The sequence below is a fragment of the Cheilinus undulatus genome, linkage group 9 (genome assembly GCF_018320785.1).
Source record: "Cheilinus undulatus linkage group 9, ASM1832078v1, whole genome shotgun sequence".
NCBI classification, from domain to species: Eukaryota; Metazoa; Chordata; class Actinopteri; order Labriformes; family Labridae; genus Cheilinus; species Cheilinus undulatus.
In genome coordinates this window covers 23,195,417-23,265,191 of record NC_054873.1, presented here as the reverse complement: position 1 = coordinate 23,265,191, position 69,775 = coordinate 23,195,417, and the positions used below count along the sequence as shown (strand labels likewise).

Below are 69,775 nucleotides of genomic sequence, written 5' to 3'. Positions count from 1 at the left end.
GACGGTACTGTCGTCATGGAGAATGGGATTTTACGGACAGTCATAAACAAAGACGGCACTCTGGCATCACTGTGTTTGATCAGTGTGAACAGGTACTGTAGGACCATGTGAGCTTATGTTTGTTTCCGCCGATGTACTAACATTTGTAAGTTCTTGTCTGTGTCACTGCTCTGCTGGTTGCAGGGAAGCTCTCTCTGAAGAATTTCAGGGGAACCAGTTTGTCATGTTTGATGATGTCCCTCTATACTGGGATGCTTGGGATGTCATGGACTACCACCTGCAGACAAGGTGAAACCATCTTTTCAGAGCTAAAAAATTTTGCAGTATTTGCTTTTTTGGCAGGTATTTTATGTTATTGAATGTGAAGACCTAAAATCTGCTAAACTGACCGCATAGGAAGCCAGTGCTGGAGTTGGTGCAGCCTGTTCACGTGGCGTCCTCCGACCCGCTGCAAGGCAGGGTCAGCTTCAGCCTCCGGATCAGTGATAAAAGCACCATCACGCAGGAGATCATCATGGATGCCATGTGTCCTTACATTAAGTTCAACACTGAGGTATATCTCTAAAAATCCCTGAACCAGTGGTTTAAGAATGCTTCAACATGCATCAATAATCCTCTGTGTTGCATCCTCTAATTTCAGGTGAAATGGGCTGAGTCACACAAGTTTCTCAAGGTGGAATTCCCTGTACGAGTACACAGTCCCAATGCCACTTTTGAGATCCAGTTTGGCCATCTGCAAAGACCCACACACAGAAACACCTCATGGGACTGGGCCAGATTTGAGGTAAGACCCTTTTAATCACTTCTCATGGTGCATTTCAACTACAGCATCAAGGAATTATAATCGAAGAGGCAACTTCTCAAGTGGTTAAAAGGTTTCTCAAGCCTACTCCTTAATGTTTGCTACAAGATGTAAAGGCATCAGAAGATCAGGGAAATCAGGCCTGGTCTGCACATAGGCAGATATTTTAGGAAATGGAGGTTTTCCGTGCATTTTCTGTGGCCTTTCTACTCAAGCAGGTGGCTTCTCAGATCACTGAAAAAGCAGCTTTGGAAAAGTCTTCTCAGGCTGAAGAAGTTTAGATATTCAATTAACAGCATTAACAGGGAAATGGAATTTTGTGTTTGTAAAGTCACACTGTTTGACATTTCTCCTCTGGTGCGCAACATTCCCAATTACATTTCCATGTCACTACAGACACAGTCAAATTTGTGCTGATGATAACGTTGCTGACTGAACTTTTCACATGCTTTCATATACACACCCAGTTGCTGATGAGCAAAAATGACTGACTGGACTACAGAAGTCACTGCTGTTTCATACAGCACTCTAAAGACACAATCCCTGCCACCAATGCTGGCGGTTTGGGTTTGTGGGAAACTTTCAAAGTTGCAGCTTTATCTGCACAGTAGAGGACAGACTTCAGCTGACATGACATGCTCTTTGCAGCACATGAAAATGTGTTTTGTGCTTTCATGTGGACAAAGTTGTTTTTGAGAATGTAGGGTAGTGCTGGGCAATTAATCCAAAAAGATTATTTTTGGGCATTTTGCCTTTTTTGTTTTTTTTATTTGATAGCTGAAGAAAGACAAGAAACATTGGGAAAGAGTATTGGGGACGGCATGCACTAAAAGTGCGCTGAGACTAGCTCCTGCTCTTGCAACCACTGCGTTGGGGACTATAGCCTCTGTATTGTTGCAGAGGTGGTATACTCTGTTCGAGTATACCACTTATACTTAAAAACATGGTCAATTTATTCTTATTTGATCATTATGGTAATTTTTATATTAAAAGCAATATTTTCACTTATTTATGTTCATGTATTGCTTGTTTTCAATGTGCTCTTAAAGTTAAAATTCAATAAATGCATTAGATGTAGATGTAAAATCAGGGAGTAATCATGTTTGATAATCATGATATCGATATCAATTAATATAATCATGATAATCATTTTTGTCCATTATCGAGCAGCCCTTGTGAATGATTCTTCTCAAAGATGCACATATTTGAGATGTTAGGAATGTGAAGTGCTTCAAGCACCAACAGTATGTCTCTGCACCAGACCTGGCCACAGAAATTACTGAATTGGGAAACAGTACATTTTTTGACGAAATAAAGAAAAAAACTGCATTTTTGTTGCTTTAATAAGTAATAATTTTTTTTATATTAAATAAAAAATATTGTCGATATGATTTAGGATGGATTAATTTTTGGCCAACCTTTATGAGACCCCAATGTGGCTGGGCCCAAGAAAGCTTTCCCTTTTCCCCCTTTATGGGCAGCCTTACCCTGCACTGTCAGATACTCTAAAAGCAGGACCTGTTTTCCAGTATTACAGTGCCCCTGGTTGATTATTTAGACCATGTTCTTGTGGTTGAAACTGGTCAAGGACCACCAAAAGTTCTTGTACCTGAGGATGGTTCCTGAGGGGTCTAAGCTGCTTCTTGTTTAACTCATTAAAAACCTCACCATAAGTCCTTCTCTTTCACTGACAGTCCAGATGTAGGACATCTGGTATTAGTTATGCTGTAATATTGAAAAGCTTTTTTCTACACTGATTTTTATGTTTTTCCTCGCAGGTTTGGGGTCACAAATGGGCAGATTTGTCAGAGCACAACTTTGGAGTTGCACTGCTGAATGACTGCAAATACGGCTACTCAGTCCACAAGAACACGATGACTCTGTCTCTGTAAGGTTCCTCATGCTCTGATTACTACAGGAGCTCTATGAAGACATGCATTCATACATTTTATTTTACAGTTTTATCCTGTGATAACAATTTCATTCCAGTAATTTTCTTAATACCCCAAGAATTATCCTGTTACTATGGGAAAGTGAATTGAACTAAGTATGGATGCATGTTCTCCTCGATTCAATAGATCACCATGTTTTAAACAGTTCAGTTGAATCAACCTAAATGTCAATGATCAGTACATCTAATAGGAGTTTTGTGTGTATTAAGACTGAGAGCACCAAAGGCTCCTGATGCCAACGCTGACATGGGGACTCATCATTTCACCTACGCCATCATGCCACACTCAGGTAGCAAAATAAAATGTTCTTATTCCCCTTTAAGCTCTGACCCCTGAGCTTGTGCTTTAATGTATCTGTATTTTTGGTAAAGGATCATTTCAAGATGCCTCCGTCATCCAGAGCGCCTACAACCTTAACTTCCCTCTGAGGTCGATCCAGTGCGCTCCTGACACCGAGCCCTGGAGTGCCTTTTCCGTCAGCACTACAGCGGTGATCCTGGAGACCATTAAACAGGTGAACCTTTTATCACAGTGCATGAACTAGCTCGACTTCGAGCACTCAGACTTTTAATGGATGTTTACTTTATTTACAATGATAGGCTGAGGACAGGAAGAGGGCACTTGTAGTGCGTCTCTATGAATCACATGGGAGTCACGTAACAGCAACTCTTCACACGACACTTCCAGTCCAACAAGCTTGGCAGTGAGTATTTATCTCCTTATATAGTATTTACTGCTTTCTGGCATAATATATATGCGGCATTTTTTTCCAAGAAACATTTTTTGTACTTTCTTTTACAGTTGTGATCTGTTGGAGAGACCAGACACCACTCGGCTATTAACTATTACATCAGAGGGAATCAACCTCACCTTCAGCCCATTTCAGATTTTGTCTCTTCTCCTAATCTTGTAAATTGTGTCTTAACTATAGATCATTAGGAGAGCATATCTTGTGCTGTACTTTTGAGACTGACAATGGTACTTGTAAAATGGGATCAAATTAAGATTGAATAAATCACACTAATGTGCGTGGAACTTTGCATCAATCAGAATCACAATCATTTTTATTGTCATTGTACAACGTACAACGCATTTTTTTTTTTTTTTGCAGTTTCATTCAGTGCTCGAGCAATTTTTCATTTAATATTGAAATCAATGAATCAAATCAATAAAATCTTGCACATTTTTGTAAAAGCGTATTTTATTTAAAAAATATTTACGTACAATGTACAAAATCTTTAAAAAACTGTCAGTTTGTAGTGGTTTATCCCTTAGAGTTTTACTTGCTACTTTGTCTGGTCACTCTCCCACTGCGAGTTTGCGTACCTGCAACAAAAACAGAAATGAGTTTAACAATGGAGTAACATTTCCTACACAGGTACAGAAGCACCGAGGGGCAAACTACACTGAAGTGATCCATTTTTTAAGTCTGATCTAAATGGTTTTCTCTTGGGCTGGCAGGTCCATAATTCTTGCATTGATTAATTTAAAGTCATCTGCACCAAATATTACTGTTCCCCTCATTCATTTTCAGTCCAAAAGTTCCTTTTTCTGTGGTCAAGTTCATTTCACAATCTTTGATCCAACTGAAGGTTCCTATAATTTTTCAAAATAAAAACAGGTGTGTATCCAAAAAGGAAGCCAATGATCTTTAGTTTAAGCCAGTACAACAACCCAAAAAGAAACAAAAGTTGTTTTAAATGCAAAATACTGGTATTACAAAAAGGGACAAACAAAGACGATTAATTATGATGAACTCAAAATTCTGAAAAGAATCACCATTACAAAGTGTTAATCGTTTAACAGCCTTGAATTTCTTCTCTTGAAACTTCATGTACTGATCAGCAGAAATATAACCTTATTAACTGGAAAAAAATTTAACAAGTCTTCCTAAAAGTTTTAAACCTTTACTGAAAACGTGTTAAATATATTAATCCTTTTGTACTCGTGGAAATGCATACCAAACTCTTCTTTGCACATATCTTGTGTTTTTTTTTTTTAATCAGTGCATGAATTCATTTTTCTGTTTGAGAGCCATGTACCAATGGTACATTTTGTGTATTTTAACTCAATCAAATAAGTGCTACAAAAATTGCATTTCGATAACCAGACATGCCAAATGGATTTGTTTTTCACACATCCAGTGAGAAACATAGAAATGGGCAAATCCATCCGATGCATTAAGAAATACCAGGAGAACTCACCTGGAAGGAAAGGTGAATGCTTGCACTTATCTCAAGCACAAGATGTGCGTCTTTGTTTTTGCCTATTGAGGCCAAAGTAAGTTTTAAAATAACAAAATACATCCTGAAAATTGTTCCTTGGGAAAAAAGTATAAACCTTTTTTTTTTTTTGACCGATTGTTTAAGATTTAAGGAGATTTTCTTGGAATGACCTTTTTTTAACACATACTTCTTGTCACTTTTTCACAGGTTGACCAAGAAACATGCAAAAGTTTTTGTTTTTATCAATCAAATTTCCATCTTTTCATATAATAAAGAGTTTAAGAAATTACTAACAATCCTTGCTAAAAAACGTGTTCACCTGCTCTTAAGTCAAACCACATGGAGAAATACTAAACCTCTAAGACTTAGAAAGTAGACAACATAATTTTTCTTACTTGCTTCTCAGAACCTAAATTAGAAAAATCCCTAGTATAAAAGGGTGGTTTATTATTGAGAGACTATGCAGCACCTGCACCTGAGATTATTGGCTCTGCACTGCTGGCCTTCCTCTTCTGTGCCACTGAAGTCTTTCCAAGCAGTGGAGATTTTTCTTCTCCCTTTTTTCCAGTCTTTCTTCTCTTGTATCCGGCTTCCATCTCTGCATCCTTTTCTTTCTTTGGGGTTTTGGTTGCAGTTTCCTGTTTGATAGCTGCTCTCTTTGTGGGGCCTTTCTTGGTCACCTAATGAAATCAAACTGGTATTCAGAGTTTATCTTTGAATTCAGTATTTGAGAAAATCTGGTTGTGTTTATACCTTTTTCTTTGCTGTATAATCATGGTCGTCTTCTTTCTTTGCTTTACTTTTTTTCTTGGGTGACTTTGCATCTGCAGGGAGAGAAAAAGGGGACATCAGACTGGTTGCATTCAGATGCATTTAGTATTTTCCTCCTTTACAACTTGCATGAAATTCTTTTTCATGTATTCATTTTGCTGCTTACCTTTTGGTGCCATGGGTCCAGGATCTCCCTGAAAATAGAGCACCAATATCAGTACAGAAACATGTGACTAAGATTTTAGATAAAAATCTCTCTTATCAATAGAGGTGTTGATATTCTTTGCATTATGATGCACAAGTGGAGGGCTCTGTATTGATGCAGTGACAGAGCATAGTTGATTACTGCATACTGATGTTGCTTATAGATTTTAATGCTGCAGCTTCCCATTTTAATATATTTATTTTGGCTAAAGACATTTAGGTTAACACTAACCTCTGAAGCACTTTAATGCCATCCATTGTAATACAGAATCAAATCACTGAAAAGATAATCATAATTGAATTCAATCTTAAGACCAGTAGAGAAGAAGCCTTACCTAACCTCAATACCTCTCTCTTTATTGGCTCATTGAGCTAAAGCAGAAGGGCGAACTCCTTACTTACAGCAACCAATAAATCCTGCTAAAAGTCTTTAAATATAGGTTGTATCCAACTCACTTTGAACCACATAGTTCTGCCATTGTGGTCCCGGATGGATTTCATTCCATCCACATAGTAACACTGCAGCCATGCCTCAAAGCCAGAGTAGTCCGCCTTCTCAGGATCGTAGCCTTTTCCACCTAAATAATTGTGTCACAACAGGGGACCTTTGATTTAATTCAATTGTTTAACTTTTGAAGGAAAGAAGGCTCTAACTGAAACTGAAGTTGATGATGTAAGTAAGTTTCTGCTTGACAAGGCAGTAAAAACACAATGACCCACCCAGGTTCACAACCTCCAGAGGAACTGTATGACACAGCCTCAGCAGGTCGCCTGTCTCCTCTTTCACCTTTTTCTTTGTAGCTCTGTCTGTCTTCTGCTCCAAGGAATAAAGAGAAGCAATGTCAGAACATGAAAAGTGGTCAGAGCTCAGTGCCTGGCTGTTAAAAAAAAAAAAGTGCCTTTCTTTGAGTTCTTTCACCTTTTTGTTCGAGTTCTCACTTTTCACAGGCTTGTCGTTTTCACAGAAATCATCTGACTCAAGGCCTTCCAGCACAGTCCGGGCGGACACAAAGGGCGGGATGTTCAGCCTATAAAAAGATACACAACATGAGGCTCTTTCTGTTTTAAAACAATAAGGCTCCTTTGTTTTAGAAGTGGGTTTGAATCACCAAGTCTCCCCACGGAAGTAAGAAACCATGATTTGAAAGAAACTATTCATTTGGTATCTACGGGAAATAGACCTTGACATCTATCAGTGCTGGTGCTTTATGGTGGTGATAATTTTAACCATGAAAAATGTCACTGTTCTCTCTATATACAGATTTAACCGAAACAAAAAAAAAAAAAACACTGAGAGACAAATAGAGATTATTTAGTCCTTCTAATGTATGAGATATTGTAACTCACATCATCACCACCTAAGCACTAACCATGGATGCTTGAGTGACATGAATGATGGTGAAAAAAGAAGGAAAACAGGATAATGTTGGATGGATGTTGAAAAGGTTTAGATAAATTAATCCTCTACTTTATCTTTTTAAGGCCATTTGATAGTCTTGTATTAATCCAATATTGTGACATATAAATTACTGCAAAATCACTGATCAGGTCTAAACAGTCCAGTTAATAGGCCCTCCCTAGATGGGAGTTATCAATATGAGCATGTGTGTTGGATGAGTGGCATTGGTGTCAACATCCTTGCAAAAATTTGCCTCCTTTAAGTGCTGAAAAATATCCAAGCAAGTAATTTTTTCCTTTGAAGTTTTCCTCAGTTTCTTTCTCCTTTTGTGCAGATCAAAGCACAGCTATGAAGTCTAACATTCCCAGCCAAAGTGTTTAGTTGAATAAGCCCATTCAGATTTTTAACACCTCAAAAAAGACTCTTACCATTTTAAGAAAATATGGTCACATTTTGTAAAAAGAACAATATACTGACGTAAAAATGGATTTATAGTGTTATTGTTGCTTAGATAAGAATGGTATGGTATATGCATATACCATATATCGTAGAAGATGCATTATTTCCTTAACTTGAAATTTGTGTCAAATTACCAGTTTAAAACTTTTTTTGCAGCGGAGACATCATGCATTACATACCACGCAATTACTAAGGTGCCAATTTTTTAGAATAGTTGACAAAAAAGTGTACTTTCTTCATTTTTGTACTTGTTTCTTATGAATGAGATAAATCACTCCTTTTAAAACAACAATTCATATCCAATTTGCAATACAAGTCAAAATCATCGCAATTTGATCTTTTTTTTCAAAATGTATCAGCCCTTGTTTAATCTTACATTGTGTTGGTTATGATCTACAGTTATTTATTGCTTCTTTATAATAGAAAACACAAAAATGAGGAACTTGAGACATAATTGCATTACAAATCACAATATTGAGGGGAAAAAATTGCAATTAGAACTGAAGAAGCCTTTGGGAGAAGAGGTGAAACGTCTTCCAAGAATTTATTACCAGTCCAGTTGCCCAAAAACTGTTTGGCCTCAATTCTAAAGGTTATGTCTGGAGGAAATCAGGCCCCACTCATCACCTGCCCAATACCATCCCACCACTGATGCATAGTGGTGTCAGCATCATGCTGTGGGGGTGTCTTTCCACAGCAGGGACTGGGATACTGGTCGGGGTTGAGGGAAAGCTGAATGGAATAAAGTGCAGAGCTATCCTAAATGAAAACCTGTTTCACAGTGCTCAGGAGCTCGGCCTGGGCCAAAGGGTCACCTTCTAACATGTCAATGACCCTAAGAATACAGCCAAGACAAAACAGGAGTGGCTTAGGGACAATTCTGTGAATGACCTAGAGTGGCCCAGTCAGAGCCCTGACTTGAACCCTATCAAACATTTCTGGAGAGAACTGAAAATGGCTGTCCATTAACAGTCCTATCCAACCTGACCCCGCCTGAGAGGACTGGCAATAAAGAATTGCAGAAAATCCCCCAATCCAGGTGTGCGAAGCTTGTTGCATCACATTCAAAAGACTTGAGGCTGTGGTTGCTGCCAAAGGCACTTCAACTAAGTCCTGAGTAAAGGGTCTGAATATTTGTGTGATTTTCAGTTTGTTCTTTCAAATAAATTAGCAAAAAAATCTAAAATCCTGTTATTTCATTGTTATTTGGGGTATTGAGTGTAGATCAACGAGGGAAAAAAGAAAGTAAATGATTGTAGCATCAGGCTGCAATATAACAGAACTGACAAAGGGGAGTCTGAATACTTTCAGAAATGCACTGCTGGTGTTTTTCTGCCCTATTCTTAATATGCTGTATGTGATATAATTGCCATTGTTTCAACTTAAGGTCAGATTAGACCAACTTGGCTTAACTGTGAATTTTCTGGTGATAATGGAACCAAACATAGATGACTGTGTTGTTGGAGTACTGACGTTTGTGCATGTGTATCACCTGAAAAGGATTTCAGCCCTCAGGTAGTTCCCGATGCCATTGAAGTACTTCTGATTGAGCAAAGCTTCACAGATGGGTCGGTCAAAAGCATGATCAGACAGGTGTGACAAGACATTCTCCCTGAAAATTAATCAACATGTCAGTGTGGCAGTTATTATTTGTTTATGTAGGTGACACTCCAAACATTACTAACCTGAAGCTTCTGTACTCAAACATAATGCAGGGCCCTCTACCAGGCTGCCATGTCCCATTGGGCTGCCAGCTGCCAAACCTGCGTACATCTACGAAGCTCAGCACCCTGCAGGGCTTTTCTTTGGTATAGAAACGCAGATGAGAATGTTTGGGAACTTCATCCTCTGTGGTGAGGCGGAAAAAACCTGACATCCCAAAGCGAAAGACAATGTCAAAGGGCTGGTCAGCCAGCCCTGCCTTTAGTTTTTGCTTCGGCTCATCACTCTTTATGGGTGTCAGTGTGAGCTTCACTTCCTTCCCTCTGGATGTGGCTGTAATGCGATAGGCGTCACAGTTGAAGGGCACATCAGGACTCTTGCTGACTTCAGATTTTCTGACCGCTCCAGTAAACACCACTCCCTCGCACATTTTGTTAACATAAAGGCTGGCCAGGTGGAGCTCTGGTCCCTCAGGCATCTTGTTGGCACAAATGAAGCTTTACTGCAGAAAGAAGAGTTAAGTAGCTGAGAAAAGATTAAATAGCAGGATAAAACATCCAGGGCCATCTAAGGACGCCAGGGGTTGAGTGTTTTTGTGTGGTAGCCTGAAAATTAAAAACCTTTGGCTTATTAAGTTGCAGCGTGATAACGACTGATGATATTTTGTCTAACATCATCAATGCAGGCTCACATTTTCTCCCCTGGAACTGCATTTCTCTAAAGGTGAAGAGGTTTTAAAAGAGCAATGAGACCTACATAGAGTATAATCCAATTTGGATGTTGATTGCATTGCTAAACATCGAAAATAATTGGAGTTTGTGTTGGATAATCTCATTAATTCTAAAATTCTGGCCTACGTGCTTCAAACACCTGGGTGAGATGCATTTCCCCAATAGTAAGACGTGCAACATAACTCACACTGAGACACCATGAAGCACATTAATGCTTTGACACGGACTACCCGATGAAAACAGCTTTACACCTATAAACACACTCTGAATTGGTGTTGTTGTAGCCTTGTCTTTACGTTTTTTCCATTGCACGGGTTGCAGCAGGTATTGATAGGCACTCTGCTGAATGCACTCCGGAGAAAATTAGATATTTATGTTTCCATTCAGCTGCAGAGGAAAACAACGTACCGAATCCAGGAAATAAGAGTCCACCGCTGGAAACTACTCGAATGTCTTGAGATTTCTTTGCTTTCTACGGGGCTGCCACGATGAACAGGTAGGTATGGCACCAACCAAAGTGTTTTACAACATGCATGTTACCAAACAACTTGTGCAACATCAGATTCGCTCGCAAATCTCGCGATATTTGCTACCCTAACGCTCGCTATTAACATTGAGCTAATTCTCATCTCTTCCTTTAAGACGACGATTTCTTGTCAATTTACCTATAGCTTTGGAAAAACCTAGTGCTAAGAATCTTTTTCTAGCAAACCTACTGTAGAAACCACTAACGTGAGTGACAAACACAACATTAGCTGAAATATTTTCCACATTCCATGAAGCTAATGGACCAGCCCATTGCATGCTGGGATATGTAGGCACTAACAAGGATTCACATACCAGTGTGTAACTTTTTTAATTAACTTATTCATGAGCACATGAAGGTAATACATAAACTGTAAAATTTATTTAAACAGAAATGTGTGAATTAATTTACAATACTGTACAAAATGGTCCATTGATTTTCTTGTTTCTTTGACAAATCAGCTAGTCAAGAAACTTTTCCACTTTCAAGTGTGTTGAAAAAAATACAATTCAGTATTACTTCACCCGAAATGGAATGAGACAATCATGCCATTTTTGAAATGACTTATTTCATACAAAATATTCACTTTAAAATTATAAGAATGGCACTTCTGTGAGCCTATGAGACCATTTGTCATTGGTCTGACTTGTCCATTCTTCACTGTAGTGCATTCATCATAGCCTGGGCTTGTTTGAGCTCTGCAAAAACACAAAAGGAAGATATTGATCAAAAAATGATTCAGATTTTAAAAACTTTTCAGAAATGGAAGATTATCTGAGAAAAAATGGCAAGCTAAAGATCTAACCTGCAAGAAGTACCCTGAACTTATCAGCAGAAACAGAAACAACAGTCGTCTCTGTGGAGTCTGACTCAGCTCCTTGTGCCTGCAATTTAAGCTGGATCATTGGTGCATTCACCTCCCTCAGTTCACTTGAGCTCAGTGTGTAGTCCACACGCCAGGAGACAGCTTCCAGTCGTCCCACTGAATTTCATTACATAGCAGACAGCAGTACTGAGTCAACAGTCAGTCAGCAATTATATTTGGCTTCCTCTTTGAAAAGTGCAAGACAGACAGAAGAACTTACATCTCAGGCTTGTCTCTCGTAGCTTCTCTTGCAGGGCAGAGTGCTTATCTTCATATGACTTGCAAAGCCCTGTTGTGTGTTCTATAAGGAGAAATGTGTTTTGTTTAGTCATTATATCTTATTGTTTTCACAAACTATGAGCACAAGTCCAACTTTGTTTAATAGCCTGGATGTCTTACAATGTTAGAATAAAAAGAAAAATACACTAAGTAACTTTAAAAATGCACATTGTAAAATTTCCTAGAATTGTCGTGAGATGTACTCAGATGCTTCAAACAACTTCTCAGACACAATATACCTTTGTTCTGCATGACGGATTGTGCCTTTTCTCAACCACAGACCAATTCATGAGTTGTACTCACAGGTGTATAAACTGGGTAGGTGAGTGAAATATTGGGATAAATTGTTGACTAAAAACTTGTAGGCACGTACAGCTCTTCAGGAGGAATGGCAGGCGATCCCACAGAGACAGATTAATGGCCTCATAACATCTATGCCTCGGAGAGTGGCCGATTTGGTGTGAGCAAATGGAGGTCATACCAGATATTGAAATTTGGACTTGTAAGAATGGGTGGTACTGTCAACTTTTTATTGCGTGATTGAATAAACTATTTACTATTCTATTTATTCACCAAGGTTGCAATGCACCCTACCCAGAAGCTCTGTTCCAGCCGCACACTGTGAATGTACTGTATCTCCTTCATGTGTCAGCTGAGGACTATTTAGTTTCATGAAACTACACTTCAGTTACATAACAGAAAATAAAACAACTCTGTAAGTTGTTGTAACACAACAGCCTTTGATCTGAGAACTGAATCTGAAAAATGAGTAAATTGTCCATGGTGTGATTCATCCTTTGTCCTTGCCTATCACAGTCTTTATATTCTAAGAACAACACGCCACAGTAAAATATAAATTTGTCGGAGTGCCATAAATATTAAGCCATTAAAAATCCCTCACCTGATGCCCCCCCCCCCCAATTTTTTTCTGCTTTAATAACCAGCTTTAGATTATGCACCATAAATATCATGTAATACCACAAATGAACAGCTGGACTCACCTTTAGGCAGACCAAGCTGCTGCAGTTCACTTGACAGAGATTCACTGTCAACATCATGCTTAGCAGCACTAGACAAAATGAAGCTGAGTACTGCCACACTAGCTTTGATGTCTCCACTCTCTGCAATAGGGATTAATATGATGAGTGCGTGTCATACATAACAAGATGTTCAAAGCAGCAATGACAGGGGAAAAGGCATGTGTGTTGAATTATGTAAAATTTAAATGCATTAAAACATAAAGTGAATAAATATTTGCAAATATACACTTAATCTATGGTTCCTTAAATCTCCTTAATACTCTGCTAATACTACTTACTTCTAGAGATTTACTTGAGAGCTTTAGCCACTCGTTCCACTTTAGATTTTGGGTTTACACATAAAAGCAAAGTAGACAAGACTAAGACTAGCTATAAATAGATCTCTGATGACAAAATTCTGAGGAAGAGTAGGTGTAGTATTTATCAAGCAGACTAAAATGTATTTTAGTTTTTTGACATTCAAAATGCCCGATGTGAGAGAGCATAAACTGTTAGATAGGGTAAAACCGTAGCTCCTTTCATCTGTAGAAAGCAGGGATACCAGGCTTTGAATGGTGCATGAAAGACACAGCTATGAATTGCACCACTTAGGCAGAGAAAAATGTTTTGACTTAAGGAGTTTTTATGGACTGAAGTGATTTTTAATTTTCATCAACTAAAACTATAAATGGTAGAAGTGACAAATATGTGAGTAAAACTGAGAGGTGTTCTAGTCTAAAGACTAAGACTAAATTAAAAAGAGTTGTCACTGCTCTCTATATATTATTGGTAAATACTCAATCGGTGTTAAATATTTTAATAGAAGCTCTTTATTTGTAAGGGGTAATTATACTTTGGTGCTGCTTCTTTTTTTTTTTTTTACCAGTAATAGTAAAAACAAAACTTACCAAACTTTGCATCTGCAGTTAGCTTTGTAATCTTGTCATACTGAAAAATGGACAAAAGGCAGCATTAAACAGTGTGTGAACTGTGTGTTTAATTTGATGACATTTAACTTCATATTTAATGTCATAAATGATTGTGTGGATACACTTACATCTATGCCCTCTCCCAGCAAATCCTTCAGCACTTGAGCACAGAGGAGTTTCATTTTCACACTTGACTGTTGCATTAGTAAGGAAGACAAACACACAGTTAAGACTGACATTAAAACACACAAATGCCTAGTATTTCCTTTATAAATACTGAATATAGTACTCACAATCTTGGCTAATGTGCTTATTTCGGCAAGTACCCAATCAGGGCAGTCCAGATCCCCACAGAAACGGAACCGCTACAACAGACAAGAAGTTATACGATAAACATTAACTACAAAGTGACAAAATCCTTAAACCACGTAACCCTAGCTTTTATTCTTCAGTATTTCTCCATCATTCAGATTCACTGACTAGCTTAGCCTGCTAGCTACCTACAGCCAAATCATACAACGGTATTATTAAAGTAAATAACTGACTTAGGGGTTTATAAAGTCCGAATAATTTTCCTATAAATAAATGACTTGTAGATACGCAAAATTCCGCTAAATAATACGGTAATTAAAAGTGTTTACCATGGCTGCAAGTCAGTTGAGCTGCAGCAACGAGAAGACAGAGCTAAACAGGAAGTAAACTGCTTCCTCGCATCTGATTGGACAATGAAAAAGAAGGAGGTGCCTTCTTCTTCTTTAGTTTTACGGCGGTCGGCATACATCACTTTGGTGTATTACCGCCCCCTTTCATTACAGAGTTTTGGCTCTAATCATGGATTTGATAATATCAAGAAAAAACATAGCCATCCTTCCCCAGATTTGGATATTGGATATGTTCCTGAACAGTTTGTTCAGAGAAAGACTGAAGGTAAAGCTCTTCGAGTTATTCTAAAATCAGATCAGATATTGAATAACATTGATTTCCTGGTCTGTTAATGGCTGTATGTATGCTTTTAGTGTCATGTTACCCTGAAAAACAGCTGCCTCATGGAAAGGTAAACAACTGTGGAAATGAAAAGACTGGTGCAGAAATGATAGAGACTGAAGCTTTTATCTTTTTTATCAGACATGTTTGTGTAGCATGAATTAAATCAACCGCAGTAGAATTTTTCTTGTCTTTCAAAGCCAGGTGCAGGTTTTTTTTTTTTTTTTTACAGAGTGCTTCATGTTCAATTCAGGTCAGGCTCTGGCTGGCTCTTGTGATTCTCTTTCTTCTGTTGTGCCACTGAACAAAACAGAACACATGGGCCACTGTGTGAAATATGTTGATTTAAGTCTTACTGTTGGAGAGGAATTCACAGCATAATAAACAACTACAGTCTTCAGGACTTCAGGAAATGTCTGCGCATTGGTGGTATTTTAATAAAAAAAATTGCAGAATTAGAGCAGACTGCAAATTATGCACAGCTACATTTCCATGAGGAAGGTTTAGGGACATCTGATGACAACGAAATTATTTCAAAATGATTTAAGACCTGTGAAGGTATTTTAAAGTATTCATATTTGTACTCAGTATCAGTGAGTATTCATGTAGTGCAGTATCAGTGCATGCAGAGAAAACAAAACCAACACAAAGTGATTGTGAGTACAAGTTTTGGTTATGTTCCATGACTGAAATCCACACAATGGGCACAATAATGGGTTTTAAGTGAAGCTTTGGTGCAAGGGAGAAAAGAGAGAGGGGACTGCAGGTGGGAATGCTAGTGTGTGTCAATGTTTGTGAAAAATGAGCATGCCCATCTGTTAAAGGCAACAGGGAAGGCCCCAAAATATATTTGCACCAGGGTCACACATGTGTGTTATGCTGCTGCAGAGGATATAAGGGGTGAAACTCTCAATCTGCCAATGTTGAAGGTTTCTAGAGTAAATTATCATAATTCACGTCACAAAAAATGTAATTTTTCCAAGACTTTTTGGAACTGTAATGAAGGTTTTGCAACATGCGAAAATACTGAGTTAAAAATTGTCATCAAAAAGTTTGGTGTAAAAGTTGGAAACAAATGCATGTTGCACGTAGAACTGACTCTATATTTATTTGTTGGAAAATCATGTGCAAAAAAAAGCTTAAGGTGGAAGTATAAAAGGAAGGAAAAGGAAGTATATTAGTCATGCTGGAAACATTTCAGATGGGATGACTTAGTAGAGCCAACAAAAAGAGTCAGTTTGGCAGCCAGGAAGCTCCATTTGCTCCACAACTCTTTAAAAAAAAAACACTTTAGGTAATGCAAATGTTTGAGCACATGCCCTTATAGCAGGACCAACAAGCTCTAACTGATTTGAGAGCATCAATTTTCTCTTTAGGTTAAAAGAAAAAGAGTATCTTTTTATTGTGCTTTTTATAGATTTTAAACTGCTCTGTCTGTTGTTAACTTATTCTTCACTTTCATAATTTCCAAGAATTTCAAAGAAAAAGGGCATTTTCTAGAGAAGCAGAAGGAAGACTTCATTCTCTAATATTTATGGACACCCCCTAAATTCTTTAAAATTTAATCTTATGGCTTGTGTGCCTAAGTTGGATGATAATATGCAGATAATTATGCTATAGTGCAAAGAAAATTAAACAACCCCCCCCTTAGCCAGCCAAGCAACAAATGTTGTGCATTTTACAAATATCTATGCATTTTAATGTATTTTTAAACTTTACTTTCCCTATATTAATGAGCAATATTTCTACCAAAGTTTAGTTTGATTCATCTTAAGAGAAAAAAAATGAACTACCTTGCATGCAGGTCAAAAAAAAGCATGTAGACCTATTCTCATTCTTTTTCTATCCACACAGCCCAGACATTATTTTTGGATGTTTTTTAATGATTTTTTTTTTCAAAGTGATTAATTTAAATTTGACACCCACACACACATATAACTACATATGGGTTAAAAGTGGCCAAAATTGGAAGGAAAAGGGGTAAAAGGAGGTTATAAAGTAAGAAAAAATGGTTGAAAAAAAGGTGAAAATAAAAGTATCAAAATGTTCCAAAAGTTGCAAAAGAGGGGGCAAAATGGGTTAAAAATTGTAAAAGGGGGTTAAAAAGGGCAAAAATGATTAAATGGGTTAAAAATGCCAAAATGTTTCAAAAATTGCCCGAAACAATGACTTTTGGATACAATACTGAAAGGGGTTAAAGAGGGGGAAAAATGGACAAATGTAGCAAAAATGGTTTAAAAGTGTCACAAATGAGGGAACTGCTCTATAAAGAGCTACAGTATTTATTTTAACAAGCCGAGTACGTAAATAACCACCGTCATGTTTTTTTCCTAAGAGGAAGACCAAAATCTTGTTCAGGACCTGTGACGTCCCACACTACTCTCCGATCTACCGGTATTTATGTTGATTCTAATTTGTTGGACATTATGTAGGGTAAACCCTGGGGAGCTTAAGGGTGCCTCTGCCGAGAAAGACTTTCTTTACCCGGTGAGGCAAATCTACCTTGGAGATGATAGGACGTGAACGGCTCTGAGTGGATGAAAGGGCGGAGTCTTGAGGGCGAGGTAGCCACTGGTCTAAAACACAGACTCACAGTAATAAAGTGGGCAGTTTAAATGAGAGGTAGTCTAAAACAACCGCCCGCAATCAGAGGCGCAAAATGAAGCGATCCATCTTCACGTATATGTGGTTCGCTCAGGATTTTCAGCTCGTCCTCTGTGTCATTTTGAAGGACACTCCGATTCTCGGTGCTAAAAATAACAACCCTCGACTTTTGAGCAAAGGTAAACGTTCACCTGTTACTTTGCCTTTAGGATTTCCTTTATTGTTTAAAATGCATTTGATGTCTTGAATATGCGGTTGGAAAAACCATTTAGCGTTAATCCTGTCTTCAAATCCGCCGTTAACCCGCTTCAGTCTCAGTCTAGATTCCTGATTAGCAGAGTGCAGATACTGCAGGTGTAACAAATCATTTGGTTATCTTTCTTTCCACAGACAGCATCAGCGGTGGATTTGATTACGAAGTCTCCCAGAACCACAGCGTGTTTTACTATCAGGAGGACTATCAAGAGATGTACATTGGTGGCACTGACTTTGTGTTAAAACTCGATGTGGATGATTATCACATTATAGAGGTGGGTGTTTCTGAAGTTATATTTTTTTATGTGTTACCTTTTTAATGCATGTTGTTGCCTGATCTACACACACTTGCCTGTACAGTCAACTATATTTAAAGTTGTCTAATGTTTTATTGATGGGCTCTCAGCTTGGTGCCTGTGTGGTTTATAGAGTGGCTCTTGTGCGTCAGATGTGGTCGTAATTAGATGCTGTACTGTAGCAGATGGCCATCAAAGACCTATTGTTACACTGTCTGGGAGCACCCACTGAGAGAGATGCACTGTTACAGCCTGCTGATGGAGTTTCAAGTTGGGAGGAGTTGTCTGTTAACCTTCTGTCAGAAACATACATTGATTAGGGAGTTTCTGCAGTGAAAAATCAAAAATCTGATTGTACCCCAACTGGTCTTAAAAATATATTATTTTAAGAATAAATGAGTAGGCTTTTCACTCATATTTTAAAAGGTTGGAGGAAGTTTTGCAACATTATTCCTTTTCATATATTTGTAGTTTCATACTTACTTGAGCAAAAGGTGCATCAAAATTGGTCTTAAATGTAGAAATATTCAATTGATGTGCAAACTATTCTAGCAATGTGTTTTGAGTTTATATATATTTTTTAAGAATATGGAGGAACTGAGACTGTCTGATCATGGCAGATTTTACAATCATGGTTATTTTGACTGGTACTGAGATCATGATTATTCTAGACACTACTTTGTACATGGATTTCAAATTATGATATAAATTCATTGTGTTACTTTTAGAGGCAGCCAAAGTACATGACATGGCACCCTCTGCTCCTCACTTAAATCAAAGCGAGAGCTGTTTTGTTGGAGGGGCAGAGCACACACAGTGCTGTAGTGGTACCTCTTGATGACTGTCCTATGGATTTCTTAGTACTCACTGTGAACCTTTGCTCTTATTAAGTCTGTTTTGTGATCAATAAAAATCCACTCAAGGGAGCTTTAAGAAAAGCATTTAAAGTCCATGTAAAACAAATTCAGAAATTGGACTCTAAACACACTATACTGTAAGTTGAGTATAAGTTTTTTTTAGTTTTTTAGTCCCTTAGCATAATCCCCTTCCACTCAATCCTACTACAAAATAAAAGCACAGAGCACTTTATCACTTTTTTTAATATTCTTGCCTGATTTCTAGGTAAAAGTTTTAACAGTACAATCAGCAGTTTTTCTTTCTTTTTTTATTCAGATTTTTAAATCTGCAATTTTTAGTCTAGCTTCCCTTCAATTTGCAAGCGCATCTTACCTAGATGCCAGAATGTTAAGAATTTAAATTATTGTTTTTGAAACTTGACAGTGGACGTGGCACAGTCGATGGGCATGTTGAATGTGCTGCAGCCAGAGCAAAGATAACTGCTTAGTTTCTTGTGATTATTTTATGTATACAAAGCACTTTTTTTTTTAATCATTGAAATCTTGTTCTAGGGTTGATGATATGGTCTTCTGTTGTTTAACTTGTTTAACTTTCTTCTTGCTTTACAGGACTTTTTGTTATAAAATGAAATCTCTTTTCCAAGTGCTCTAAAGCAAAATTCAGCAGGGTAATAATCAAAATCAGAATTGAAAAACTGGTAAATAGATCTTTAATCCTGTGGTTCTCCACTGGTGGGTTGGGGCCCAAAGTGGGTCAGGAATGTGTGCTAACATTATGGCAAAAGTCTAAGATGTATGTAAGCCCTACATTAACATAGAGTACATCCATATATTTCATTAGAGTTCCTGTAAAGTGATATCCAAAGTTTGTGTCCTGACACACTAGATATGTTGGAATAAGGTTGCTGTAAACATATGAAAGCACTGAAATCTATGTGCGATTGTTTTTTTTTATTATTATTATTTAGACTGTTAGAAAGTTGTTCACCTCTTTCCTGGCTTGGTTTTATTTGAGCAGGGCAAAACCAAAGCCCATGACATCACCATTCAATGTGGAATTACCCTACCCCTAAGGCTACATTAACATAAAATAACAGAGCAGTTGGTTTATCCTGTCTCCTTGTTCAGCCATGTTTCGCTTTCCTTTAGGATACAAACTGCAGCATTTTTCATTACATTAATTTAAGTGGTTGAACATTTCTCATGAGATGGTAGCGGGTCCTTATGTCTGACCAGTTGAGAACCACTGATCTAGCCTGCTTCTAAGAGCCTCCATAGATCTGACCATACTGCACACATAGATCCTCTTGACTAGACAGATCTAATTTCTCTAATGGAGAGGAGCAGCTGAAACATTTGAGCAGCAGACATTATCTGAAGTGAAACAGGCTTTGTTTCAGAAAGTAGGCCGAAGGGAAAAATCTTGGGTGGCTTTCAGGTATTTCACTTTTATCTCCCACTCAGCTATTTCAAATATTATGAAGTTGCCTTAAAAAAACAAGAACATTGACATGAGCTTCAACTGTAACATTCTTCAGACATTTGAGAGCTCTGTTTTGATATTTAATATCTCATTTAAAGCTGAATTCAATTGAAACTTGTTCTGATTTTCTATAAATGATTTCCCCCTACAGAGGTATCCTCTGAAATTAACAGGACAACAGCCATGTGATGAGGTAAGTAAGTAGAGAAAAATGATCTTATGGATTGAATGAGTAGAGTCAGTCCTGAGGGATTACTTTTCAATGACACGCTCTTGTTTCAGGGCCTTTGTGAGAATGTCATCACTGTCATTGAAAAGTTTCAAGAGAGTCTCTTTGTCTGCGGGACAAACGGACACAGACCACAGTGCTGGAGGATTGTGAGTGCTTGTTTATATATCAGACTGTATGTTTCACATCTGCTCAACATACTGCAAGTCTGGTGTTTAGTTGATTTAACTGGCAGCAGCTAGCCAAAGCTGATTAAAGCGTGGAGCTTTGTGGTGAGACGACTGCACCTTTAAATTTTAATTAGCGTGCTGGGTGTCATTTTATTCGGGTGTTGTTTTTTTTCCATCCTAGTTATCTAGCTTCAATGACCACATTGTCCTGCTTTCTTTCCACAGTTTTCTTCAGTCAGCAATCAGTCTTATGATATAGTCGAGAGTTATGAGGGGACCGGCATCTCTCCGTTCTCGTACACACAGAACTATCTGTCCCTCACAGTAGGTATGTTAAACATCCCTTCTGTAGCTACAGTAAACAGTGTTTCTGTTGTTTCAACATGTAACTCTTGGCTGCAGGCTTATATAACTACATCCAGTCATGTGTAAGAGCAGAGTTGGCATGCCAGTGCATTAAAAAATTAAATAATTAAACATGTTTCGTCTGTTTCACGTGATGCCTCTGTGCTATATTTAGAGGAGGATCTATATTCAGCAGCGCCTTTGGATACAGATGGAAGTTCATTACATTTCAGGAGGAAGGCTGGACACAGGACTAATGTTTGGATGTATGATAACTGGGTCTCAGGTGGGTAAATAAATTGAGTTAATTGAACGTCTAAGATGAATATACAAAAAAACCCTGAAACAGGAAATCAGACATATTTTTGCATGCATGTGAATTGAGATTAGTATCCTTTAATGTAAATCATAGCTGTTTGTTTAAAAAAAAACTGTTCAGCCTTCATCTCATCTTGTTTTTTTTTTCACTTGGAGGCACTCTCATTATTGTTTTTGCCAAGCTCCTGCGTCATATATCATCCGCTGACACTGCTCTTTGCTGGGACTGGTAAAAAAAAGTTGGGTAAACATCGCTTATTCCTGTCACAGAGCCTACGTTTATTGCTGCATCCTGGGTGAGGCAGAAACAAGACCCTGACAACGAAAAGATTTACATCTTTTTCCGTGAGAAGAACTCCGATCAGAACCCAGAAGCTGACCCCTGGATATCGAGGGTGGCCAGGGTTTGTAAGGTACGCCCAGGTGTACATCGGAGTAGAGTTGGCTTGCTGCAGGGAAACTCTTATCTTACAGAATACCCAAGCAAATACAGATGAACTGCTTCAGCAAGCAAGGAAGGAAAGGGAGAACTTTAATGATCAACGGTAGAAAAATAACTAGTCTCAAGGTCTACTCAGTGGCTGATTAGGAGCTTTTTGTTCATATCTTCATCAGTAGAGGAAGTTCACCCAGCTGTAGAAAAGTGCTTTTACAATTTCCATCTGCTGATAAAGGGTTTTTCCATATTCATAAAAGCACTAAAAGATCTGCTAAATGAATTTTGAGCCAACAATATTTTTCCAATGGAAGTTTCTGAAGACAAATACAGACTCTGAAACTTCAAGTAGAATCAAATCAGCCGGACAGAGAAAGCTCTGTGCTCCAGTGTCCTTAAGACCACACTTTAAATAAGTTTCCATGCAGGGGTGGAAAGCAATTACATTTACTTAAAATAGCTGTAATGGAGTAGTGTTTTTGGGTACTTCCTCTGTTGATTACATAGTAGCACATAGTAGGAGAATGAGTCCACATCCCAAGACAGCTGTACACAGCCAAACTGGACTGTTGATATCTCAGGGTTTAACATTTCTGAGTTGATTTAAACTCCTTAAGTGTAATTTTAACTCCACTCTGAGTAAAATTGTTTTTTTTTTGTTTTTGTTTTTGTTTTTGTTTTGTTTTTTTATGTGAGACACATTTGCACCATGAGCGAAGTTATCCACTGAATTAGAGTTCCTGGCTGTGACTATAGGCAGTCCTTATGGATGCATAGTCCATATTCTTCATCACTATGAATTGCCTTGCTTTGAGGTTGACTCCCTGTTTGTTCTTATCAGAGGAAACCCACCTTGCCACAGATTTTCAAGAGTTTGTGAAATATTTAACACTCTCAAAGGAGTAGTGGCTGTACAGCTCCTCAGTTGCACTTCAGTACTTCAAGTAAACTTTGAATTAAATACTTTTTACTTTTACTTTAGTGGATTTATAGACCAGTACTTTTTCTTTTTCTTAAGTAAATTTAAACCAGAGTCACTGTACTTTAACTTCAGTTTAACAGTAGTGTACTTTTTCACCTCTGCTTTCATAAGTTCACACACAGTTGCTTTCTTCTTCTACTTCCTATTATAAAAACTCTAAAATTACAGGATACTCCAAAGGAGTTTAAAGCTCATGTGAGGAAAATCTAGTTATAGTTGATCTAGCGCCCCTTGTTCACAGAGATGATTCCTTTTGTTTCTTTATTAAGCATCTTGCTGATCTTTTCTGGTACATAGGGAGTTCTGCATTTTTGACTGCCTGTTGCCTTTCATGGTCTCTGTTTTTTCTTCAGGCAGAGCCCACAACCTCAATTTCAGTGAAGTCACTGTTTCCATGTTACAATGTTAACTTCTGCTTTTCTTGGGGTGACTTTTAGGTCTGTTTTAAATGGCTTTGTATGTTTAATATTCTCCTTTATTCAAGGAAATAACTTCAAGAAAATGTGAAAATAATGAGCCGGAATCAGCAGCATCTCTGGACCTGGAAAGGTTCCTGGTTAGCCATTGTTTTTGACAAAATTGGTACCTAAAGTCTAAATTGGTACCTGCTTTTGAAGTCTGAATGGTTGTTGAGGACAAAGCGACATTGAGAGGGCCAGTGTCCCGAAAGTTAACCTATTGTCAAACACTTTAGTACACTGGTTTTGTTTAGATAATGGGAGCTTCCCATTCAGAATACAGCATTAATGGACACTACAGTCAAAAGGATGTCTTTCTGTGAATATTCATTTGGAAAATATGAACAAAGACTTTTATGTCAACATGCTGAAAACCAGTTATCTGACACCTACTGCTGGCCAGCAGTTACAGCCAATAAAGTTAACTCTGTAGAGGTGGTCAGTCTTGAAGCTGATACTCTTGTTTGCTTCTGTAATTCATACAGAGGCATCAGTATTAATTTCAGTCTGTTAAATAGCCAGCTAAAAGCCCCCCGTAGGAGCTTTGATATTGAAGTCTTATAGAGCAGGGTAGGGGAGATTAAATGTCACCTGCTGTCAAACAAGTTCTGTTTAATGCTGACTTTACTCGTTCATGTTTTTTTGAATACAATAGTTAAGGTCTGCCAATATTTACAGTTGTAGAATTTAAATATTGGAAGAGTATATTGATATTCTCTGACCAAGGCTCAGGCTTTCATCATGGATCAAATCATAATAAAAACATGTTTACACTGTGCAAAAAACAAAATGATAAGTTGGCAGAGTGGCATTCAACAGTAATGTGAGAATGGTGCTATGCTTTGACCAAACATAAAGATGTTGAAAGTACTTATTATGCATGCAGCTGCAGCCCAGTGATCTTGAACAAGGCCTCTTTAGCCTCAAAAATAATCTTAACATTTTTTTGACATTTGTTTGAAACAAGATCAGCCCTGAATGTGCTTGTGTCCTGTTCCAAAAATCAAGGTCCTATCAAATAACCTTTAGCTAATCGATTTCAGTAAAATCTAGAGCGTCTCCCTGGTGTAAATAATCAATGTCCTCTTGCAGGTAGATGAAGGTGGATCAAAAAGATTCTTTCAGAACATGTGGACTTCATTCCTCAAGGCCCGGCTTGTCTGCGGGATTCCAGAGGAGTCTTTGTATTTCAACCGTCTCCAAGATATTTATGTGATGCATGCTGAAGACTGGCAAGACACCAGGGTCTATGCCCTTTTCACAAGCAGCTGGTGAGGCACTTTCTCTTCCTTTTATTCATTACTAAGCAACGAGATGAGCAACGCACCAACAGGGTGACACAAGGACGCTCTTACTTCAGATTGAAAGCTCAGCATTTTGAAATATTTTTAACCATGGAGACAAAATAACCCCAGCCTATAGGTTTTGTCTTACACATTGTGTTAAACAGTATGACACAGAAGTTAGCCTCTTCTATTTGTTTCCAGTTGACTCAATCAGACAGACAGTACATTTTATTTTGTATTGGAGGAAGATGCTCAAAAGATGCTTTTATTTAACCAAGGAGTAATTGACTCGCCAGTTACTCCTCGGTTAACATCTTTTGTTGTCAGTTGTGCACAGGGCACGCAGACTTAACCACAAGGCTATTTGAAAATTCCTCCTCAGTTCTCAGCTACTTGATCTACAATCTGCAGGCTCTAATCTGAAAAGCTAGAGTTTTCATAGGTCAGCAACCTTATCTCCAATGATAGGATGTGTGTCTGGCCTTTTTCCATCTGGAAGAGTCTGACTGTAGCTCTGTTCAATATGCAGTTGTAGTCTTTTATCCCTCTCTAACCTTGGAATTCCTTGATTCACTCCTTTCTCAGACAGCACCAATCAGGACAGAATAATCAGGAAAATGCACAAGATATCAGCCAAGGTTGTCCTTGGGAGAGTCCTTGTTCTCCAAAAACAATCCTGATTGGCTTGGCCTGTTACAAGGAGCTCTGCTAAATACGTTCTTACTTTTGTGTGAAGAATAGGAATGCACGATTTTGGGTTTTTGCAGATATGCAACATGCTGATATTTACAAACTTACTTAACAAAAAGACAAACTTCAGCCCTTAGAACACACTTAAAAGTTTAAGGGATCGCTGACATAGGTGTGTTGGTTCTGCCTAAAACTCTGCAAACGTATTCGGTACATATGGCTGATACTTATTGCTGATGCATTTGCAGAGGAAATAATTAACTTTGTAAGCTTATATCTGCCAATACCAGAATCATGCTGATAATATTGTGCACCTTTAATTAAAAGCATGGGGTTTTTAACTGCTGTCGCCTTGCAGCAAGAAGGTTCCTGGTTTGAATCCGGCCGTTCTCTGTAGTTTGCACATTCTCTCTGGGCTCTTCCCACAGTCCAAAGATATTCTCATTAGGCTGTTTAGTGACTCTAAATTGCTAATAGGTGCAAGTTTTAGCATGGCTGTTTGTCTGTCTCTTTATGTTGACCCTGTGGTTGAATGGTGACCAGTCCAGGGTTTACCCTACCTTTCGCCTAAGGGCAGGTGGGATCAGCTCCAACTTCCTTTGATGCCAGAAGTCAAAAGTTATAAAGCTAAAAGAAAAATGATGGAAATGAAAGCAGTAAGGGCAGAGAAATACTAAACTGAAGTTCAGAGATGCCAAGCATCGGTAGAACTGGCAGACACATTTTTATGTCACACTGGAAGTAGAACAATAGTTAATAGTGTAACAGCTGGCTCGCTACTGAAGATGTTGAACATTTCCTTGGTCTCATCTTAAAACCTTGTATCTCTAAAGACACTGGTCGTGGTCAGCATCTTTTTGACACTTTTTATTGCTTCATATTGGTTAAAACCCACTGACAGATGTATAGTGTGAATAATAGCACTGCTTTATGAAAACAACACAATAAAATCATGAAAAATTGAGATACAAGGTTTTGGCTTATGCCAGCAATTTGTTGGTTAGGGTTGAAAGTGTTACAAGTGTGAGAGAAACCTAAAAACCCGACTTACCATCAGAGTTACCATCACTAGTTTGCTTTGGACAAAGGCCATGCGGGGCTCAAACCTTGGTAGACAGGCAGATCAGATACACAAATCCAATCAAGTGCTAGGCAAAGAATCGCACAACATGGCTGTTCGTCAGACAGGCAGGATGTAAGCTGCAAAGACAGGTAAACAAGATCATTAAACACATGCAGATAAACTGATATATGATCACTGCTGGGTTAAGAGGAGAGACATGGAGCAGTGAAACTATGGTTGCAGATGGGTAAGTGATGGAAATAAAAGGAAAAGGGCAGGAAGGAGCTGTATAATTTGTAACAACAAGAAATAGTGTTTGAAAGAAATCCAAAGGCGGGAACTAAACAAATTTTAGGATCTGGCTGAGGTCATGGCAGTTTTTCACTTTGGGAGTACCACACCTCCATTTAGTAAAGTTTCCCAGCTGCAGCCAAAAATGTTCCAAAGAGAGCCAAGTGGACATGTTATCTCTTATTTCACCAAGGTTATTGCAATCACAAATTTCAGAGTTTATTTATGGTCATTTTAATTGTCTCTCTTCTAGGAATGCCACAGCAGTGTGTATCTACACTGTAGGAATGATTGAAGATACATTTGAGAACTCAGCTTTCAAAGGCTACAACAAAGACATCCCCACACCAAGGCCGGGGACGGTAAGGACTTGTTTTGTTGCTATGTCTGCACACAGACGTAACACTTCCCCTCAGGATTTTATTTTTGTTTCCCGCCCTCTGTTGCATGTATTGTGGTTCTGTATTTCAAATGACTTAAAAATAACTGTAGTTGAAAAAAGAACAGGCGTGTTACATAATATGGTGGACGGGGGAAAATATGCATCTGCATAGCTTATCCCCATCAAGTGTGATTCAGTGTTTCCATCTGTAGATTTTTTCATGAAGTCGATTTGGGTTCAGCCCTGTTGATGAGGAACAAAAAGGGGGCTCTAGACATGGCTTTGAGTTCATAAACAGTTTACCAGACTTGTTGTTGAGTGTCAAAATAAGACACAGCATGCTTTAGGTTTGTGTGCCTAAAAACATAAAACTGTTTAAAATAAGTATCCTGTAAATGTTCTGTTTATCCTCTTGTTTTCAGAATGCAAACTACTCTTATACAACAAAACTTTCCCTCTGTGTTTGTTTCAGTGTGTAAAAAACAGCCGAAGTCTACCGCTGGCCACTGTAAACATGGTGAAGGATTACCCAGAAATGAGTGACTGGGTCCACTCGGTGCATACTAAAGCTCCACTTTATATAAGCAACAACAACTACACAAAGATAGCTGTTGACAGAGTCAAAGGAGCAGACAAGCATATGCATAATATTCTTCTTCTAGCCACTGGTGAGTGAAGCCTGCAAAAATACGCCGTTGAACCTAAAGACACACTATTTGTACCTTGTGCGTTGCTGTTGTTCTAGCTTGTGACCCTGCATTGTCTGTAATCTCAACTGGGTTCAATGAGTTAAAAATAACGCCAACAGTATCACTCCCAAAATAACAACGTTCAACACTGTTGCTTGCTTGATGTTCCGACAGATTCTGGGAAGATCCATAAGGTGTTAGAGGCTGGGTCTGAACCTTTCATCATCTCTGAAACGCAAATCCCAAGCCATTCATCGATTCGATCAATGAAACTCGACTCCAAAAGGGTACAGCTCATTAAGACAGCATGTAGATGTTGTGCATTGCAGATTTGTGTGTCAGGAAGTCTCTATTCTTAAGTGAACTGCTACTTGTTTAAGTGAAGTTTATAGTTTTTACAGAAAAGGGCTCTTGTGAGTATTTCCATTGTAATGGGAAAATGGGAAAATTTCACCACTGATCACTAACCAAAAACATGCTATTTAAAAGTAGTTGTCCTCTCCTCTTAAGAGGAGGTCTGATAAAGCTTGAATTTTTACAAATCTGCATCATGACTTCAGCACACTTTATTCTCCTTAATTGTGAGAAAATTGCATTAAAATTAGTTCCATTTTTCAGGCTTGTATCGCTAAAAGCACAAGTAAAGCTTCTGTATTATGTGTACATTCTTTTGTGGACTTACCAGATAAATGGCTTCTCTGTGTATAAGAGAATTGACCGTCTTACATTCTAGACAAATGCCTCACAGAAAAAAAGTCTTTCCAGGAAGTGGTTTGATATAACTGCTGGCTTCACTGGAATTTTCAAGAAAATTTGACCTCTGTTTCCAGTGGTATATAGTATTATCAAACAATTGTTGTGATGATTATTGATGAGTCTAGACTGTTTATTGCCAAGTATTGATGAAAGACGACAAACGACAGATGTCCAATTGAGGTTTGCTGCAAGTCCTACAAGTCACATCATATCCCATATTAAAATACCAAATTAAACGGAAGAAAAACCTATGATCACAGCCTGGTTTAATCTAAAGGTTCTGGTCTCTAGCTCATATTGTTATAGGAACACACAATCTGGAGGGCCATCTTTTGTCATAATGGATTTGCTTGTATTTTATGAATTAGGGAGTGACTGATCTGATAACCAGATGGATGTGTTGTAGATTTTTGCCAGGAGGATAAAGGCCTGACTTTATTCTCATTTGTTTAAGCAAAAGTTAGTTTAAAACAGCATTTCCAATTTTGTGACAGCATAACTGGGATTTAAAACATCGCTGAGACCGCTCCATGCTTTATGAGAGCTTGTTGTATTATATGAGCTGTTTAGAGTTTGTTTTTTCTTGTGTATGTTTGCTACAGAAACATGTACATGATAATGTTGGTGTTTTAATGAACAGTTCATTACATTGTACTCTGTGGAATGGGAAATGTACTAATGCAGGTTTATATTGATATTATGTTTCTCTTTTTTTGTGCAGAAAAAGTTAGTCATAGGTTTTTCTGAGAAAATATTTGCTGTGGACCTCCAGAGGTGCCAGGAGTATAACAGGTCCTGTCAAGAGTGTGTCCTGGCCCGGGACCCTTATTGTGCCTGGACAAACACTGATGGATGCACCTCAAATGTGCAGTGAGTATGGACAGAGTTTTTTTTACAAAGACCATTTAGGAAATACGTTAAAAAGGCCCTTTTTCATATTACTGCATTTTACAGCACATAACTTAGGATAACAAGATACAGAGATGAGAAAGTGTTTAGAAACTACAAGCTTCCAAAAAAGGTTATTTTGAGAATTTCAAAGGTACACAAAAATGATTCAAAGGATGCTTTTATTTTTTGTCATAGAAGAGGAGTTCAAAATATCAAGACTGGGGAACCAAATGTGTGCCCTTCAGGCCCTTCAACAGAAGGTAGTTTCTTTGGACTCTTTTCTCATACTTTTCTCACTTGGCTCAGAACATACCAGTCTTATCTCTTTTATTTTCAACATTTTTTTTGTTTGTTTGTTTTTTTAGAAAAGAGACAAGTAATTCGGACCAAACGTGAGACACCTCCAGCATCACCAGCTGATCTACGGACAGACCACTCTGTCCCCCTGGGAGTCCCTTTCTATCTGTCCTGTCCTATAGACTCGTACCATGCTGACTACACCTGGGAGCACAACAAACAGATCAGCCCATGTCTGCAGATGCAGTCAAACTGTCTGCACCTTATCCCTTCTATGGAACATGATAGCTACGGCAGCTACGAGTGTGTTTCTGTAGAGAAAGAGTACCGCAAAGTGGTGAAAAATTATCAACTTGCAGAGCAAAAGATTGTTACAGAACAGAGCATTGTAGATACGAAGGAAAGTGATGACAGAAGCAATGTCCTGCTGAAAAGAAATTATGCTTCAACTTGTTTTCCACAATTGATTTGGATCACTCTTGCACAAGTTGTTGCAATGTTCAGGATTTTGTGATCTTTTACTCGTGCAGCACTAAAGCCACTCTAACACTGATAAAGCCAGCAGCTCAGAGGTTCCAGATGGAAAATTCTTCTGTTGAGCCTTAGCACTGTTTAGGAAGTGATCAAAGAGCTTTGTTTGGCAGAAGAGTTGAGGATTCAAGTTTTCTGGATAATGCTAAGATCAGGTTTATTTTGTAAAGAAGCCAGGATGGAAAGAGGTTGTTGTGATGGAGGGAGAAAGTAGTACGAAGTAGAGATAGTACAAATGTTCTGCAGGGCCATATATGAGTTGCTGGTAACATTTCATTGAGTAAGTACTGCTCTTCCTTTTGAGATAAGGGATAAAAGAAGAAAGTGTAAGAGGTTATCTGAAGAACTTCCTTTGAACAAGGGCGTATGAACACTTGGACCAAAGCACAGTGTTAAACGTTGTGATCATCTAGATAAAAAGCAGAAAGAGCAGTCCCAGTGGTCTGTTGGTAGTTGAGTGTGCACATGATGGACCCAAGTCTAAGCTCTTCGGTCTGTTAGAGGTCAGGGAAATACAGTTTTCCTGTGTTAACTTCCTCTGTGCCTGAGTCCTGATGGCAGATTATTTTTAACTGTTTAAGGAAGGGTGGAGGTAGCAGGACCCCCACTGGATTTCCCTGTTTTGTTCAACTTTCTGGTGACACAACAGCCAAATTCAGAGAGCTGTGTGAAAAATGTGCAATGAACAGGACTACTGTGTTAAATAATGAGCACTTTGTTCATTTACATGGGAAAGTGGCACAAAATAGCTTCACCATGTTCACTTTTATGAACAGTGATCTTGTTAGAGATTTGCTGCATTGTGAGCAGTTATCAGAGATAACCGGTACCCAGTATGCACCTGACATAGAACTGATTAGATACTGTTGTCGGTAGTTTTGACTACATCTGATGGAGCAAGTTCATTGGTGTAGTTAAACTACATGTTAATGTCACATTATAGTGCATGATAGAACAAAGGGAGGCAATATCAAAAGCAGAAAGCATAGAAAGCTTAGAGGACTTGCTCAGCAACATCCATTTAAGAGAAAATATACAGGTGCATGGCCATTAGTGGCCATGCATCCATTCATTTTAATTACTTCATTTTTCCAGGATAACAAGTAATTTCTGGTAATTCTCCTCAGGTCCTGGCTTTTTTATAATGTTTTTGCAATGTAACAGTGCTGTTTTCCCTGTTAAAAAAAATCCAGAAGTTAAGCAAAAAAAAAAACTAACAATAGGCTGGTCACTGAGATTGACCATGACATGCTATACTGCTATTACACATACAGACCAGGTAAACTAGAGTCCTGCGTGGGACTCTTTTCTTAATCCTGCTCCCTCTTGATTTCTGAAAAGTTACTGCCCGCTCCCGCAGCATGTGCCATCCACTCCCACATGCACCCGGTGTGTCAAATCCCACACGCACCCACATGGGTGGGTGTGTTTACAATGGGTGAATGAAGGAAGCCCATCCTTGTCTTGCATAAGGGTGCCACATATGGTTAAAAAAACACAGCTAGGAGTCTCAGACTGATGTTACTCCTGGCTATGGCTTAGTAATAGCAATGTCAAAGTAAGATTTACCGACCTTATTTACACACCATTTATCATCATTCATCTTAAAGTCATACAGAGGTGAAATTCTTTCCTGATCTCACGAAAGCTTGTGTGTCATAGAAACTAAAGCGCACTTCCATCAGCTCTCACAGACAGTTGGCTAATCTTTATTTATGCCATAATATTACCACCCTCATCAGAAGATGCTTAATACAACAAAAAACACCCCCCAAACAACTGCATAATAACTCAGTGTCTCTGCGGGCTGGTGCATATTTACCAAGATAATCACACAGCCCACCTGCCATGTGATGCTGGCTACACGGAAACAGACCCATATTCAAACATTTTTACGCAGCACCAGTGACTACAGCTAACAAAACTGAAATTAAACTGTGATTTGTCAGGGAATGATTCTAACAACAACGTGTGACACATCTCCTATTTCATCTTGTTTAATATGAGCACAGAGAAGCGCCTTACAGAGACCTTACTTTGAGAATGGAGCAGGTGAATCCTTTCATCTAAATCTGTATCATGTGGGTGTATTTCAACAAAGTCCAGCTGTTTTCCAGCTTTGTCACATCCTCCTACCAGCTCATAGCAAATGGAACGTATTCAACTCGCGTGTGACGTCATTCCCAGCTTCGACTTCTGCAGCAAATAGAACACAGCAGAAATCCCTGAATGATTTTATAGAAAATCTGCACATATTTACAATTTTTATTGCATTTGTTTCAAACCAGTACACCCAAGGAGTCTGACACTTGGAGCAACAATGTGGCCTGCAAATCGAGACAGACAGACAGACAGACTCGGCACCAATTATAGTAGTAAGATTATATCACATTTCTTACTTTGTTTCAAACTTTTTCTAGGGACATCTGACAGATTAGTCAACATCTTGAGACACTAATTATTCATTATCAAAGAAAATATTGTAAATAAAATGTATGGATGCATATCTACTTAGGGCTTCTATAAAAACCAAATTGATGATGCCTTTCTTATTAAAAAACAAAGCTAAGTTTGCTAACACTGGCAAAGATGTTGGAACCAAAATATTCTTGCAGCGCACATCACATGTAGTTTCAACTTTTATTTGCACAAAAGACCCCATTTTTCCTCTGAAACAGCTTCATAGTTTTGCATTAACAAGTAACGAAGCTTGATGTTTAATGTTATTTTTATTTGATACTGTGTTCATGGTTTATTTATTGTAAGATATGTTTCATACTTTATATTTTTGTACTTAAAAGCAGTATTTGTCCCTATAATTAAAAAAGTTGTATATTTTTGCATTTTGCTTGGTTGACATTGTCACTTAAAGAATTTAAGTTAACATGAAATTCTTAACAATAAAAAGGAAAATTTTACTAAAGCTGGAAATTCATCACATTTTTGGTCACAAGGAGTCGTAGTTATACCTCTGAGAGGTAGGACTGGATATTTCCTCTTCTTTACTAGGTCATGTGTTTAGAAAATGGCACTGAGTGCATGGTGTGCTCCAATCAGGTCTACAGATGACACTTTAAGGACCTTTACTGTAATCTGACTTATTCCGGGATCTGCTAATTACTGCAAAGTAAGAACATCGTGTTTACACTATGGCACTCCCGACCTAACACCACCTCACTCTCTATCTTTGGCCGCTGCTTTACAAGCGCTTAGAGGGAAATCCTGGATTCCCATCAGATCTTCCATAAGATTAAGAAAATCTCTCCTTATGTTTCATCCTAGACTCAAAATGAACAGTCACATTGAAGTTTCACATCTGCACAGCACAGTCATCCTAGTGTGGTAACTCCTCATCTATCACCACTGCCTCCACTCTCAAAGGAGTGTAGGCTGTGGTCAGCAACAGCTAGATATGAAATGTATGGAGAGAAATAGCCACATATCTTACCTTGTTTCCATTTGTTGTTATAACACAGAATTACACCATAAATTTTGTTTTCCCTGCAGTTAATGACTACACCGTCTCTCCTGCTGCAGTGTTAGTAGTGTCAGATCACTTTAATGAAAATCAGTGACTCTGGTTTAAGCCGGAGCTGACATGATGACCTCACAGCCAGAGATCCCTGCGCTTATGTCTCAGTCTGAAATGAAGAGTTTTTGCAGCTTCGTTTGTTACTCATAGTTTAGGTGGAGATGTATAATGTGTTATTGTGGGATCTGTGACTCTTTATGAGTCATGATGAACCACCCTCTATTATTAAAACCAGACCCTCTATGCTCATTCTGTAGGAAAATCCACATACTGTATGTTTCACATGGTCATTTCATGACACCATGAAAAAGCATAGACTGATCCTGAATTATATGCAGAGCTTCTAAGTATCACTTGCAGTATCCTCTTGACTATCAGCTGTTCTGTGTTTGGGTGGTGCCTCTCTGCATTCTAAACTGTGATATGGTGACCATGACAGCTGCTGTGTACACACTAGAATGAAGAGACCTTGATCCCTAGAGACATTGGGCGACAGTTTATAGCTCCAGGTTTCCTGTTGAGCCTCTTTAGAGGGAACACTCATTATGAGAAAGCCAGCGCACAGGAAATTATGGAACAACAACACACACAAACAAAAAGTCACTTTATGATTTTCTAAAGAACCCAGTCATTTGATTACTAAACCCAACCCTGGGTCTGTTTGTAGTACCGGTCTAGTTCAGCAAGAGTTCACTGTTGGCTAAAAAGTTCACAACATAAACTTTACTATTAAACCTAAACTGAGTTTAAGCACAAGTTGATACCTTGACTGTGAAACAAGTCTCAGTGTGTAATTAAACTCTAAATGCCAAACCTATTTGCTGCAAAGCTTTCTTCTACAATCATTACTATATTTAAGCCAGCTTCATAAAAAGATCAATTTCTTACTTTTATAATAATTCACATTTAGCTAAATCTTTCAGTCACAGCCAGGCACAGAAATAAACACTGATGCTTTTTTGCCTGTTTTGAACATTCTTTAGCCAGGAAAAACTTGTTGGAAAAAAAAATATGATAGGAGTGTCCTAGCCTAAGTGGACAATGGTAGAAAATTAAATTAAAGGTCACATGTTTCACCCATTTAAGACAAATTTGTCTTGGTCTCAGAGGTCCCCAAAACATGCCTGTAAACTTTTTTTAATCTTTTGCTGAAAATAAAAACACATCACTCCAGTATTGTATTTTTGCACGCCTAGAAAGTTTCAGCCCTGCTCAGAACAAGCTATTTTTGCATCTGTGGCTTTAATGTTAGTGAGCTGTCTGACTCCACCCCTCTCAGGTGGCTACCTGGGGGTGGTGCTAACTCCCCTCATGACATCATGAGGGGAAAATCTGAGAATGGCTTGTTTCAGCACACATTTTCTTAAAGGTGGTGGGGGGTCTGATTCTTTGGGGGATTGTGGACAGACCAGAGGCAAATATTTTTGCTAGAAAAGCCTGAAAAAGTGTACTTTGCATAATATGTGACCTTTAAAACATGCACATCCCTAAGTGAATTGTTTCCTAACCCTTGGGTGGATGCCAAAGATCTCAAAGGGGTAAGGCGCGGTCTGCTCTGAGGTTGTCAAATTTAGATATGCTTGAAGTGACTAAAATAATGATAAAACACTTATTAAATAGGTATGTTTGCAAGAAGCATATGTGTAGGCTTATTTCCGAGGGGTTTTGTGAATGAAACTTAAAATCTGAGTTGATTTTAACAGCAATGTATCATTTTTTTCCCCAGGTGGTTCTTGAAAAGGCTCAGCTTTTCTTAGAAAAAAATAAAGGGGGCTCTTAGAAAAAGGGGTCAGGTACCACTGCCTTAGTGGTTGCTGGATCCAAAACGAACAACCATAAACATCTTCACCCAGATGTGTTCTTTAAAACCACCTTAAAATCAGCCAATAAGCAATTCCTTAATTTTCAGGTCATATTATTTGGTCATGAGGTCCCCTCCTTCCTGATTCCTCATTATCAGTGAGTCTGTGTAACAGTCATTGTGAAGGTGAAATTACTACACTTAGAAAACACCCTTAATGGGTCACGAACTTTACTAAAAAAACATTGTTGGGTTTGGCACACCAGGAATAACAAAAATATCAAGATTTAGAGATCAATCAAAGCAAATATTGACTCAATGTCCTGCTACACTTTGTCCACAAGATGTCAGTGCAGTATCAGATTTATTGATGTAATTACCCTGAAAAAGGTTCATCTTTCAACCAAACCATTAAAAAAGGTACAACATTTTATGTGGTGTTTAAGATTACATAATTTGACCAGATTATCAAAGGACCTAAACTGTTTCCTTTTTACTCAACCTCACTCATTTTAAAATACTGGGCAGTCTCTCATCCTCATCTCTTTATTGATTTAAATATCCGTGATCAATCATTATAAAACACTTTTTAAAGATCAAGAGGAAAGCGACTTTATATTGCAAATAACATTTTTATTGTGGTTTTTCAACACAGCTTCATGTGTTGCCAACTCTCTATATACAGCTTCTACATACATTAAGTGACATGAAAGGCACACACGTATGTAACAATAGTAAATATGAAACTTAAGGAACATTTAAATGTTATAAAATATGTAACAGTGAAAAAGTGTAGTGTTACTATATGTATTTTGGACAAACAGACACTTTTAAAGTGTTACATATAACGCTTCATGAATTAAATTAACACTGTTAATTTTGCTGTGTATTTTACTTCATTAGCCTATAGAGGTGGGACTTTACCTGAGCAACCTGGCTGAGAGCTATTCTCTTGTTGGTCTTGTCAATAAGGAAGGATAATGTTTTATTGTACAACTCCTGAGCTACTTAGTACTAAAAGTAAACTTAAAATTGAATACTTTTTACTATTACTTGAGTAGATCTATAGACCTGTAATTTTACTTCTACTTAAGTAAATTTTAACCAGAGGAATTGTACTTTAACATGAGTACAATGGTTGTGTACTTTTTCCACCTCTAGCTAAAACGAGTGGTCCCTTCTGTGGCAGAGTTAAAGACATGGCGTTCATACTTGAGTTAACCAGAAGAGGGCAGTATTGGAGTAGGAAAAAGTATCACTAAATTATCACGCTTGATCCATGTGACACAGACATTTAAGGAATACAAAGGCAAATAGTGCTAGTTTAAATGTAAGACAAACGTGAAGTAGTTGTCGGCTGTAGTCTTTGAAATATAAAAAATGTCGAGAAAGACGGTACAACGGGCTTTTACAAGTTTAAAAAAATCTAAGGAGATTATTTAAAACAAATTGATCATTTATCTTGAACTATTTCCGTTCTCTTCCTCCTAGCCTGTATTTCCGTGAAAAATATTAGCCTATTTGCTAAGCTAATAGTAAATCCCATCAAGCAGCGGTGTCGAATTTAAAAAGGCATCAAATAGCTTAATCTGAATGAACCAAAGGTTTCCTTTGTTTGACTCCTTTTGTCACTCTTTTTTTCTCCTTTGCTTGTTTGTTTTCCGTCGAAATAATATTCGCTATTTCACCGCAGTGCTGGAGTATCACCACTAAAGTTAAATAGTAATTTTGTTTGTGAACTCCCGTTTTTATTTAAAGACAAAAGGCTAAAGCTAACCCGAACCAGGTCAAAGATTAGGCTGGGGTCGGGGGGCATAAATTAAACATCGCATCCTAAATTATGAATTTTCTTTGAGGGTGGAGGACCCGGAGCTTCTGTATCTTTAATAGTGAGGAGGAGAGAGATGGGAGAGGCTGCGCGTTCACGGGTTCCTTTTCTCGCTCCGTGGCGACGGGGACGCGCAGTGGATCCCACAGCACGGGCTGGAGAGAGAAAACGCGCCTTCGGACTGCAGGAGCGTCTCACCGGGTAAAAAAAAATGATCCCTCCGCCCTTCATCCGCGCTGCAGCCCTCGATGTGTGCAAAAGTCATGTGAAAGGATCCAAAACATTCGAGGAATCGAGTTTTTTCCTGCATTAAACTTGTTTTTGAGGATTGTAAACTCCGACTGTGATTTTAAAAAGACACAAGAATTGAAGTTGACAGCAGACAGGTAAGACAATTTTGTAATTAATAAGTCAATTATGGTTAGAATGGTGAAAAAATGAATCATTTAACGTTATCTTTATAAGAGGTTTGGAGGGAAATTATCACCCCTTAGGTCAATTGAAACTGTATCACAAGGGCATCGGTACAGGAGTGCAGAAAGCAATGCCAACGTGAGACTAATAATAAAAATGTTGCACTTTAGATCTTGCTGAGAATAAAATGTTCGCATGTAGCTCCAAAAATCAGAGGTTTCAGCACTAGAGACAGCGCCTGTTTTTACGCACCGGACTGTGGAGACGCGCGCTCGCTGCACAGCAGAGACCCACCGACCCTGAAATTACTGACTCACATACCTCTATATAAGCTTTTGTAAAGTGTGTAAATGTGCAAAACTGCTAAAGAAAGTGAGTCATGTTGAGGCTGGCCATCAGTGCTTTGCACGTGGAGGTTTAAATCATGATATAGGGCAGCAGCACTACGTCTTGTTTTTGTTTGATTTTGTGTCTTTTAAGCATTTTTGAGTTGTGTTTAATAGCATGAATGCACCTTTAAACAATACAAGCATTTCAGTGATAATATATCTAAACTGGTATAAGATGTAAAAGCTTCCACAGTACATTTCCGCCACTGTAATGGACATAATGGATGCAATATGAGTGTCTGTTGTGATTGCAACCTTTGCCTGATGTCTGTTTATTGCCTCTTACAGGTGCAGAAAATGGCTGGACAGCTCCTGCAGCTCCTCGCCTTGTGGATTTGTATGATTGGCATTGTTCAGAGCTGTCCTGAGCTCTGCAGCTGCCAGGACAAATTTGCCCACCAGTTTGCTGACTGTGCTTACAAAGACCTGCTGGTGGTACCTGTGGGCCTCCCCTCCAATGTGACCACTGTGAGCCTTTCTGCCAACAAGATCAAATTACTGAAGAGCAAAAGCTTCGTCAACATCACCCAGGTCACCTCTCTCTGGCTGGCTCACAATGAGATCGTCACTATTGAGACGGACACCTTGGCCCCTCTGATCCAGCTCCGAAACCTGGATATCAGCTACAACAAAATTGTGAACTTTCCCTGGGAGGATCTGCACAACCTCACAGCCCTGCAGCTCCTGAAAATGAACAACAATGAGATGATAAATCTTCCAAAGGATGCATTCGCCACGCTCAAAGACCTCAGGTCGCTGCGAATAAACAACAATAAATTCACCACCATTGTGCAGGGGACATTCAGTGCTCTCTCCTCCATGTCTCACCTTCAGATCTTTAACAACCCTTTCTCCTGCTCCTGCAGCCTGGAGTGGCTGAGGGACTGGATCGCAACCACTAAGATCTCTGTCCCTGAGCCAAACTCCATTGTATGTGATTCTCCTGAGCACCTGAGAGGCACACAGGTTACAAATATCCCCCAACTGGTGTGCACGGCCCCTTCTGTCACAATAACGTCCCAGCCTGACATTGAGAACACTGAGCTGTATGAGGGATTCATGGTAGTGTTAAATTGTGAGACAACAGGAAGCCCTAAACCTCAGGTCAGCTGGGAGATCACTGCAGGGAATCAGGACTACCTTTTCCCTCTGCCCTCTGATGGAGTGATAAATGATGCACCAATTAATGACAAAACAACCAACACTCAATTTCTCGTCTTTCGGAACGGCTCCATCATCATCCCTCGGCTGAGTAAAAGGGAGGATGGAAACTACAGCTGCACTGCGGTGAATGATTTAGGCAAGACTGAGAGCAGCGTTAGGGTGTCTATGGCAGCCAGCCAGAAACATGCCATTGACCAAATCCCTGCTTCTACACCAGACAAGACCCGCCCTTCAATTAAAAAGCCCTCAGACCCAAAGACCTCCAAAAACAATGTGATCAACAGGAGCAAGACTGAAGAGAGGACAAAGGTCACTCCTGAAGAATCATCAGACAAAAGTGTAGACCCAGAGAAGAACGGTGGGTTTCCAAAAGGCCCCACTTTTGCAAGCAAGTGTGGAGTGAGAGACAGCAGTGAGTACATCTCAAACCACGCCTTTAACTTGAGCCTGGATGACCTGAAGCAGTACACTTTTGATTTTGGGGTTATCGCACTAGAAGTGTCAGAGACAGAGGCCAAAGTACAGCTGAATCCACTGCAGCTGCCCAGCAGTAAATCTAACCTGCATCTGAGTCAAAATGAAAACCAGGAAATGGTGATTCAAGAGCCCATGGGTCTGTACCAGTCATCAAACAGTAAAACCACATTAGACATGCTCTACCTCTGTGTGAATACAGGAAAAGGACACTCTGTGGTGCAGTGGTCCAACATAGAGGAGGGGGTTAATGCCTACAGGTTCCATGGTTTACAGCCAGGCACCAATTACACCCTCTGCCTCACTTATGGGGGGCAGGACTGTCAGGTGCAAGTAGTTTTCACAACCAGGAAGAAGATCCCCTCCCTCCTCATCATCGTAGTGGTCAGCATTTTCCTCCTGGGTTTGGCCACCGTCCCCTTACTGGGAGCCACCTGCTGCCACCTGCTCTACAAATACCAGGGGAAGACCTACAAGCTCATCATGAGGGCTCAGAACCCGGATCAGATGGAGAAACAAATGACTGAGTTTGATCGCAGGGCGTCTTTTGTGGAGTCTGAAAAAACCTTCAACCCAAGTGAGGGGGAGGGGGAGGCCGAGAGAGAGGGAGAGGAGGGAGACGGTGAGGAGGAGGGGGAGGCAGAAGGAAGCGTGGTGACAGAGTCCATCCCCGGATCGTCATCCAAAACCAACCCGGAGGAGTTCGAGGTGGGCTCGGAGTACAGTGACAGGTTACCGCTGGGCGCGGAGGCGGTCAACATCTCCGAGGAGATCAACGGGAACTACAAGCAGCCGAGCCGCTGAGATCAACCCAAGTCTGCGAGGAGATTGTACAATATTTTATTTTTTACGTAGCCTACATTCAAGCAGGTAATTCACCCACCATTACTACACGTGAAGGGTTCAAATCAAAGTGTATCTTCAATTTCTTTTTTTACCTCAGACCGTCAATCACTTGAGATTGTGACTTAATTCGTGTGACATCTGTAGTCTTCTGTAAGGTTTAAAAAGCGACATAAAGTTTACAGCGCGAGCACACTTTTATTTACAGTTTATGAGACCTCAAAGTGACCTAAGAGCAGCAACTTGTTTACAGCACAGGCGCGGATGGGCACAGAGAGGCGCCAAAAAGTAGTGCGCGAACGCGGAGCTCTCCAGGGTACCGCGTGAGTTTAAAACTGTTATGCTAAAGAAATCAATAACTGTTTTCATGAGCACAAGAAGGGATTAATAAAATGTGCCAAATGTTAAAAAGCAATTTTAAACACAGTAACATCCAGGGATGACTGCTCTTTTAATTTTTGTGCTTTTTTCAGGGATAAAAGAAAAATTAAACTTTTGAGGCTATTTCTCAGGCTTGCTTCGACTGTTTGGAGCTAGAGTCGCTTCATAAAAGACGGATTTTGATACAATAATTAGTCGAAATGTAGAAATTAGGTGTTATTGCGCCTCACCTGCCCGCCGTGTTATGCTTCCTAAATGGAAATTTCACTCTCACTTGTGTCGTGCTCGATAGGAAATTCCAGATAATTTACCAACAAAAATGTGGTTTGACGTAACGTAAGGCTTTAAAAATATGCGACTTAAACCTCTTTTATCGACGGGTGCTGCCTACAGCCTACTACTCTCGCTTTTTACAATGTTCATGGCATGTCACACGTATTTCCTTGTGTGGTTTTTCTTAGTGTAGTCTATAGAGGACTGTAGTTGTTACTGTCAACGTGATGTAATGCCATGTGAAATGAAATTATTCGCTTTTTTTAATGACGGTAATTTTCTATGAAGCTTTAACAAAAAGGGCGCGTCCGAGTGTCCGGCTTCACTGTCTTCTGATGTAATCTGATGCATATGGTGAGTTTTTTGTGAACTGTTGTATAACGAATCAAAAAAAGCACCCGTGACCTTTCCAGGATTTTTTTTATATTATTTTATGTACGTGGAATTAATAAAACATTACAATTCAAACGTCTTTTCCTGTGTTTTGTTTTTCATTGACCGTTAGGTTAGGGTTTAATTTTAAAAGAAAAAACCCTAAATAATTCTGCTACATTATTTTTTTCTGTTGACAAAATCGAACAAATGGCGTCAAACAGGATTTGATAGCACTAGCAAGGAGCTATAATAAAAGACTGACGTGTGTGGTCAATTTTTAATGCATTTTATGATAGCAGCCTCAATCGTTGCATTCTAAAAAAAAAAAAAAAACAATCAGTTACTAATGATAATAATTTGTGTTTATGAATGAAGTGCAGAAAAAATGCCACACGTCAGTAAGGTGGTCATCATAAAGCCCTCCTTTGTTATTACCTTCATCCTTTTATAAGAGAGATAAAGAGGGAAAAAAATAATTGTTTCAGTTTTATTTTCACAGTGATCAGAGGGCATATTCAGACGTAGAAATTTTCACTTTAAAGTCAACTTTTTTTTTGTAAATCCAGAGACAAACGCTGCAGTGCTGGTGAATATCAGACACCATGGACAATAGTAAGAAAACAGTGGAAGCAGCAAGTGGTTTCTCCTTAAAGATCTACTAATAAAACAGAAAATACAAACAGTTTCATTTGATTCCTAGATCATATTCCACAGGTTATTACTAATTCTCACAAATTGTGTACAATTGAAAAAATAAATGTTTTACGCAGCCTACGAAAGCAGCTCATTATGTGTCTTCATAAATAGTGAAATGCTCTACATTTTAAAACCCTCCTTCAAAGGATGCTTCAGTGAACTGGTCGTTCACGTTTTTAGTTTGGGCAACAACAAACCTGCATTATCTACTCTTTATAAAGATACCAGCACATTTGAGAAGATATGGAATAAGTGCTTTTCCTAAAGAATCATTAGTGTGGACAGGAGGTCAGTGCCACATAAGCCGTCCTCAGGTGGCAGATTGTGGTCCAGACACACAAACAAAAGAAACACGAATAGCACAAAGTGAACTCACAGCCCTCCAACAGAGAAGGCTTCGTTAATACCTCTACATGTAGCACTGACCAAAAAGTGCACTTATTTAACCACGTTTACAGCAGGTATGGACACATTATATGGCTGCACAATTTCCCCCAAACCAAAAGAGACTCTGCAGCCGATCCTGAATCAGGGCCACATTCAGGTTCAGTTGCTGGCAGCAGCCTCTATCTCCTTGGTCCCTGCTTCCTTGTTGGTAACGTCCTTGGCGCTGCGGTTGAGACTTCCATTCAGAAAGCTTTCTGCGCTCTGACACTGGAAGTGCTTCCTGGTGCCCACCAGGGAGGGGTTGTTGACCAGGGTGTAGAGGAGCTGCCAGTGCCTGCGGGCCCTCTTGGCGCTGGACAGTTTGTGTTGTTTCTTCTCCTGCTGAACCAGCTGGATCCCTGAGGACACAAAGACATCATGATAGCTCTGATGGTATGTCACATACTCACAAGAGCAAATTTTTTTTTTTTTTTTTATCTCAACTGAAATGAGAAAGGACTCTTTTAAGGGCACCCAGGACCAGTTGGGTACAACAGAGAGTAATAATAGAAAGTAATCATAGTCTAATCCTCTAAGTGTGGTAGGAGCATATTGGGCTCGCCTTTAACGCTCTGAAAGCTTAAACCTCCTGGGCCACATGAATGCGAAGCAGACAATTAGCATAGCTCATCTGTGTAATCAGCTACTTAAGAGCTAATCTGTGTATTACAAAAGATTATTCCTGATACTGCATTGTTCTGTGGGTGCAAACAAGCAACATCAAATATCTCTGCAGACCACCTCAGTCTGGTTTCTCTCTAGCTGAAAACAATGCATCACTTTTACCAGCTTGTAGGACTAGATTGTGTGTTGGTAACAGAGTCTGAGGCTCAGGCAAGTGTGGGCATGGCAGAAGGACAGCTGAACATTTATGACAGATTTGATTGAGACCAGCAGCAGGGCTGTAAATTATTCCACAGTGTGACTCAATTTGTTCCTGACATATTAAATCAGAACCGCCTAGCTCTCTTTCTCATTTCTTCAGCGCGTGCAAGATAGTGTTATGATCTGATTATGTGTTACAGTGACCTGCTGCTGAATACTAAACCTCCCTGGAGAAATTAAAAATGTCCCGCTGACTTTATGGCTATGATAAGATATGGACACACTGTTTGTCTTTAAAAAGAAGGCAGGATATGCTTTATTTTTCAGTCTATTATTAAAAACTGAAACCCTCACTGAATTGATCCTATTAATGTATTACATGCATGTGCAGCCAAAGCTGTATGTACGCATCCTGTGTGTCTGTGCGGTAGATTTGCAGTGTTGTCTGGAAAAGATTAAGAAACAACATCAGTGATGTTTTTGTTCGCATATTCTTACATCCCATAAACATATGCAGATTAAGTATAATATACTTATTGCAGCAGGAAACTTTTTTTAATATAGGTTTTTTAGGTGTTGGGGTTCTTTTGGTGTTGAAAACAGAAAAACATTTTAAAATAATCCTCAGATTTTGCTCTGAACACACTGAACTGACAGTACCCATCATTGTAATCTGACTCATCAGCTCTATCTGAAAGTAGTGTGAGGTGAGTCTTGTGCTACAGACCCTCTTCAGCATCCCGTGACCTCTGTGCAGAGTTGCTCTCCTGGCCCACAGACTGCAGCAACACCCCACAGAACGCCTTCATCACTGGGTGGGACTGGCTCACCTCAATCTTCAGATAATGAGCATAGCAGCGGTAGGCTGAGAGAGAGAGGAGGGGTAACTATGACTGGGCAGAAGCAATAAACACATAGGGCTACACCTCATATTGGCTTCGAGGTGATCATACATAATGGCCATACAATCACACCTCTTTTTTAACCACCTGCTTTTCCTGACAACAGATGTCTTAAATCTGCAGCCATTTTCAGCAATCGTGTGCAATTACAGTTACAGTCACGTGCCCAGAATACAGATCTAATAGGAGCTGCAGTGAGCTGCAGGCAGGGTAAAGTGGATAGGATACCCATTTCTGGCCTCTAAGTGGGATCAGTAGAAGTGCATTTGCTCATGGAAAATTGCTTCTCTTTAAGCCTCCACAGTGAGAGAGAGAAAAAACAGAGGCATCTACAAAGGTAGGAGCACAATGTTAATACCAGTGAATATATTTGCAATTTTATGAAGAGAAAAACAGCAGGAAAATCTAACATTTGTTTAAAGTATGAATATCAATGCAATAAATAACATAGTTGTTTTTTATATTTCAACACATGCTTTGGTCTGGTCAAGAAATCTGACCATAGCAGTATACTATTGCTGTTCCTACAGCCACTTGTGCAAAGATCGTATTGTTATTAATTTCATTTCAGACAGGACCACTTTGACCAGAAACACACATGATTTATAGCTATACATTTTTTTTTACTTAGTTATTAATTAGCATTTATTGCTGTTATTTATGTTTGGTGGTGTGGCAGTTCTGAGATCCCCTGCCTTTCCACAAGCCTATGCAAAAAGCATTAAGCAGGAACAGCACATGTTCCTGCTCTTCCAGTGCCGATAAGGAAAGGCTAAGGCAGGGAGAGAAGCAGGAAAAAAATCAGAGCAGAGCAGGCATCAATGACAACAGAATGACATTGATGAAGTTAAGAAGCAAAATGAAGGAGGAAGGAGTGTTGCAAGACCAGCTTGCAGAAAGAGCGGCAGAGTGTAACCTAGAGCAGCTTAAATAAGGCAGCCTGAGTGCGGTTAGCCAATGGCATGATTAGAGCACATCAGTTGGCTGTCAGCTGATGAGGACTTGCAGATCAGCTGATCTCAATTGTAGCAGCGCTTGACTCTGTGGCCTGCCTGAATTCAAGCTAAATGCTTGATTTAAGTACATATTTAGAGCAAAGACAAGAAAAAAATAAAGTTAAGATAGACTATATTGCCAAAAGTATTCACTCACCTGCCTTCACTGGCATATGGACTTAAGTGACATCCCATTCTTAATCCATAGGGTAATATGATGTCGGTCCAGCCTTTGCAGCTATAACAGCTTCAACTCTTCTGGGAAGGCTTTCCACAAGGTTTAGGAGAGTGTTTATGAGAATTTTTGACCATTCTTCCAGAAGCGCATTTGTGAGGTCACACACTGATGTTGGACAAGAAGGCGTGGCTCTCAGTCTCTGCTCTTGTTCATCCCAAAGGTGTTCTATCGGGTTGAGTTCAGGACTCTGTGCAGGCCAGTCAGGTTCATTCACACCAAACTCTCTCATCCATGTCTTTATGGACCTTGCTTTGTGCACTGGTGCACAGTCATGTTGGAACAGGAAGGGGCCATCCCCAAACTGTTCCCATAAAGCTGGGAGCATGGAAATGTCCAAAATCTCTTGGTATGTTAAAGCATTCAAAGTTCCTTTCATTGGAATTAAGGGGCCAAGCCCAGGTCCTGAAAACAACCCCACACCATAATCCCCCCTCCACTTGGCATGCTTTAAACCACTGCATCTGACGCTTTGCATCACACTTGATGATGTATGGCTTGGATGCAGCTGCTCAGCCTTGGAAACTCATTCCATGAGGCTCTCTACACACTGTTCTACGTGGCCTACCACTTGGTGGCTGAGTTGCTGTCGTTCCTAATCGCTTCCATTTTGTTATAATACCACTGACAGTTGACTGTGGAATATTTAGGAGCAAGGAAATTTCACAACTGGACTTGTTGCACAGGTGGCATCCTATCACGCTGGAATTCTCTGAGCTCCTGAGAGCAACCCAGTCTTTCACAAATGTTTTAAGAAACAGCCTGCATGCCTAGGTGCTTAATTTTGTACACCTGTGGCCATGGAAGTGATTGGAACACCTGATTTCAATTATTTGGATGGGTGAGTGAATACTTTTGGCAATATAGTGAATGTGCACGAGGGGTATGAAACAAAATGAATTCTCTGAAGACAAGGAATGCACCAATGCACCAGTTTGACATTTGTATAGGTAGGTATCGGCTCTGCTGATAAACACAGGCCATCACCAAATACTGTGGCTGTAGATACCAGTGATACTGTAGATATCAGTAGAAAATGTTCATCTGTTGTGTTCAATCAATGCAATGCTGATCTGGTATCTGGTATATTTAACTGCTAAATCAAATAAACTTTCTACTGGGCAGAGGAAATCACATGTCAGACAAAACACAAACTGATCTGTTTTCATGGTCAAACATGGGAGAACATTCTGGTTAAGCAGGAGTGTTACTCCTACAGAAGTTATTAAAAAAACATCTCTATCAGTAAGTTGCTTAGGTATTTTTTTCTTTATATAATATTTTTCTGACTTCTTGCCTTTACTCCGATATGACAGCTGAAGAGAGACAGGAAATATGAGGAGAGAGAATGGAGGAAGACATGCACTTGACAGCGCAGAGACCAGGAACCACGACCAGTGCGTCAAGGACTATAACCTTCGTTTCCGGACAACTGCTCTACCAACTGAGCTAAATCCATCCTACCCCAAAATGACTGTTTTAAACATTGGTGTCAGCCCTAAAAAACAAATAGAAGGTAGACAAATAAATGTAGATATTATCTTATTTTACCTGGGTCAAAAGCCTCCACACTGCGGTTAAGAAGGCTGATATCCATACGTCCCATGTGGACAATGTTGTACAGGGCTGTGATGATCATTCGCCACACCGCCAGCAGCACCCCAATCAGGACGTTGACTGGAAACAGCAGGTAAGTAAGCAGGAATAGATTACCCCTAGAAAAACAGAAAGAACGAATCAAAAACAAAAGATTATGATACAGCTTTGTGGCAAATTTAATAACTGAATACAGGAGACAATACATGGTAACAAATAGAAACAATCACCTGTTGTCAAGGTCTCTTGTGCCTCCTGCTTTTTTGATGAAGCAAAACCTGCCAGTAATGTGCTGAACCAACACAGCCAAGATAATCATCAGCCAGAAGGGCCTGAAAACATTCAGAAAAGTCAGAACAATTGCAAAATAACTGAGAAAAAGCTAACACTTGTGCATGTAAAGTATCAATGTAAGGTTACAGGAACCAAGCAAGTATTAAATCTACTTGGACAGACTTAACCTGCAGAGTTTATTCTATGAAAACTTAATAAAAATCAACAAAACTAAAGTTTCAACATTCTTGTAGCACATGATAAACCTGCTAATCATGGCTAAGACACATAGTCATCATACACAGAGATGTGATGAGTAAGAGGTACGATGATGCTTACCACATGCTCAACAGGATCTGAAAGAGGATCAGATTCTGTTGGTACAAGATGGGTATGATGATGAGGAAGACAGCAACCAGGAGACAGAGGAAGAACACCAGGGTCTGGATCATCATGCCTGCAGGGGAGAGAGATCAGGGCCTCAGGGCTTCATATCTCACACTCAGTCCAGCATACAAAACATCCACACCACAACCACAGTTCTCTCATATTACTGAAGAATATCACAGATACAGACCTTTATTCTGACCAGATGCATCATTATGCATATAGAAACATAAAGAGTAAACAGACTGGGAATTATTAATATGGCATTAAATATTAAAATGAAATCCTGGCTCTGGCCAAGGCAAGTTGTTTTTTGTACCTCATTCTACGTTTTTTCTCCAACTTCATTTAATTAATTGATTGTGTTCTTGTAAGACAAAAAAGCTAATATAAAAGCTCCTGTGAGGAACACTGGATCCAGTCAATGAGAACCTCTGTGTACAAATTTGTACCTAATATCTTGATTGACTTTGTCCTGTAGATGTGTAGGTAGTGGTTACTGAAAAAAATCTCATCCTGCTTTATTTCACAGCAAAATACATCTCTAACTAGGGGACTAATTGTAGTGGAAATTGATTCTGATGAACTAAGAAAGTAAACCAGCCCATCAACATAAAGACTGAAGATTGTATTCAGTGAGTTTTAATTCCTGAAACCATACTAAAGATTTACTGTGAGTTGTACGTTTGAGGTTTGCAACAAATACATATGAGATTTTCAACATAAAACACTTGTTTTATGTACACATGTACAGGAAATATGAGCAAAGAGATGAGGTATATGATTTTGTTCACAGGGTGGGCGCTAAAATCAACATTACAAAAAAACATCTCACAGGAGCTTTAATTAGTCTGGCACCTACCCCTCTGCAGCAGTTTTAGGCATACTTAGGCATAAGTACAAACAAATATTCAGTACTGTAAGTAGTGATCTTTGTCACTTTTAAAGCTCACAGAGGAATGTTAATGTTAAATTCAGAAATTTCAAGTTTAAACTCTTCACAGGAGCTTTAAAAGTAATCTATATTTTAGAAAACAAGGCTGGAAAACAGGATAATCTCCCTTATTCTTTTCTATCATTGGATCTGTATCTTTACCAATGCAGATGTGAGCTGCTGTGAAGCTTGTGTAACCCATCCAGCAGACCAGTGCTGGTCTTGAAGCCCTGATGCTTCTCTGGCAGTTGTAGACATTATAGATATCTCCTCTGTACAGCCCCTTCAGGTTTGACCTACAGAAACAAAATCACAGTCAATCCAATGCAGCGCTGTGCAATATTTAAACTGATTTATCAGTACATGTAAAAATTACATTGTTAATTACAGAGGTAATCAAGCATGGGATACAACCAATATGCAATACAATACTCAACACAGACACCCATTTTTTTTTAATACGCTGTAATTTATGGTAATGGCACAGTATTTCACTTCTTATCTTAATAGCCATTTTCAATTCCAGCAGCAGTTAGTTATGCTATTCTGTCTGTGTGGATGATTAGTCCTCTATTATGTTAGAATAACTCCTCAGTGAGCCACAGCATTATAATGAAAGCAGCAGAATGCAAAGCACACTCTCCATTCTTGTAGGCTTTGGGATGTGAATAGAAAAAATGATAAGATAGAGCTGCTACACTGATGTGTTCTTAGACCTACCGATGCAGAACCATGGAGCGCATGAGCATAGCCAGGTTGACCAAAGCGGACAGTGTTATTGCTGAAATATAGCACACTGCAGGAAGAAAGCACAACATCCATCTTTATTTTTAAGAAGATGCTACTCATCAGCAAATGCTTTCTGTAGGTTGAAACAATGCAGCAGTGACTGATTCAACTAAATATAATGTTGTTATCAACCATGGAACTAAAAAGTCATCTCTGCTTTCTGATTTCACTCACCTTCCACACACCACATGTAGTAAATTACTATCCTGACCACTTCATGTTTGTCCGGAGACAGCATTATCTTGAAGCCGGCCAAAAGGTTGGCAACATCTTCATCGACTCCTGATCGTGCAGTCTGGAGCGTTGGCACCACAACAGAGATCAGCAGGAGACTCATCTAAGCAAGCATGAATAAAACATAAAGAAAGAGGTTTAATCTAACATAGCAATGCAATTGTTTTTACGCATGGACCACAGAAAACTACTAATTCTGTTTTGGAGTCCATGTTTTTAAAGATGTGGAAACGGACACTGGAAACCTGTGTCATACTTGAATGCTGGATATTAACTTAGTTTATCTATGCTATCTGTTGATATTCAGAGTCTGGACTGCAGTAATAAGGCCATAATCTGGGACAAGATCTGGTCTACTCTGTAAAGATCTGAGGGGAAAATTTGCATATCCCTTTTGTTTCTGATCAACTGATAGCTGTCTTAGTAAAGACAACGGATGATTTATTTAAGCTTCTATTTAATGCAGAGATGTGGTCCAATCTAATAGTAAATGTATCACTTACCTGATACACAGCTATAAATGACACAACACCAGAGATGGCCAACTTCAGGGGGAAACGGAAAGCTGGATGTTAAAAAAACAAAACAAAACAAAACATTACAACATGAGAAATTTTATTTTAGAGGTATCACTTAAAGTCATGCCCAGACACAAAGCTAAGACTGCAAATTTACCTTCCTCTGGTGTGTAAATGTATGACTTCACAGCATCAATTATTCTTTGAGGGAGCTTTGGCGTTTCTGTGCTTGATGTGCTGAAGGGAAAGGTAAACAAAGAAACGACATGCTTTACAAATAGAAGTAAAAATGCAATAGTATAACATTTTAGTTGACAGAGGCCTGTGCTGTTATTGCTGAAATCTTTGTTGTTAGCACACTAGAAGCTGTCGGCTGCTTCTCCGACATTCTTTATTTTCTTTTATTTCTTTCCATTTTAATGTTAATTTAGAAAGTTGAACTTTTTTTTTATGTAGCATTGATAAAAAAAAATCTTAGGGCAATATTTTGAATACTGTTAGTATGTAATTCTTTCTTTTAGACCAGGGGTTCACAAACTTTGCCATGCCAAGGACCGCCATGTTAACCTCACGCCAGATGGATTTTTTTCACACATCCATCTGGAAAACCACTTATACACAGCGTTTTGGAAAGGGCAGAGCATTTGAAAAAAACACTGGGAGAGTGATTGGATAAGCGTTCTGTCTGTCACATCTTTATGAGCCAATCAGAGCAACAAAACACGTGACGTTGCAACCAGCAAGCTGCGCCCCTACCAAAGGAGTAAACTCCATTAGAGCTGCATAACACGAATCATGGCAACTGTAGACATGTCAGTACACAACTTTTGTCGTTTTTGTAAAGAAAGTAACTCAATGCTGTTCTTTGTTCTTCTTTTAACGAAGAAATTATGTAAAGTTCTGACAAAAGTGGCGCTTTAGCAGCATCCACGCTAATGTTTTGTGCCATAATTGCACCAGCCTCTTGATGCTGCTCGCTTACGTCACAACTCCGCCGCTCCCGAAAGTACTGATCCTCGTTGCTGATTGGTCCTGTCACTTTCTAACCAGGCCCAAACGGTTCAGACGGGAGCTTTGCAAGATGGATTCGCCAGTGAGAAACACAGAAACAGGCGAATCCATCTGCTTTGCAAGGTTACTGCCATGTAGCATTAGCCTCCACTGGGGACCCTTCTTACAAAATTTCCTGTACATAATGATGTCAAATTTAAGAATTAAACACAATACTTTTCAAAATATTTATTTTTTTCATCAATAATTAATTATCTTCATTTAATTCAGAATCAGGACATGCTTTATTGGCCAAGTATTCTTGCACAAACAAGGAATTTGACTTCCGTTAGCTTTGTCCTCAGTGTACTCAAACCAAACATAAATATTTTAAAAAGGGGGAAATAATATACATTTAAATTCAAATATATAAAAGCTTTTATTAGACATTTTACCTATGACATACACAAGCCTGTGTGCACTAATGGTACAGTTGCAAGAGTGCAAGGATTCTGAATAAATATAAACAAAGTATAAAATATGTAACAGTGTGAAATGATGGTGAGATTGTGCAAAGGTTCAGGAGGTGAAGCACTGTTTAACAATTAATTTTAATGTCTTCTCATAAATAGTCTTATCTCTAAGCGTACTCTTCTTTTAGAAATGTTTGATTCTAAGAGTAGGCATGAAGCTACGGTTTAAATTTTATAAACAGTACCTGTAAAAAGTATTCACCCCCTTCAAGTCTTTATTTAGTAGATGCACCTTTGGCTGCAATCACACACTGGGTCTGTGTGGATAGGTCTCAATCAGGCTTGCACATCCAGACATTGCAATTTTACTCTATTCTTCTTTGTAAAACTGTTCACCAAACAGTGTTTGTCTGCTGGCCGAAATGAGTTTGTTTCAACAGTGGCTTTTTCTTTGACACTCTCCCACAAAGCTCACTAGTCTCTTTCTTGCCTGGTCTCCCCCCGCCCCCCAACGGACCTGCTTTCCTCCGATTGGCCAATTTTCTGGAGGCTGGCTTCCAGGCGGGACTTAATGTTTTGTGCCTGCCCCCTCCTATATGGCTAATTTGCTATGCTAGTATTTGAACCGGTCTGACTGAGGAAAATATGGCGAATTTTGAATTTTGATATTTTGGAGAGAGAGGGGGAAGAAAACCAGCAGCAGCAAAGGATAGAGCAGGAGGTATCTGTTTGGTAAGTGTTACTGTGTTGCTAAATGGCTAAGAGGCCTTGTGGGGGCAGTCTGTTCCACTTTGCCGGCAGCACAGACAAACCAGTCAGGAGATCTTATTGCGATGACCTCATCAATTTGCTCCCTGTTCGCTCCATCGAAATCTCGTCTCTGGAAGATCTCGGAGAGATTCCCAATGAACCGTTTTCATCAGTTTACACTCTAATTCCAAGATTTCTGCCACATGCGTTTATCTTGCGCTTTGAAAATTTGCATACGTGGAGTATGGACACCCAACATTGTGACTTTATATTTATGTTTTAAAAATCGGAAAAGTATAATAGCCCCTCTTTAATCTTCATGGTTTAATGGTAGCCAGGAATATTGATCAACCAGTGACTGGACCTTCCAGACACAGGTACACATACTACAATCACCTAAGACACATTCCCTGCACTCAGTTGATCTCCATTTCACTAACTGTGAGACCACTAACACCAAATAGCTGAACCTCTGTTGAAATAAGTCAGTCTCTTTAAAGGGGGAGAATATTTATGCAATCACTTATTTTACAGTACATATCTTTGTTTAATTGGCATTGCATTGTAAAAATCCGTTTTCACTTTGACATTAAGGAGTTTTTTTGTGTCAACAAAGCTAAATTGCATTGACCATTATTGATTTATATAATCCATAAAAGGGTAAGATATCCAAGGGGGTGAAAAGTGACACTCAAATCAGCTGCTTGATTCTGCCTAGAGTGGTGTGAGTTATCCCTTTTAGAATGGAAAAAAAAGCCTTTAAAAGAACACATAGGTTTTTGAAATTCAGTAATTATCTAAAAATAGTCATGTTAGAATGTTGTCACAGAAAAAGTTCTGAAATGATTTTTAATTTTGTTCCATTCGCTCACATCTTCCATCCAAATTTCTTCAACCCCACTAGCACCCCTGGCCGCCACTCCAGGGGATGTGGACCCCCACCTTGAAAAACACTGTTAGACTACTACACACGCTGCTATGTTTCAGAAACATCCACAGCCTGTAAGTTAAAGTTTACTGCTCTCAAACACCCTGTAAAGCAACATCCTACAGAAAAGTTTAATCCAGTCCTTTTATTTTGGAAAAACAGACCTCCCTCTGCTCAGCTGTATTAAAAAAGGCTCATAAGATTTGGCTAAGGAAATGCCAAAAGACAAACAAAGAACATACAGCAACACAGGTGTGTTACTAACATGAACTGCAACTCTCACCTGATCTTTGACGGCTTCTTCTTTAGCATTTCCTTCACATAGTCTTTGTAGTAGCTGCTACTGAGATCCTGCCAAACAAAGACAGTGATGATAATGATGCGTACCAGATTATAACATACATAACATTTAAACAGGCTGGGATAGTGTGATGAAGCTAAATGGATTCATCAGGGCTTTCATATTCTTAAACTTTCAGCATTAAATACTGTTTTGATTTCAACTTTAACTTTATTATCCCTTTCTGACTACAAAAAATACAATGTAATAGTGTTGCAAAAGCAGAATTTATGGTGGAGTTGTTGTATTGAATTCCATTAGAATGCACAGGTGGTCTTTGTGTTATGGCTGATTCTGTATATTGTTAAAAATATTCCTGCCAAAGGGAACGGGAAAGAAGGGGGGTAGGGGGCAAACTCCAGGCAATCGCCTCACCTCAGCTTCGTCACACCAATGCTGAGATTAGCATCACATAAACACAGCATTGTCTCTTGTCAGAGAAAAAAAACAAGGCAACCTTTTCATAATCTGATCTCCAACATAACCTAAACCAGTTACGTCAAATCTACTTAAAATGATTAGGCAACTCTCACACTGCTTTAGACTTCACAATTTCCCTTCAGCCTAGACTGCGTGAGCACAGTAAGCCCCTTCTTTAGCAGGCAGCTTATAAAAGATTCATCACGTGCACGGATTCAGGAGAAATGTGCGCTTTAGAGAGTTTTTAATAGCTCAGGCTGATGCAAACTTTGACTACTTATCAATAGATACAGTTGTATCTAGGTTGTTATGTAAGCAGGTCTAACAACAAGTGCTACAGGGGCTGCCCGGTCCTAAAGTAGGCATGAAGGAGAGAGTATTTTCAGATCAAACTTACCTCGGTGGCGTTGTTCTTTTCAGTACCCTTTAAGCCCTTGAATAGAAGCAGGGGATACTGGAAACTGAGGAATGCCAAACAAGCTATTTGTGGCAGGCTGGAGAAAAGGGAGTAGTGTTTGTATATCTGAAAAAAGGATGAAAAGACACTTCAGATCTCCTAGCAACTTATTTTAAGAGTTTTGAAGTAGGACATTGTAATTTAAAAGCTAATTTTATTGCCACAAAGCAAACACAGAAACCTCTGTGAGTCAGTATACATGTGTCGACGAAGACCCAACATGAAACATGAGCAATTAAGACGCCACTAACAAAATTTCAGCATGGTACTTAAGAAAAGTCACCTCTTTCTCATTTTTAACATCTTTGTAATTCCATGCTAGAAATACAAACAATAGCAAATACAATATTCAAGAAAATGCATTGTCTTACTATGATGAAGCTCATTCTTGCAGATCAACTCAATGCCCCCTGTAGCGTTTGGTGTGTGGCAGGATTATAAAGAGAGAGACACTACAATAAAACGACAAACCAGCCAAAACCTCGGTGTCTGTCTTGCACACCCACTGAGCCGATTAACTGTGACAAAGCTTCCTGATTAAGACCAACCGACAGTGGAACTAATTGTTTTGAGTTGTAGCCATTCATCAAGCCCCTCCATTTGTCTACAAACCTGGCTAAAAATCCTGATATTCATCTTTTTTAGTCTCATTGTACACACACTACAGACTGCCTTTGTTAGGTTATCAAGAGGATTCCAAACCAGGGGGTGCCACAAAGCAAACAAAGGTAAGACCTTTGTAGGACTTAGCCAAATGGGATGCCCATGGAGGTTGAAAAAATCATGGTCACTTGTAAATTAATCTGTGATAACCATATTTCATATTTGAAATGATTGCCACTCTTACCAAAGAAACACAAAAGAAGTTTGATTTTATCATGCTGTAGGACAATTAGCCTTTTTCAAAATGTAAACCCCTTTCTTAAAATAGAATTACCTTATTTTTTGCAAATTTAAACAATGTGGATGTGCACAGAGACTGAAATAACTTTAAGGGAAAAATAATTAAAGAACTGCAAAAGAAAAAAAGGTTAAAATTGGCAAAAATGGGGCAGAGAAAAAAAAAATTTAAAAGGTGGAAAAAAAGTGGTGAAAAGTGATTACAGAAAGGCAAAAACATTTGATAAAAGCTGCAAAAATTGGTTAAGAAAGGCAAAAAGGGTTGAGAAGTGGTTAAAAAGTGGTTAAAAACTAGAGAAAATTGATTAAATATGGCAAAAATGGGTTAAAATTGAGCAAGAAAGTGATGAAAGGGTGTTAAAAAGTCACACGAGTAAGTAATTTGAACATCAGAACCCAATTATTGCTTGACAGACTTTTCAGCTCGAAAATGAAGTAACTTGAAGCCAGGATGCTAGCACTGATACTACTGATCCAACACAAAACCATCGATATCATCACTGCACCATGAGCCATCAATTAGGGCCCATTCACTGGATTTTTCAGGGGCCCAGGCAGGCCCTGTCTGATCCAACAATAGGCGACTCGTCCGCCCCAAAGATCTATGATCAAAAACTCATCTGAGACACCTCACAACCTCTCAAAGAAGGTCTTGCATGTTTGATTTTTTCCCTGACTTTTAGGCTGCCTTCTACTTTTTGTAACTTCAATGACATTGACAAATGAGAGCACAGAGCACTCTGCATGTGCAGCAGTCACTAATGTAAACAAACCAAATGGTAAAATGAAAGAAGGGAAATAAGGATTCTGCTATGAGATGAAACTATGAGATGGAGGAAAAGTTTGTCATGTTCTGACCACCATCCCTGCCTTTATGAAGGGTGATCGAGGGACTACCATGACAAAGGTAAGAGAAATATTTGTGAAAAATAGTAACTAGTGAGTATCAACAAAGACAGTATTGTACAGTAAATACATTTATGTTTATAATTTTTATTTGGGTAGTAGTCTAGCCACGTCCCTCTTCCATACTCTGAGTATGATTTGCTGAAATATAATGCCAATATAAATGCGAAAAAAAAAGGGATGCTGCAAAATGATGCACACAGTAGACCAGAAGTTCCTATAGATATATTACTCAAACTGAACATCTGTATGATGGCCAGGGAAAACATTCCAAGATCATAATTATTTAAAAAAATTAGACACTCTAAGTCAGTTTTAGGTAATGAGTATAGACTTATCATGTTGATCATTGGTAGGACAAGAGCCAGCTTTGTGATATAAAAAACTGGACTTCAGGCTTAACAGACCAGACTTACCCTCTAATCTTAATTTGTGGTACACACACCCCAAAATAAATCAGCTTTGTCAAAGGACTAATCCCTAGAAATTTGGCAGATGATACTTAAAGGGATACTTCAACATTCTGGCAAATTTTCCCATTGCCATAATCCCTATAGTCTTAGTAATATGTTCATTACCTTTAGTTGTCCGTGCAAGCTATTTTTAGATCGGCGCTGCCGAGTTAGGGGCTGCTGTGCCAACTCAATGGAGACAGACGGTATTTTTGGCTTTCCCTCATCAACCTCATCAAATACACAATCCAACAACTCCAAAACGCTCTCGTTGACGAGTTATGACCCGTACTTTCACCACGCTATGAAATAATAACGTATAATTATGTAATATTACAACACATGAAGCAAATAACTACTTTCCGAGAAAACCACTGGGCAGAGTGACACAGTGTGGCAGTGCCGTGGTAACACGTATTTCTGGCTTTGCATTTAGCTTTAAAACATCTCCATCTCGTAACGTTTCATGATTACTTCATAGCGTGGTGAATGTGCAGGTCACAACTTGTCCACGAGAGCATTTTGGAGTTGTTGGATTGTGTATTTGATGAGTTTGATGAGGGAAAGCCAAAAATACCGTCCGTCTCCATTGAGTTGGCACAGCAGCTCTGAACTCGGCAGCGTTGATCTAAAAATGGCTTGCACGGACAGCTAAAGGTAACGAACCTATCTCTAAGACTATAGGGATTATGGCAATGGGCAAATTTGCCAAAATGTTGAAGTATCCCTTTAATAAAGAAAGTAAGAATCAATCCTGGAACATTTCAAATATTTTCTGCCTCACAGAAGCGGAAAAAGATGTGATGGAAATCATGAAAGTAGTTAAAGTTCTTACCAGAGGATCTTTTGGACAATCGATTTTCTGCCAGACCAGAACCCCAAAGTGGGTCCATGATAAAAGGCTCCCAAGTACATAGCCGACTTTATTATGTAAAGTGCCACATGCCAGGAGAGGGTAGTATAGTGCGGGGTAGTAGAAGACTCCCAGGATCAACCAATATTCTGCAAATACAACGAAAAAGTGTGAAGAACAAGAGTGCCTAAGAGGACATGCTGAATTGAATTCTGACAGCATTTGAACTTTTGAAACTATTTTTGCTTCATTTCAACTCAATCTGAAATTAAAGGAAACAATAAATGATTTTAGATGCATTTCCCTTGAATTGCTGCTGAGAACTATGTTCTACCTTGTTTAGAGGTTGTGGGGAAAAAGTAGGAGACTGACTCCTTCTGGTTAATCCTTATGTAATTTCATTTCAGTAAAAAGGGCAAACGCCTTACCATGCTTACAATTATGTCCCGAAGTTGAAAATAAAAGACATATGGAAACAAATAATCCAATTACATAACAGGAAAATGGTGAAAATGTGGACAAATTTGATCAGACCAACCTTTCCTTGAGTACTGAAACACTCATTAACTACTAAAAATACTCTGAAGTGTTAGGTATGTTATTTTCATTCTGTGCAACACAAAAATGCTGAAAGACTCAAAACGACATCCTTACGTTTATTCTCCTTGTCTTCAGAGAAGGGGAGGGGGTTTGGCAATAGCACCAGGCCCCAGAGTTTGCACAAAAGCACTCCAAACACAGCGACTGCCAGGCCCTTATGCTGCGTATGGTCCAGGAAGTTGACCGGACTGTGAAATCAAGTGGCAGGTATTTAGAGCCCATACGTTACCAGTCTCACATCTGGATGAAACAGTTATTGAGCAGAAATGAAAAACTTCAAAAGGAAACATACGAGGGGTTTTTAAGTTCAAGCCTACAAACAAAAAATGTCAGCATATCAGATATATAGCAGTGGTAATTTTTCTGCAATTTGAAATGTACTCTTAGTCTTTGGCTAAAATGGTTATTGTTTTTTAGTCACATTTTAGTGATTTTAGTCTAGATTTTGCAGATAAAACTTAATCGAGTTTTAGTCTATAAAAAGTCCTTACATTTAAGTCTTGCTTTTTGTTGACTCAGCCAAATTAAATCAAATTAGTCATCTTGTAAAGTCAATATGAATACAAAACACTTATATTAATTCTCTTCCAATACTGTGGTTAGTTTAGAATAAAATAAATTGAATTATTATATAAAACATATACCTTGAATGCCCTCTCATCTCCTCTGTACTTGTGTTATGACTGATATATGCACAGTCAAAAAAATAACAGATTTTGAATGTCCAGCACAATCATTTAAATCTCTTTCAGTCTCCCTGATGAAAACTAAACGTACTTTTGTCATTTTTTCCAATAAGACAATTATTTTTAGCTTGTTATCCTCCATTCTTCCTCTTAGACCAACAGGTGTTTATGAACATTTTAGGTGAATTTTAGTCAATGAAAATAATGGAGATTTTTTACCGAATGTTGGGGGATGTTTTTCCTGAGGATAGCCATACCTTTGGCACATGTCAGTTTATTATACAAATAAGCCATGGGGAGAGAAAAATCCACATCTGCATTTCTCAGTCTAATATTTATCTGGAAAAGGTTCACTGAGGATCCAAACTCTAATGAATGAAAACCTTCCAAAAAACACACACAAATTCACACCTACAAGTTACCCTGAATGACCACAATTTACTCGTCGGCCGCTCTGTACCACAAGGCTCCACTGTTTATTAATGCAGATTACATTTGTTGTATTATAAACAACATGCAAGCTTTTAAAATCACAAAGTAACACATGAAAATACTTCTTATTCTAAATCCTATAGACCATGTTCTGTCACTGGATCACTTGATTGAATGGCTCCCTCTCTTTAAATTTTCTCTATCTAGTGTTAACTACAACCTAGTTTCATATCTAAACCAAAGATTTTTATAAGAATAATGCCATAAAGCCAGAAAGTAAACAGTAAACATAGAGGAAAAACAGATTTTCTGTTAATGGGTGCTCACGCACTCCCTCAAGTGCTTAGCCAATCAGATTCTGCCACAACCTCGTTTGACCAATTATCATGCATCTGTCATATTTTAAATCTATCATCCTTTCTCCTACAGTCAGCCTGTTGTTTTGGCATGGACGCTACAACCCTCCTCCACCCCAGCCACCTCCATTCAGTTCGTTAAGCATCTTGTCCAGATCCTCATAGGTCTTCTGCTCATCTCATCCTGCATACCTGTCCCCTCCTCCAGGCCACCTCAGTGGTTTTCCAGTCCAGCTTCTCAGATGACTACTCCACATCTGATCCTGCATCCCTCATCAACACCACCACCAGTTTCTAGACTTCATAGGGGGGTATCCTATTCCTGCTGTTTGCCTCACTACCCCTACAAGTACATGAAATCATCTCAAAGGAGTTTAATCGCCAAAGACATTGCACATTTCTCTTTCATTAAAATTTGTTAAATAAATTGTTGTTAGTTTCTCTTATTGAACCATTTACCTTTCTATTTAACCCAACATAAGCCTGCACTGAGCACCTTTATAATGCTCATATAATGAAGAAACATACATTTTTTTGAAGGCAGTCATTTTCCTCCTTAGGCATAACAGTCCCTGGTAGCACAACTCTTGTTGTTTGTTATCAACACATGATAATTTACTCAAAATTAGTTGATTTTTGGGGGAGTAGTTGGTTATTTGATTGGATTTTTGCACAAGCTGGCATTTTTGCTTAAACCTGATATCAAATTAAGGGTACTGGAAGTCAATACTAATACTGAAATTGACATCTGAATTAGAACGACTCTCAAAGAAATCCATTGGTCATACATTTCCAAAGATGTGTACTAAATTGAATCTAATGGGATACAAAGCTGTCAGTATGGGGCTGTAAACACTAGCAGTTTCTTTTATTTAAGAAAACATAAAGCTAAAAAAAGCCTCACCTGAGTAACCCTGGCAGTCCTTTCTGTCTGTATCCCTCCTTCATGCGTCTGGCTAACACTGCAAGGATCAACATGACGACGAACTGGGAGGAAAAGATTCATCAGTTAGTTTTATCTGCAGCTGTGGACTCCCTGGTGTCCAGGTCTCAGTCTGCTGGACACTAAAGACTAGTTGATGCCATAACAGGCCAGGCCCTGACTCCTCATTAGTGCCCCCCATGGATGTGGTCTGAATGAACTATCATCAGTCAGAACCACTGACCAGTGAGAGTTCAATGACCTGTCGTGACCTGAGACATGTTTTGGAAACACACAGATAAAAAGGCAGCTTTTCTCTGAATTAGGTCAGTCTGGACCACAAAGCAAGACTGCCTTTATTCAGACATTAAAAAGAGAAAATCAGTACGTTAAATGTGGCATGGGACAAAAGAAAAAAAAAGGATTATTATTAGCTGTTTCACCTCATAAACAAAAGAGCAGAAAAGGAGAACAGAAAACATAATGACTCAGTTTAATAGTGTTCACACAGATGGCACTGGTTGTAGGATTTAAGCATCAAAACCCACGCATTATGGTGAATTTTCCTTGACCGTTATCTGCTGCGTTCTATCGAGGGTAAACTAGACTTGATGCAGAAGTTTTACAAGGTGGCTAGCAAGAAAAGGTCCAGGTAGTGTGTGAAAGTGCAGTTTTGAGTATGTGTGAAAGCACTGATTGGATCTCATATTGACTAAGAGTTCAAATGTACCAACAAAGCCTTGGGGGTTAAATTTCATGGATAAATGCCATCATTTTTGTTGCTAAAAACATAAAACTGTGTTTTAATTTTTCATAGGGAAGAAACCATCATATTTTAATGAGACTAAGTATAAATCATGCTTCATTTCATAACCAGGTATGATAAAAAACCTCAGTGAATGACAACTCATTGCTCTTGTGTCACATTTTTACAACAATGGAGCAGACTTACAGAAATGGCGGTGATACATATGTGGTAGAGTCTGTCATCAGCCGTAGGGTCACATGGGGGGATTACTCTAAAAAAGGGAACAAAACATTCACACATGAGCAAAACAATCAAAGTTAAACTTAAGGCTGAAGGATTTGAGCAGCCCTACACCTCACTAAACCGTTCACACGTCACTGTTAGGGCCATTTGTCACTGGAAACTTTGCAGCTGAAATCCTGCAGCAGAGATTTGCATTTTAAACCGGATTGGTATCAGCGTGACACAGGAAAACAACAAATGCCTATGTTCACGTTTCCAGTACACTGGAAGAGGAGGACTGCTTGGTCATGGAGGATTTTTAGCTCATATTTTAAGAGAAGACCTTATGCATCAGGTACTCTAAAGTAGTAGATTTATTAAGGAAAATACCACTCACACTTTATGGTGTGTTAATGTTAGAGTTGGCGGCTTTCGCAGAGGATAATGTGGCATGTTTTTTCAGCAGTGTCTTACCCATCCAAACAATGTGTGAATTTGTAACCTGGCACTCTGAAGGTAGATTTATTGTGAATTTACAGGAAGGCTAAATAAAGATTTGCAGACTCAGGAGGGGCAGCAGCATGTTTTATTGAGCTAAATCTCAGATTTAACTACAGCTGGGGCCCCTTTAAAGCTTTTTAGAGCACAACTACATGACAGTTGTTAATTTTTTTTACTTTATTAAACACATTTCCATCATTTTTCTGTCATGTTGACCATCAGCTGAGTTAATACATGTAGTATTAATTTCTTATACTCAATCAGAAAATCACAGTATGGGAAATTTTTATAAATAAAAAACAGCAAGATGAGGTAAAACATTTCATGAGGATCTGGCTGCATAATACACTATACTAGTTGCATTGTGGGTACAATAACTTGTATACAAGACTTTAAAGAGTTGTTTGGAGCTTTGCATGATACTATGAGCTACATCTTAACATTTTTGTGGCTAAAACATTTAATGGTGAGTCATTAGCTTGATGAATTTATGCTTTGATTATACTGTCAGATATTTTCTGTCAGGTTTCAAGGGCATAACTTCCTGCCTGCTGCTTCCTCCAGACATGAAAAGGAGACAGCCTCTACTGTAATATGATACATGATATGAACAGACACAATAACTCACACAGAAGGTGACACGGTCAAAGTGTGTCAAGTGACACTGAATATCTCAATGAGAGCTGTGCAGATCTCTGAAAGTTTGGAGAACCAACCAAAACCAAAAATAAACATACTGTTTTTTATCATAGTGATTCTTAGAGATGATATAAGCATACAGCATTAATTTGAGGGACATTTCAGAGTAAAAGTCTTACATTTTTAAATAGATAAGAATGAACTTACTCTGCTTCGATCTTGGATGGCACAGGACCAAGGTCTGGGTACTCATAGTCCACATCTGAATCCATTTTTCTGTCTTTCTTTCTTTCTTTCAATTAGATCCAAAGTTTTAGAAAGGAACCAGAGTACTTTTAAACACAACCTCTGGAGCTACAGTCCACTTCACTCAAGAGGAAATAGTTTCTCCAGAGTCCTGAGTTGGATTGTGCTGCTGCGGCAGAAGCTTCTGCACTCTCCTTACCCTCCCTCACAGCCTGTATTCAGGTGCCCTCGTCCCGCCGTGGAGCTGAGAGTAATGTGACAGGTCCTGGCTGCTGCAAGCGTGCTGCCTCCACCCTGCAAAAAGGCCCTTCTTCAGCTGAGGGCTACCACCACACTGGGAGCCTGGGAAGAGAGTGAGAGGGGGGCAGTGTGTGAAAGGAGGGAAAAATGTGGAGATCTGAGCGACCAATCTGCAAGGCCACCTGCGGCTTACTGGGATTACATCTACTTTTGGGGTGGTGTTATAGAACCTGTGGCCCGTGCTTGGAGGGGTCAGGTGTACAGGGTTATAAAACTCATGTGTGGACTGAGTGGGCTGCTGGAAGAGATGAGTCTAGTGCTCCATGATGATAACGGGGAAATTTTCACATTGTTCCCTTTCAGTCATGGATCAGTTACATTTTGGAAAGGTTACCAAAACTAGGATTATGTAAATCACCAGAACAATAAAAAAGTAGCCAAACTAAGCCAGACAGGCAGTCAGACTACAGCTCAGTACATACGTAGCTCTGCCTTCAGCCTGATAAGGATCAAGGAAAGGTTCATTCAACCCAGTACTTTGTCTTTGACAGATACATTAAGATAAAGGCGTCCAAGGACATTTCAATGTGTAGTTTTGCAAACCAGACACCTTCATGTTTACTCTGAAATAATGACATTAAATTCTAATATGCTGTTTTCAAGAAATTCTTACAAAAACTCTGTTTATCGGCGCCTGATAACAGATTATTTCTAAATACTACACCCTGTAAACTGCTGATACGTTTCCAGCAAATACATGAAAGAGACATAAAATTGGGTCTGTCTACAACTGTCCAATGTGACTGGCATTGACTTGAATATGAATACAGTCCTACAATCCCAAGGAGGAATTTCATCCATGCTTAGTCTTCATATTAATAGCTTCCTATATGAGCTTCTGGAACACAAAAATATTCAACAAAAAACATGAACAACTCTCCTTTGTTCAGACTGGTGGTTCCCAAGGTGGAGCCTGTGGCCTGAAGCAATGACAAGCTCAGAAAGACTACATACTCTGTTTAGCACTGATATAACCTGACACGCCAGACAGACTGTTTCATATATCCATAGCATGGGATATATTTCACATCCAATTGGGCAACCTCAAATAGTCTGTGTTTGGGAAGGGCAGAACCACTGAAAAATATTTCACAGGGTGAATGGACAAACATTATTTCTGTCACATTCATTACTGGCCAATCAAAATGACATAACATGATTTAGTGGGCGTGTACAGCACTGGGAAGAAAACTACATAAAGTGTGCTTGACAGGCAGCTAATATTGTTGTTCACTATCAGTGGAGCCAGTTGGTGAATCAAACTCACACCAAAGCCAGTCAGGAGAAGAGCAAAAACATCTTTTCCACTAAGATAAGCTTTCATCGCAGCTCTTTGCTCTCATTTACTAAAGAAGGGTCTAGTTCTGATAAAACTGCCACTATAGCTACAGTCATGTGCAGAAGTTTTTTGGCATGTACGGCACTAAGGATTCATTATGGGGCACAATACGCCTCAACTGTGGCTGGGGCCGCAAGACTCAAGCTCAACACAAGCTGACACAAATATGTGTTGCTATGCAGCCAGGGTCAAGCTCAACAGCCTCTCTTTTGTCTAGGCCCTTTCAACAATTGGTGGTTGTCAGGTCTTTGGGACACCCAGAGCACAACCAGGGATTTGTGACAAGCCTACTACCTGCCCAGATGGTACCCTAAGCCCTAAAAGTGTGAACACTGTAGTTTTTACAACAGGCTGTTTTCTCACGCCCCCGGTAACATGTAAGGGTATCCCGAGCACTACCAGGGTTGTATCAATTGCCCTTCCCATCTGCTGGTGCCCTCAGGCGGACTTACTTGCCACATATACGCCTTACTTCAGCCTTAATTTTGGCCAAAACATGCCTGAAGGTTCTCCAGGGCACTGAACATCAGAGCTGATCACTCACAAATAGGTCATTCATATTTATGGCAATTTCTAATCTTGAAATTGTGAATCTGACTGTTTATGAAAGTTCCTATCTGACATTTGGTCCATGTGGATCTGATGTAGAACTGACTTTGATTTTATTTCTTTACAGACCAAAATTGAGATATATATCATCTCTAATTCAGCTAAAAATATCAGAATATTGTTTTTGGTCCATATTGCCCAGCCCTAGGTTTAACAGTAACAATAATCACAGGTTGCAACACTTCAAAAAAAAAGATAAATTTATATGTCTTATCTCTGTCATATGTTGTTGTGACCTTCATGGCTCATCTAATCCCACCAGGTTGGATATTGGCCTCAGCGGAGTCCAGACTCATGAGTCAGGACAAATCCCTGTTACATATTATATCCTCAGAGTCTTTTAGGCAGCGGGGTTTCCTGCTGAATTTGACAGAATTAACAACAGCAATGTCATTTTAAAGAAGGGGGATATTATCTCAGAGCCTCCAGTGAAAGTAAGCACAAGCATGTGAGTGCTACACAGACAGGAAAAGGTCAGAGATCATGCCAACACCCTTGTTCCAATTAATTTCTTCCTGCAACACACTTAAAGCAACATCAAATGCACTCACATTTCTATTCTTACATGCACCTTCATGCACACACAGGTTGTATAGAGCTTGTGCAACATGTCTGCATTGCTGCACAAGTCAGTTTTGCAACACTGCCTCCATGTCAGCATTCGCTCATTATGCTGGGATTACAGTCACATTTTTTAAAAGCAACAAAAATTTCCCCCTAACACTCCTGAGAAAACATGGTTTCTCAAGCACATAAGCCAGCAAATCAAATGCTCCTGAAGACAAAGCAGCCCAGCAAATAAAGGGGTCAGTGAACAAAGAATGCTTTGAACGATTATAATTACATCACAGCAAGGCAGTTTGATTAAGACAGAGCTCACTTGTATCAGGTTTAGGAAGTCAGCTCCAAAGCTTTTTATGTGGCAAATATTAATAAAACCCTGTGAAAACAAACAGCTTAGTTAACTCATCAACTGACCCACCATCAGTCTAGACCAGAGGCTCTCAGCTAGCCTGGCCTCAGGGCCCAGAAGAGCCTTCTTTAATAAGAAAAAACAGCCTTTCTATCTCAAGATACTGAGATAAATAAGGGATAAAGGATCATCAGGACAAATGGAGTTAAATAAAACATATGGATGTGTGTCTGCATAGAGCGTCCATACATCGTAGATTTGCAACCCACTTTTGGGTTTCTACCCTCCAGTTGAGAGCCAACTGTCCAGACAGTAGGGATGGGACAAATAGCAACTGTATATGGCAATATACAGTTTTGATTTGGTGGCACAATCATCACATTTCTGGTACCAAATATAAATTATAAATATAAATATTAATTTCACCTTTTTAAAGATGGGGTATAGTGCTCAGTAAATCAGACATCTTGACCTATCATTATATGATTGTTTTGTAATATACATCTATTAAATATCCATGAGTGTGGGCCACAAATTCCATCAAGTATCTAGAGCTATCCTGTCTCTCATAACCTTACTCAGGCCTGCCCGCAGAATTGGCTGGGCCCCTAGAAGCATTAGTGCTAGCGCCCTGGCCAACAGTTACCTCATTTAGGAGCTGAAAGTGTCTCAAGCTTTAACTTGGTTCTGTTCTTCAAATGATTGATTCATATCACTGTATGCCCTTTTTCTAACTCCCTCCCCCCATTTTTGCCACATTTTTTTCTTTTTTTTACATCTTTTAGCCAATTTTCACATCTTTGAACCTATTTTCACAACTTTTAATCTGTTTTTACAACTTTAGTCTCATGTTTTGCCATTTTTTGCCTCTGTAACCAATCATTACCCCCTTTGACCTGTGTTTTGCCACTTTTTGCCATGTTTAGACCCATATTTGCCACTTTTTAGCCACTTTTCACAATCTTTTCATCCATTTTTGACCCAATCCTATTTTTGCTTCTTTGAGCTAATTTTTGCCACTCTGTATCCACTTTTTAAACACATTTTTCTGTCAATTTTTTCCACGTATTCTTGAATTTCCTCCAGGATTAATAAAGTATCTATCCAGCTATCTATCTATGCAATTATTTAGTTTCCCCTCAAAGTTATTTCAGTTCCTTCTACCTAATTCTCTGGCATTCTGTTTGTCCACATCATAACTTATCTATGAAGTCTGACATTACTTTCCAAATGCTTTAGTCAGTGTGCCCATTCACACTGTAAACATTACCAGAAAAAGGTAATTCTGTTTTAAGAAAGGGGGTTTACATAAAGATGCTATATTTCAATACAGCATAAATAAAATTATCTTTTGTTTCTTTGATAAAAGTGATTATTATTTTGGTTAAAAATCAAATATGGTTAACACTGATTAACTTTATAATGGGCCATGGTTTTCCTCACCTCCAAGGGCCCCAAAATTGGCTGGGCCCCAGAAAGTTCTACCCTTATGGGTGGCATTGTCCTACTTCACAACATTATCAGTATAAGCAAAGTAGTAGGCTACTCTGCAAACTAATTCAACATGAAAGAAACTATCTCAGCCTTCCAAATACATCAGTTCAGATCTTTACAGCATAGAAAGTATTGCATATAAAGTCCTGTAAAATTACTGAGTCTACCTTTAAGAGTTTTTGGCTCATCCTGGCTTTCAGCCTTTCTCGGTGCTGTTGCTGTCCTTCGAGGAAGTAGCCCACTCCATGTAAGAACTCTGACTGTGAGAGCAATTCAGGGGAAACCATTTCATTTGTTCAATGGGCATTAAGCTGTAAGAGAATACATTCAAGTTGCACCGCTTTATTTCGACAAATCAGACGTTTTTGCAGTGATGTGGCAATTAGATCCATGATCAGGTCATTGTTGGCCCACATCCCAGTCCTGAGCATGCTAGTCTCGTTTTGTCATCAAACGCAACTGCAGACAGATTCCCCGGGTTCGGTTTCATCGTGGACAAATTTGATGCCTTTGAAGTTTTGACTGATCTTCCGACAACAAAGACGCATTCATTGTGAGCAGCAGCAACAGGTAACAGTCACCTGTGCCCCGTGCAGTTGTCCTTAGCTTGCATTTTATTAATTTAATCGACCCACTTATACTTTTCTCACGGAATTGTTCCTTATTTGCGATAAATGTAGCCACACACGGTACTTCTATTGGGACTGGGCTAACTGTCAGCTACACTAGCTAAACAGTGCACACCTGGAGATGTTTGCTTACTTACCGTGCACGTGCGGGTGTGCTGCAGCCTGTAGCCCCAGACAGGTGCGGGAGATTGGATAATAAAGCAGGACAGAAAAGTAGCTAAAACTCTTTTCAGTTAGCGACAAAAATGTAAGTAGACTGCCTTTTTTTTTACATTATTGCCTTTAAACATTACAGCTTTCAGTACAGCGCATTTTATTTTGATATAGGCCTAATTACCTTACCTTGTGTTCACCTTGTGTTGTCCGTCTGTCTCTTGGTCTGGAGAACCTTAAATGACCGAGTTTCCATCACTTTTTTAACCATACACCCTCAATAGATCAATAATTATCTAAACATAACAACAATCTCAAGAGCAACTTTTCGTTTTTCTTGCAGACCTCACATGTGGAGTCTGGTCGGGACTTTGACCTGGCTATCTTGTGGTGGGAACATCATAAAATTGCTGCTGCGTGCGAAGTTGTGAAACATATAGAAGGCTGAGTTATGTGATGAAGTTTAAGTTAAGACTGAGAAATTTCACCAGGCTGTATAATGAAATAATAGTCAAACCAACGCTAAACCATTTATATTGTGGTGTCTAATAACATCTGTAGCTCTTAAAGTAGGTGACTGTCAGTGTTTTAGCTGTTTAATGCATGCAACCTTCAATTTGTCCAATGAGGTAAGGCTAAAATTAGAGGCTGAAGAGGAAGTTGTTAGAGCATTAATGTTAAATACAGTACTTGAATAAATTTTATTCATATTTGATATTTTCAGCAGTTTTGTCACAGTAGGGAAGTCAGATTTAAACTTGGAGTGTGAGGTGGTTGTGGTTATGAGTCTTGATACTGAAGTCCGGTAGGGCTGGTGGAAACTTGTAGATATAACTCCATGGTAAACTTTCTCCTCAACTGAATAGGCTGTAACTACAGTACAAAGCATTTTTATTGACATTAATGCAGTTACTTCACAGGATAAGCATGGCAATGTTAGCAAATGACCACACAATTAAGGGCTCTCTTTGAAATGGATGTCCCACTTTGCAGTTGAAAACCCTTTTAGCCCCTTGATTTATTTTCCCCAAATACTAGTCATGTTCCCAGTTGACCACATCAGTTTATTTGGCGGATTGGAAAGCAGAGTGAGAAATCGGTGGGAAGTATAGTGGAG

The 69,775-nt window shown here is 39.1% G+C and overlaps 6 protein-coding genes across 9 annotated transcripts in view; 3 read left to right on the top strand and 3 right to left on the bottom strand.

Annotated features, from left to right (window-relative positions):
* man2c1 (mannosidase, alpha, class 2C, member 1) overlaps positions 1–3,800 on the top strand; it is an 11,149-nt gene extending 7,349 nt beyond the window's left edge. The window contains exons 18-26 of the mRNA XM_041795889.1: positions 1–92; positions 184–288; positions 397–553; positions 641–784; positions 2,581–2,690; positions 2,964–3,043; positions 3,126–3,268; positions 3,354–3,457; positions 3,556–3,800. The exon at positions 1–92 is cut by the window's left edge and continues 3 nt beyond it. Coding sequence (XP_041651823.1) covers positions 1–92; positions 184–288; positions 397–553; positions 641–784; positions 2,581–2,690; positions 2,964–3,043; positions 3,126–3,268; positions 3,354–3,457; positions 3,556–3,667 — 1,047 coding nt within the window. The 3' untranslated portion in view covers positions 3,668–3,800. The remainder of the gene's footprint in view (positions 93–183; positions 289–396; positions 554–640; positions 785–2,580; positions 2,691–2,963; positions 3,044–3,125; positions 3,269–3,353; positions 3,458–3,555) is intronic.
* Positions 3,801–3,935: 135 nt separating this feature from the next.
* Positions 3,936–10,768, bottom strand: neil1 (nei-like DNA glycosylase 1). 2 transcript variants are annotated; one of them, XM_041795890.1, is made up of 10 exons: positions 10,614–10,768; positions 9,498–9,976; positions 9,305–9,424; positions 6,874–6,982; positions 6,675–6,768; positions 6,411–6,532; positions 5,917–5,944; positions 5,733–5,803; positions 5,449–5,659; positions 3,936–4,080 (listed from the first exon to the last, which is right to left on the bottom strand). In XM_041795890.1, exons 2-10 carry the CDS (start codon positions 9,950–9,952, stop codon positions 4,034–4,036), a joined length of 1,257 nt encoding a protein of 418 aa, XP_041651824.1. In that variant the 5' UTR covers positions 9,953–9,976; positions 10,614–10,768; the 3' UTR covers positions 3,936–4,033. The 2 variants fall into 2 exon arrangements, with proteins under 2 accessions (XP_041651824.1, XP_041651825.1); XM_041795891.1 differs by having other exon boundaries at positions 5,455–5,659.
* A 282-nt stretch (positions 10,769–11,050) lies between these two features.
* commd4 (COMM domain containing 4) lies at positions 11,051–14,534 on the bottom strand. The gene is made up of 8 exons (XM_041796044.1): positions 14,465–14,534; positions 14,117–14,188; positions 13,952–14,017; positions 13,803–13,842; positions 12,877–12,996; positions 11,817–11,897; positions 11,537–11,713; positions 11,051–11,429 (listed from the first exon to the last, which is right to left on the bottom strand). Exons 1-8 carry the CDS (start codon positions 14,465–14,467, stop codon positions 11,389–11,391), a joined length of 600 nt encoding a protein of 199 aa, XP_041651978.1. The 5' UTR covers positions 14,468–14,534; the 3' UTR covers positions 11,051–11,388.
* Positions 14,535–17,394: 2,860 nt separating this feature from the next.
* On the top strand, positions 17,395–33,696 carry sema7a (semaphorin 7A). The gene is made up of 14 exons (XM_041794907.1): positions 17,395–17,590; positions 17,802–17,941; positions 20,454–20,495; positions 20,585–20,680; positions 20,927–21,029; positions 21,222–21,332; positions 21,635–21,777; positions 24,333–24,511; positions 26,824–26,932; positions 27,425–27,620; positions 27,816–27,928; positions 29,119–29,267; positions 29,484–29,548; positions 29,654–33,696. Exons 1-14 carry the CDS (start codon positions 17,467–17,469, stop codon positions 30,097–30,099), a joined length of 2,016 nt encoding a protein of 671 aa, XP_041650841.1. The 5' UTR covers positions 17,395–17,466; the 3' UTR covers positions 30,100–33,696.
* A 3,731-nt stretch (positions 33,697–37,427) lies between these two features.
* On the top strand, positions 37,428–41,683 carry islr2 (immunoglobulin superfamily containing leucine-rich repeat 2). Its single transcript, XM_041794695.1, has 2 exons — positions 37,428–37,663; positions 38,369–41,683. The coding sequence occupies exon 2, from the start codon at positions 38,378–38,380 to the stop codon at positions 40,520–40,522; it is 2,145 nt and encodes a 714-aa protein (XP_041650629.1). The 5' UTR covers positions 37,428–37,663; positions 38,369–38,377; the 3' UTR covers positions 40,523–41,683.
* A 380-nt stretch (positions 41,684–42,063) lies between these two features.
* Positions 42,064–69,075, bottom strand: stra6 (signaling receptor and transporter of retinol STRA6). Of its 3 annotated transcripts, XM_041794684.1 has the most exons (19): positions 69,004–69,075; positions 68,848–68,893; positions 63,183–63,563; positions 61,818–61,884; positions 60,848–60,930; positions 58,524–58,657; positions 57,852–58,018; positions 54,699–54,824; positions 53,825–53,892; positions 50,558–50,637; positions 50,386–50,447; positions 49,823–49,985; positions 49,580–49,655; positions 49,022–49,155; positions 47,878–47,995; positions 47,496–47,597; positions 47,221–47,384; positions 44,265–44,402; positions 42,064–43,071 (listed from the first exon to the last, which is right to left on the bottom strand). In XM_041794684.1, exons 3-19 carry the CDS (start codon positions 63,245–63,247, stop codon positions 42,833–42,835), a joined length of 1,986 nt encoding a protein of 661 aa, XP_041650618.1. In that variant the 5' UTR covers positions 63,248–63,563; positions 68,848–68,893; positions 69,004–69,075; the 3' UTR covers positions 42,064–42,832. The 3 variants fall into 3 exon arrangements, with proteins under 3 accessions (XP_041650618.1, XP_041650617.1, XP_041650619.1); XM_041794683.1 differs by lacking the exons at positions 68,848–68,893; positions 69,004–69,075 and adding an exon at positions 68,643–68,743; XM_041794685.1 differs by lacking the exons at positions 68,848–68,893; positions 69,004–69,075 and adding an exon at positions 68,044–68,571.
* Positions 69,076–69,775: the final 700 nt, after the last annotated feature.

Excerpts from the sequence above, each read along its gene's own strand:
- islr2 (XM_041794695.1), top strand. The coding sequence starts at position 38,378 with ATGGCTGGACAGCTCCTGCAGCTCCTCGCCTTGTGGATTTGTATGATT.
- sema7a (XM_041794907.1), top strand. The coding sequence starts at position 17,467 with ATGAAGCGATCCATCTTCACGTATATGTGGTTCGCTCAGGATTTTCAG. Across the intron at positions 21,333-21,634 it reads GTATGATAACTGGGTCTCAG|AGCCTACGTTTATTGCTGCA; the intron begins GTGGGTAAATAA and ends TTCCTGTCACAG. Across the intron at positions 24,512-26,823 it reads GCCCTTTTCACAAGCAGCTG|GAATGCCACAGCAGTGTGTA; the intron begins GTGAGGCACTTT and ends TCTCTCTTCTAG.
- neil1 (XM_041795890.1), bottom strand. The coding sequence starts at position 9,952 with ATGCCTGAGGGACCAGAGCTCCACCTGGCCAGCCTTTATGTTAACAAA. Across the intron at positions 9,425-9,497 it reads TTTGAGTACAGAAGCTTCAG|GGAGAATGTCTTGTCACACC; the intron begins GTTAGTAATGTT and ends ATTAATTTTCAG. Across the intron at positions 5,945-6,410 it reads GCAGAACTATGTGGTTCAAA|GGAGATCCTGGACCCATGGC; the intron begins GTGAGTTGGATA and ends CTCTATTTTCAG.
- commd4 (XM_041796044.1), bottom strand. Across the intron at positions 11,898-12,876 it reads GCAGCTTGGTCTGCCTAAAG|AACACACAACAGGGCTTTGC; the intron begins GTGAGTCCAGCT and ends TTCTCCTTATAG. Across the intron at positions 11,714-11,816 it reads ACGAGAGACAAGCCTGAGAT|TGGGACGACTGGAAGCTGTC; the intron begins GTAAGTTCTTCT and ends AATGAAATTCAG.
- stra6 (XM_041794684.1), bottom strand. The coding sequence starts at position 63,247 with ATGGATTCAGATGTGGACTATGAGTACCCAGACCTTGGTCCTGTGCCA. Across the intron at positions 61,885-63,182 it reads CCATCCAAGATCGAAGCAGA|AGTAATCCCCCCATGTGACC; the intron begins GTAAGTTCATTC and ends TCCCTTTTTTAG. Across the intron at positions 49,986-50,385 it reads CATTTATAGCTGTGTATCAG|ATGAGTCTCCTGCTGATCTC; the intron begins GTAAGTGATACA and ends ATGCTTGCTTAG.